The sequence below is a fragment of the Heteronotia binoei genome, chromosome 17, assembly GCF_032191835.1.
Source record: "Heteronotia binoei isolate CCM8104 ecotype False Entrance Well chromosome 17, APGP_CSIRO_Hbin_v1, whole genome shotgun sequence".
Taxonomy (NCBI): Eukaryota; Metazoa; Chordata; class Lepidosauria; order Squamata; family Gekkonidae; genus Heteronotia; species Heteronotia binoei.
The window spans coordinates 10048990-10120262 of NC_083239.1; the positions used below are offsets into that span (position 1 = coordinate 10048990).

At 47.2% G+C, this 71273-nt stretch overlaps 1 protein-coding gene and 1 non-coding gene across 3 annotated transcripts; one reads left to right on the top strand and one right to left on the bottom strand.

Annotated features, from left to right (window-relative positions):
• The first annotated feature begins 10218 nt into the window (after positions 1–10218).
• Positions 10219–44675, top strand: PAFAH2 (platelet activating factor acetylhydrolase 2). Of its 2 annotated transcripts, XM_060258410.1 has the most exons (11): positions 10219–10444; positions 21824–21974; positions 22335–22431; positions 25970–26038; positions 28192–28333; positions 30187–30300; positions 35212–35303; positions 35469–35639; positions 41792–41940; positions 44242–44352; positions 44415–44446. In XM_060258410.1, exons 1-10 carry the CDS (start codon positions 10355–10357, stop codon positions 44334–44336), a joined length of 1170 nt encoding a protein of 389 aa, XP_060114393.1. In that variant the 5' UTR covers positions 10219–10354; the 3' UTR covers positions 44337–44352; positions 44415–44446. The 2 variants fall into 2 exon arrangements, with proteins under 2 accessions (XP_060114393.1, XP_060114392.1); XM_060258409.1 differs by having other exon boundaries at positions 44242–44675.
• A 639-nt stretch (positions 44676–45314) lies between these two features.
• Positions 45315–45389, bottom strand: TRNAT-UGU (transfer RNA threonine (anticodon UGU)). The gene has a single exon. It is a non-coding gene; the product is annotated as a tRNA-Thr (tRNA).
• Positions 45390–71273: the final 25884 nt, after the last annotated feature.

The window sequence follows — 71273 nt, forward strand, 5'->3', positions numbered from 1 at the left end:
ATTTGCTTCAGCCACTCTTGTTAAAAGTAATTTGGTCCAGTCCAGTCCATACATGGTGCATTACTGTTCTAACCTCAGTCTCTAGAGGATGTGTTTGAGCATGGTTAGGGGGTGCCCTCTGGTGGTTGACATATCTTGGCAGTGCACTGCCTGACGCAACATGTGGTGGTTGTTATAAGCAAGCTCAGCATCTGAAAAAGATAACGTGTGGCCTAAAAAAACCTCGGCTGATTTCGCACTGACCTTTTACTGGCGCGATCACCCTCCTCATGCCGGCGGATCTGCAGGGATTTCGCACCAGAAGCGCCGGCGCAGCCAAAAGAGCCGGCAACTTCCGTCCCGAAACCAGCTCAAATGGAAACCGCCAAGAAGCAGGAAAACGTTTGAGCGGGTTTCGCGACGGAAGTTGCCGGCTCTTTTGGCTGCGCCGGCGCTTCTGGTGCGAAATCCCTGCAGATCCGCCGGCGTGAGGAGGGTGGTCGCGCCAGTAAAAGGTCAGTGCGAAAACGCCCCTCATGTAATAATATTTGCGATCACTGGAAATCTTTGTCACATTTGTAGAAAATCCAACATGCACATTTCCTCACTTCCTAGAAAATGTTCTTTTCTAAAATACATAAACCACAAATCTGTAAAAATTTCCACTGCGCAACACATATTGAACATGTGCCCGGCACTGACATTTGCAAAAGCATCAAACAAAGTGTTTCTTCAAAGTCATCGGAGCATGAAAACTGGTCACCTCCAGTCAAAGCAGCTCAGTGGGAGGTTATGTTTGGCACATATTGCATGGATATACACATGTTAGTGTATCAGCTATATCCAGGCATGACTTCTGTGCCTTTAGCAGTTGTGTGACAGGAAGTAATGTAGCAAGGGCAGCTGTTCTCATAGGCTTGCCAATCCCCAGTTGGGGGTAGGGGATCCCCAGGTTTGGAGGCTCTCCCCCTGCTTCAGAGTTATCAGAAAGCAGGGGCTGGGGTTTGAATGTCCACTGGGCTTTCCATTATACCCTATGAAGACTGGTTCCCATAGAGTATAATGGAGAATTGATCTGTGGGTATCTGGTGCTCAGAGGGCTATTTTTTGAGGTAGAGACACCAAATTTTCTGCATAGCATCTGGGGCCTCTCCTCAAAAAAAAAATCCCCTAAGTTTCAAAAAGATTGGACCAGAGTCCAATGTTATGAGCCCCAATAAAATTGAGCCTCAAAAGAAGGTGCCCCATCCTTCATTATTTCCAATGAGGGGAAGGCATTTAAAAGGAATGTGGTTGCTTTAAATGTGATGACCAGGATTCGCTTCAGAGTTCAACTGCGCTTGTCACAACCTTACTCCTGGCTCCACCCCCAAAATCTCCAGATATTTCCTGAGTCAGACCTGGCAACCCTATGTCCCCATCACTACACTTCCTTGCAATGGGGCGGCGGAGAATCTGCCAGTTGAATTTCTGCCTAGTCAGGTCCCTGTTAAGTTCATAGGAACCTGATTAGTCACTTCAAAGAGGCTAGAAAGGCTTTCCTTGTTTGTTGGGACTATAATGTTGGCTTTTCAAATGGTATTATCTACAGGCTAGATTGGTCTGGTCTGCTTTTAAATTTTGTTAGTGTTTCTCTGGTTATTTATTACCCTGGTTTTAGATGCTGAGGACAGTGTATTGTGGTCTTGCTACACAACTGCTACATTGGTTTTATTCTAACCATATAATGCTTAGAACAAAGTTTAAGTCCAATGCCACCTGTAAGACCAACAAAATTTTAGTCAGGGTATAAGCTTTTGTGTGGATGCACACTTCTTCAGATAGTTTGATAGTATGAATTGCAGTGTTGTTGTTTTGTAAGACACTTTGGACATCTATTATAAACAGGGCTAGTTTTGGGGTTTCTGGTGCCCGAGGTGAGCTGCCCACTAGTGCCCCCACCCAAAAATCTAAAAAACAGATAATTGTAGGAGAACTGAAGAAACTTGAAACTATTTACATTTTTAATTTACATTTTTTTTAAAAAAAAAAAGTGAGATTAAGCAATAAAAATTGTGAGAATACTACTTGATCCTTTGAGCCAGGGACAAGACCTTCACATGACCATTTCTACTTGATCCTTTTAGCTGGAGGTGCCAGGGACAAGACCTGTACATGACCATTTCTGCTTGATCCTTTTCATTGGAGGTGCCAGGGACAAGACCTTCACATGACCATTTCTGCTTGATCTTTTTAATTGGAGGTGCCAGGGACAAGACCTTCACATGACCATTTCTACTTGAATCTTTTAGCTGGAGGTGCCACGGACAAGACCTTCACATGACCATTTCTGCTTGATCCTTTTAATTGGAGGTGCCAGGGACAAGACCTTCACATGACCATTTCTACTTGAATCTTTTAGCTGGAGGTGCCACGGACAAGACCTTCACATGACCATTTCTGCTTGATCCTTTTAATTGGAGGTGCCAGGGACAAGACCTTCACATGACCATTTCTACTTGAATCTTTTAGCTGGAGGTGCCACGGACAAGACCTTCACATGACCATTTCTGCTTGATCCTTTTAATTGGAGGTGCCAGGGACAAGACCTTCACATGACCATTTCTACTTGATCCTTTTAGCTGGAGGTGCCAGGGACAAGACCTGTACATGACCATTTCTGCTTGATCCTTTTCATTGGAGGTGCCAGGGACAAGACCTTCACATGACCATTTCTGCTTGATCTTTTTAATTGGAGGTGCCAGGGACAAGACCTTCACATGACCATTTCTACTTGAATCTTTTAGCTGGAGGTGCCACGGACAAGACCTTCACATGACCATTTCTGCTTGATCCTTTTAATTGGAGGTGCCAGGGACAAGACCTTCACATGACCATTTCTACTTGAATCTTTTAGCTGGAGGTGCCACGGACAAGACCTTCACATGACCATTTCTGCTTGATCCTTTTAATTGGAGGTGCCAGGGACAAGACCTTCACATGACCATTTCTACTTGAATCTTTTAGCTGGAGGTGCCACGGACAAGACCTTCACATGACCATTTCTGCTTGATCCTTTTAATTGGAGGTGCCAGGGACAAGACCTTCACATGACCATTTCTACTTGAATCTTTTAGCTGGAGGTGCCACGGACAAGACCTTCACATGACCATTTCTGCTTGATCCTTTTAATTGGAGGTGCCAGGGACAAGACCTTCACATGACCATTTCTACTTGATCTTTTTAATTGGAGGTGCCACGGACAAGACCTTCACATGACCATTTCTGCTTGATCCTTTTAATTGGAGGTGCCAGGGACAAGACCTTCACATGACCATTTCTACTTGATCCTTTTAGCTGGAGGTGCCAGGGACAAGACCTTCATTTCTGCTTGATCCTTTTCATTGGAGGTGCCAGGGACAAGACCTTCACATGACCATTTCTGCTTGATCCTTTTAATTGGAGGTGCCAGGGACAAGACCTTCACATGACCATTTCTACTTGAATCTTTTAGCTGGAGGTGCCACGGACAAGACCTTCACATGACCATTTCTGCTTGATCCTTTTCATTGGAGGTGCCAGGGACAAGACCTTGTGCATGCGAGAAAGATGCTCTACCACTGAGCTATGCCTCCCATCCCGTGGCTCTATTAAAGTAGAGTAGGAAGGATAAGTGGCAGCAGACAACTTCAACAAGAACCAATTTTTAGAAACTGTAAATGGCTCTTCTTTGGCTTTTACAATTGGATAATTTATCCCTGCCGGGCTCCAAGGAGGGCACTGCACAGGTGCTGTCTGCATTGGAGTTTCCCAGGTCTGTAACAGACCCGGGAACGTGAAACTGGCCGGGCAGTGTCTGCGCTCCATGATGCCTGCTTTCCATTGGGGCAGGCAGGCTCCAAAGAGCACACACACTGCACCATCTACGAATGGTGAGGCAATTGGTCCCCTTTCTCGAATGTGACGACTTGGCAACTGTGATCCAGGCTATGGTCACCTCGAGGCTGGATTACTGTAATGCTCTCTACATGGGGCTGCCCTTGTCCCAAATCCGACGACTTCAGCTAGTGTAGAAAGCCGCCGCCAGGCTGCTAATGGGAGTTCCTTTACGGGAACACATTCAGCCTGTGCTGAAAGCGCTGCACTGGCTACCAATAATGTACCGAATTCGCTTCAAGCTGCTGGTTTTAACCTTCAAAGCCCTCTATGGCCAGGGACTGCCTTTCCCCGTATATGCCCCAGCGAGCACTTCGGTCCGGGTCTCAAAACCTGTTGACAGTCCCCAGCGTCAGGGAGTTAGGCTTCAGTCAACTAGAGCCAGGGCCTTTTCCGTGGCTGCACCTAGCTGGTGGAATGAGTTGCCGGAGGATGTTAGGGCCCTGCGTGAGCTCTTACAGTTCCACAGGGCCTGCAAAACGGCACTCTTCCATCTTGCTTTTCCATAACGACACTTCTACAGCAACGGACTAGGCCCATAAACCAGAAACTTAACATCACTGGACTTCCTACCACACTATGGCAATTTGGGGTCCCTTTGGAACATCTAATACTGACCATCCAGTTATAGTGCTACCATCGGAATTTAACTGCGTCCTGAACCATTGTATTAGCACCTATCGTTATGTTGTTCTATAACTGATGTTTTAAAATTGTTTTGACATTTTATGTTTTATTGATGTCTTATCCTGTTGGTCATTTTTCGACCCCAACCTGTAAGCCGCCCTGAGCCTGCCTCCGGTAGGGAGGGCGGGATATAAATTAAATAAATAAAATGGGGAGAGGGGGCACCCTAGGCGGCTGTCGACTTGGCCTACTCCCACGTACCGGCCATGATTATAAAAACGGTGTATTGATCCCCATGGCGCAGAGTGGAAAAGCTGCAGTACAGCAGTCCAAGTTCTCTGCTCATGACCCGAGTTCGATCCTGGCAGAAGCTGGGTTCAAGTAGCAGGCTCAAGATTGACTCAACCTTCCATCCTTCTGAGGTCGGTAAAATGAGTACCCAGCTTGCTGCGGTGGGAAGTGTAGATGACTGGGGGAGATGGCAAACCACCCCTTAAAAAGTCTGCCGTGAAAACATGATGCGACATCACCCCAGAGTCAGAAATGACTGGTGCTTGCACAGGGGACTACCTTTTTGTTTGGTGTAGTGGTTAAGTGTGCGGACTCTTATCTGGGAGAACCAGGTTTGATTCCCCACTCCTCCACTTGCACCTGCTAGCATGGCCTTGGGTCAGCCATAGCTCTGGCAGAGGTGGTCCTTGAAAGGGCAGCTGCTGTGAGAGCCCTCTCAGCCCCACCCACCTCACAGGGTGTCTGTTGTGGTGGAGGAAGGTAAAGGAGATTGTGAGCCGCTCTGAGACTCTTCGGAGTGGAGGGCGGGATATAAATCCAATATCTTCATCTACCTCACAGGGTGTCTGTTGTGGGGGAGGAAGATAAAGGAGATTGTGAGCCGCTCTGAGACTCTTCGGAGTGGAGGGCGGGTTATAAATCCAATATCTTCTTCTTCTTCTTTTTAATCCAGTAAACACACACACACATTTCAGTGGATAATATGAAATCAGAATGGAGAAAAATAAAGCTGATGGCCTAGTTGTGTGTGTCCTGGGACCAAAGTTCAAAAGTTTCCGCTCCAGACTAGAAATGTCATCCTTCAGATGGGGCCCACAGATCTCCTGGAATTACAACTGATTTCCAGGCAACAGAGATCAAGTCTCCTAAGAAAATGGTTGCTTTGGAGAATGGACTCTGTGGCACTACATCCCTGCAGTCCCAACACTCCACCCCCAAATCTCCAGGAATTTCGCAAGCTGGAATTGGCAGCTGTATCAGAGAGAACATTGAGAGGCAGGCTTTAGATTTTAAAGCCAGTGGAGAGATGAGGCAGGGGGAGCGGCCATCCAATCAACTGTTGGCAACAAACAAATCAAGCAACTTTGGGGAATAAATAAAATAAAAATCATTCCCACATCTTTCCAGAAGACCGTGAGGGAGGAAGCCTGGCAGATTTCTGATGGCCTTCCACAGTTTTATGTATTTATTTGCTTCCTTTATACTCTGCGTTTCTCACTGAGATTTGAGGTGGATTATGCAGTCAAGAATCAATCAATCAATCAATCAATCAATCAACCTTTAATGGCATATAAAAACAGGTTAAGGAGAACAATGGGTTGAGAAACAGAGAATAGGTTAAAATACTGAACCTCAGGATTAGAGCACAAATACATAAGATCACAGTTAAATGAAACAACACGACTGTTCCTTGTCTTGACGAGTCTTTTTGGCCCAGTACAGGAATAAGGCAGTATTCACGGTTATGTCAGGAGTAACATCCTTCAAAAGAAACTGCACCTTCTCTGGATCAGCCAGACCCATCTTATTTAGAAGAATAGGATCCAGAAATCGACAACAAATACTTACATAAAAGGGACAGTACAGAAGAATATGTGAAATAGTTTCAATAGATCCAGACTTACGCGGACACAGTCTGGCCGCATAGGATATGTTGTGATATCTACCATATAAAACTGCTGATGGCATAACATCGAATCTTGCCATCGCATCTTGCAGTCAAGAAGTATAGGAATAATGTACAGCAAATGACGTGGCAGAAAAATAGACACAAACAGTGCCCTCAGATATACAGCAAACAATGCAATAACAACTGGATTACAAAATCAGCAAATGCCCCATTGGGTGCCCCTGAAATATCACCTCTGTGCATCCAAAGGAGGCAGTGGCAGCCCTCCTTAGATAACATTCAGGATATACTTGAAGAGCTTCCTGATGATAAGCTAATACTACAAACAGAATGCAAGGTGGTTTTTGAGCTCTGTGGTTTTTAGGGGTTTTTTCATTGCCTGCCTTAAAGGAGGAGGAGGAAGAGGGTGATTCTTCCTGTTAGCAGAATGCCAGAAAAACAGACAAGGAAATGTACTATTCGGTCAGCCCTGGAGAAAGACCAAAAAGGATTTGGTGCCAGTAAAATACATGCAACGTGCTCCCTTTGCCAAGGATGGTCCCTATTTGCTGCTTCTCTTAAACCGCTGCCCCTAGCTTCGTCCCTGTTTGGCCTCTGGTGGATGTCTTGTTTAATAGTTGTGGTTCATTCGTCATGGTTTAGTTCCTTCCCCAGTTTCTCTAGACCAGGGATGTCGAACTCATTTGTTATGAGGGCCGGATCTGACACAAACGAGACCTTGTCTGGCCGGGCTAGGGTTGCCAAGTCCAATTCAAGAGATATCTGGGGACTTTGGGGGTGGAGCCAGGAGACATTAGGGGTGGAGCCAAGATCAAGGCTGTGACAAGCATCATTGAACTCCAAAGGGAGTTCTGGCCATCACATTTCAAGGGACAGCACACCTTTTCAACTCCTTCCTTCCATAGGAAATAATGAAGGATAGGGGCACCTTCTTTTGGGGCTCATAGAATTGGACCCCCTGGTCCAATCTATTTGAAACTTGGTGGGTATTTTGGGGAGAGGCACTAGATGCTATACTGAAAATTTGGTGCTTCTACCCCAAAAAACAGCTTCCCCAGAGCCCCAGATACCCGGAGATCAATTCTCCATGATTTTCTATGGGAATAAATCTCCATAGGGAATAACAGAGTTCCCAGAAGACATTTCCCTCCCCTCTGACGACGCTGAAGCGGGGGGAGGGCCTCCAAACCGGGGGATCCCCTGCCCCCACCTGGGGATTTGCAACCCTAGGCCGGGCCATTTGTGTCAAAATGAATTTGACACCTCTATTCTAGACTGAGGGTCTGATATCTGCAGGCTGGAGATTCTACCTGGAGACTGGCAACCTTGGGTTTTGGATTTCCTACATTCACAGGGGTGAGGGGTTGGGATTAAGTGACCAGCGCTAGGAAGAATACTTTGTGGTGTATGTGTAGCATATTGTACAACAACAGCAGCCTTTCCTCTTTAACCAAAAGAACAAATACTGAAATTCCCGGAGGGTAAACTAGCAGATGGAGAGCCTCGTGCCGCAGAGTGGTAAAGCTGCAGTACTGCAGTCAAATTCTCTGCTACAGTCAAACTCTCTGCTCACACGACTTGAGTTCGATCCCAGCGGAAGCTGGGTTCAGGTAGCCGGCTCCAGTTTGACTCAGCCTTCCATCCTTCCGAGGTCGGCAGAATGAGTACCTAGCCTGCTGGGGGGAACGTGTAGATGACTGGGGAAGGCAATGGCAAACCACCCCGTAAAAAGTCTGCCGCGAAAACGTTGTGATGCGACGTCACCCCAGAGTCGGAAACGACTGTTGTTTGCACACCTTTACCTTTTTAAACTAGCAGATGCATCATATTCAGTGCAAAGGTATACTGGGAGGAAAGGAGTGGAGAGGGAACTTGGAGGGTAATGCCAAACCAACAGATTGTCAACCCAAGCTTCAATTTGAAATGTAGTTAATTCGTTTTTGCTACTTCTTCCAAGCATACCAGGGGCACAGTCTGCCCGGGGCTTTTCACACCCTGTTTTTTCTCTAGCTTCCCTGGTTAACAACAGCGTCCCCCCCCCCCCCCGCGAAATCTCGGGATACAAAACAAACGAAGCTAGAGAAGCCCCTGAGCATTGTGGGGGCGGGGGGAGGGTGTGTGTGACATGATGGAGTTAAAGAGGTTGGACAGAAGCAACAACCCGGTGTGGAATCATTCCCTCCTGTGTCCCGTTAAATCAGCTAATCAACTTTGGCCCTTAATACCACCACCACCACCCCCCCGTAGCTTTTCTCCCCTCTCCCAACATCCAACTGGATGAAGAGTTCTGGAGAGCCTGGAATCCCGCACAATCGGGGGTTTTGTTTTGTGTTTATAAAAGTGTAGCTGCTAGGGCACGGCATAAAGAACATAAGAGAAGCCATGTTGGATCAGGCCAATGGCCCATCCAGTCCAACACTCTGTGTCACATAAGAACATAAGAGAAGCCCTGTTGGATCAGGCCAATGGCCCATCCAGTCCAACACTCTGTGTCACATAAGAACATAAGAGAAGCCCTGTTGGATCAGGCCAATGGCCCCTCCAGTCCAACACTCTGTGTCACGTAAGAACATAAGAGAAGCCCTGTTGGATCAGGCCAATGGCCGCTCCAGTCCAACACTCTGTGTCACATAAGAACATAAGAGAAACCCTGTTGGATCAGGTAAGTGGCCCATCCAGTCCAACACTCTGTGTCACATAAGAACATAAGAGAAGCCATGCTGGATCAGGCCAATGGCCCATCCAGTCCAACACTCTGTGTCACATAAGAATATAAGAGAAGCCATGTTGGATCAGGCAATGGCCCCACTAGTCCAACACTCTGTGTCACATAAGAACATAAGAGAAGCCCTGTTGGATCAGGCCAATGGCCCCTGCAGTCCAACACTCTGTGTCACACAATGGCCAAAACAATTATATACACACACACACTGTGGCTAATAGCCACTGATGGACCTCTGCTCCATATTTTTATCTAACCCCCTCTTGAAGATGGCTATGCTTGTAGCCGCCACCACCTCCTGTGGCAGTGAATTCCACATGTTAATCACCCTTTGGGTGAAGAAGGACTTCCTTTGATCCGTTCTAACCCGACTGCTCAGCAATTTCATCGAATGCCCACGAGTTCTTGTATTGTGAGAAAGGGAGAAAAGTACTTCTTTCTCTACCTTCTCTATCCCATGCATTTATCTTGTAAACCTCTATCATGTCACCCCGCAGTCGACGTTTCTCCAAGCTAAAGAGCCCCAAGCTTTTCAACCTTTCTTCAAAGGGAAAGTGTTCCAAACCTTTAATCATTCTAGTTGCCCTTTTCTGGACTTTTTCCAATGCTATAATATCCTTTTTGAGGTACGGCGACCAGAACTGCACCCAGTATTCCAAATGAGACCGCCCCATCGATTTATACAGGGGCATTATGATCCTGGCTGATTTGTTTTCAATTCCCTTCCTAATAATTCCCAGCATGGCGTTGGCCTTTTTTATTGCAATCGCACAGTGTCTTGACATTTCCAGTGAGTTATTTACCACCACCCCAAGATCTCTCTCTCGGTCAGCCTCTGCCAGTTCACACCCCATCAACTTGTATTTGCAGCACGGTTGTTCAGAAGCTGCCCCCTCCGCCACGGCCTCAGCCCCGCCCGCCGCAGACTGACGTCTCTTGTTTTCCTTCCCTCTCCAAAACTTTCTTGCGGCTCCCGCCGAACTCCTCCCTAGGCGGCATACGAAATCAGGCGGCAGCCAATGGCCGGGGAGTGCGCAGATCCCGGCTTCCTGAGACGACAGCTTGCTTTGCGCAAGAGGAGCCCATGGAGGAAGTGAAACTGACGACGTCTCTCTTCCCTGGTGCGTCTTAGCGCCGCTCTGTTGCAAGCTGCCCCTTGGGTTCCAGACTCTGCAGCAGAAGGAGAGGAGATGGGGGTGACCTACTCCTTAGGTCTGCCCCATGGGAAGGGGCCACACGCGGTCGGCTGCACGGATGTGATGGTGGGACAGAGCCAAAAGGTACCCGGGCTGTTACAGCCCTCCAGTAGGAAGGGGCCGGGGATCCAGGAGGATCAGTGAAGAGATGGGCCTTCTGTCTGGGAGTTCAGACAGAAGGTGGAGAAGCTCGTGCCCCGTAGGGGCTCAGCCTAGGAAGGTACAGGCTCAGCCAGAAAGTCCCTGGTTCGAATTTGGTTTCTGGCACTAGCTGGCAAACCACAGGCTCTTTGCTTCAAGCTCGCCTACACAACTGCTTGTGCTGTGGGCATAATGTTACTAGTGTAGATGGAGATATCTGCCGGTGTGGTGCAGTGGTTAGAGTCAGATCAGCAAGGCTCGACTTCACATCTTCCTTTGAGTAATCAGACTCACTTGTGTGATCTTGGGCTAATAGCACCCTCTCAGCCTTTCCTCAGCAAATCATGTATACCACTCTCTCTTTGGAGGAATGATGGAATAATATTGTGCTAGATAGAATGTGCTTTTTATGCGGCGTGCATGGCTCTTCCTTCCCATGTTATCTTCACAGTGGTCCTGTGAGGTAGGTCAATCATTCCAACTGCTGCTGGAATGAATTTTGTTGATCTTTTAAGGTTCCAGTATGTCAGGGGTGGCCAACGGTAGTGCTACAGATGTTTTTTTTGCCTACAACTCCCATCAGCCCCAGCCATTGGCCATGCTGGCTGGGGCTGATGGGAGTTGTGGGCAAAAAAAAAACCATCTAGAGAGCTACCATTGGTCACCCCTGCAGTATGTGAATGAAATGACAGGAAAAGATTTTGTATGGGACTAAAAGGCTTCTTAGCGGTGCTTTACAGAAAGAAGAAGAAGATGATATTGGATTTATATCCTGCCCTCCACTCTGAAGAGTCTCAGAGCGGCTCACAATCTCCTTTCCCTTCCTCCCCCATAACAGACACCCTGTGAGGTAGATGAAGATATTGGATTTATATCCCTCCCTCCACTCCGAAGAGTCTCAGAGCGGCTCACAATCTCCTTTCCCTTCCTCCCCCACAACAGACACCCTGTGAGGTAGATGAAGATATTGGATTTATATCCCGCCCTCCACTCCAAAGAGTCTCAGAGCGGCTCACAATCTCCTTTCCCTTCCTCCCCCACAACAGACACCCTGTGAGGTGGGTGGGGCTGGAGAGGGCTCTCCCAGCAGCTGCCCTTTCAAGGACAACCTCTGCCAGAGCTATGGCTGACCCAAGGCCATTCCAGCAGGTGCAAGCGGAGGAGTGGGGAATCAAACCCGGTTCTCCCAGATAAGAGTCCGCACACTTAACCACTACACTATACTGGCTCTCCTGAAATGGAAATAATAGAGGAAACAGTTGCCGGAAATCCAATTGTGAACAGTGCAGATCAATGCCAGTGCTCTAAATCAATCACATCGGTTGCTCCTGTATATATTTATGATTTATTGACCTTGTGCGAGGCATTTCCGAATAAAAGACTTGCAACAACAGCCAGTGTTTGGCTGCAGAACGTTTATGGGAAACTGCTGGGGTGGACTGGCTATTTAACTGACAAGGAAATTTCCCAGTTGGCCACTGGTGAACAGGTGTACAAAGCCAAGCCCCCAGCAAGTCTGCCAGCAACCTCTGATCATCAGTGTCAGCTCACTCACTGTGGCCTTTGCTGCTCTCAGTTCGACAGAGGAAGCAATGGATGAGCTCATGCCCGTTGCTAGAACTGACCCGCTGAGCGCTCCCTGCAGCCCTGGCTTGTAGTGCCACAAGGGCTGTTCAGGCTGGCTTGTTCCAGGGCCATTTTGACTCCCCAGTCTTCTCCTGGCTATTAATCAACATGTCAGTTAATACTAATGCTAAATGGTATATTCTCAATTATGGAAATTGATTGCTTAATCTGAATGTTGACGTACTTTGGACCTTGTAAGTGTCAAAGGCTGCAGACTCACTCCGTAAAGCTGCACATCATACACAGACAGAAGTACCAGTAGTTGAACAGTCCCTTTAAATGCAGAAAAATCCCTTCCCTTGATGGCATTAGGAAACAGGGGTCTTCCTTGGCTTTTATTTCTCTGCTCCAAACTACTTCCTGCCAGTGACTTCCCCTCACCATGGGATTGTAAGGAAATGTGTCTGAAAGCATCCCTCTGGTTAGATGCCTTCACTTGAGAGCAGTTCCTGCAGTGTCCAGTGGGGTCTCCTCCCCAGTAAAGGGCACGCCTGCATGGGCTTCCTCAGGAGTAAGTTTTGCTGAGTGAGCTGGAGCTTTTTCTTAAGCAAGTGATTTTTGTAAAAAAACAGTTTGTGATTTGTGCTGCCATCTGACCAGTCTGTTGTCTGGGAAAACCAAATCAGATGGATGGGTGGACCAGAACAGTTTGCGCAAGCAATGGTCAGGTGAGATGTGTTGCATATCCACATAACCACTGATGTGTATAAAGAGCAGAGGTGGGTTGTGTTTGTGTGGGTGTCTCTTTTGCTTCTGGACAGAGTTCACGAATCGGGTATCATAATGGTTAAGAGGATGAGATATTAACCAGGATGTCCCCAGTTCAACTCTGAGAGAGTCTTCTTCCTGCCAGCTTGTATAGCGAAAAGGAGGGGATGTGGCTGAGACAGAGAACATCTGCTTTGCCTGCATACCCAACATCACTAGCTCAAAAGAGCGGGTAGTAATTTGAAAGACTTCCACTTGAGATCCTGGAGAGAAAACCCAGGGTCCGACTTCATATGTTCATTAATTTGGGAGAGGGGATGTGGCTCAGTGGCAGAGCATCTGCTTGGTATCCAGAAGGCCTTGGCATCCAGTCCCCAACACTCCCACTTGAAAGGAGCAGGTACTAGGTGATGAGAAAGACCTCCACTGAGATTCTGGAGAGCGGCTGCCGGTCCAAGTAGACAGCACTGACTTTGGTAGAAGTCTGACTTGGAATAGGGCAGCTTCACGCTGCAAGATGGGGCTGTGACTCAGTGTTAGAGAATCTGTTTGGCAAGCAGAAGGTCCAAGGTTCAATCCCCGGCACTGCCAGTTAAAAGGATTAGGTTGAAGGTAACGTGTAAGACCTTAGCCTGAGAGTGAGACCCTGGACAGCCTGTTCATGGAATCAGACTCAGACAAACTGAGCTCTTTGCCATTGTCAGAGTGGGCTTCTGTGTCAAGCATGGTAAAATTTGAATGTTCAATTGATTGTTTTAGGGTCCTGCCTAAACCAGATCTGGGAAGTGTCATGGAGGACCCAGTTTGTTAGTTTGTTATTCGTTCCCTTTCCCTCTTCCTTGATGGCTTGTAATTAGAAGTAGTGAGAACTAAAACTAAATAATCAGCACCTTCCCAGACACTCTGTTGAGGGAGTACCAGACATCTGGAGAAAGCAAGGACGAGGTCCTGATAACGCTATGGGAATGTAGACATTTATGATGCTTTATGTGTGAATGCTACCCCACAACCCCCTCCCTTGGAATTCCTTTGAAGTAGACCTTAAAAGTATTGTACCAATGTATCAGCTTCATTCCTCTCAAGCTATGGCTATGCCAAAAGTATCGGTCTATCAATAAATGTAGTCTTTGTATCAACTTTGACTCGTCATTGAACCCGCATGCTTGACATTCTGTTTGCCCCAACCCTGCAGACATGGTAGTAGGTCAGCTATTAAAGAGGAAGGGAGATTCTCCCTATCTCCTACTTCTCTCTCCTCTCCAGGTGCCCATAGACATTGGCACTGTAATCACTACACTGCTTCTGTGTGCATTTGTAAGCCTAGAACCAGAATGTAGCAATTCTTGTCAGCTGTTTGGTCCAGGGGTGAAAAGGGTGCAGCTTCATGAATGTGTCCCTGGCATTTTCTGCTGTATTGGCTCACTGTCAGTCAGGCAGACAGCTGAGATTATGGCTGGAGAGGGCAAGAACTGCTATGAATAGTCTGTCTGTCATCCAGAGGGAAAGTGATTTGTATTTTAGTTAGGGGGATGATACTGCTGTTGAAATCCTGCTGACTTCAGTGAGATGGAAGTTTCTTGTGCAGTCTCTGGGTCCACATCCTGTAACGCTAGAGCTAAATACGGCTCAGCCCAGTTGTGTGTGTTTGTGCAGATGCACCCTGCTGGAGGAAGGAGCAGAGTGTGGGTCATTGATGCTCCTCTGAGTCAGTCGTCTGTTTCTTGGTGGGAGAGGCACATGCAGGAAGAGTCGTGTCCCCAATTCTTAAAGTGCTTCTCCCAGCATATAGATTAACCCTTGATATTTATGGATCAAACTCTTATTCCTGATAGGAGCAAAGAGTGTCCCACTATGAAAAAGAGATAATGGGGCTAGCAATAGGATTGGACTTTAGTAGAAGGTCAGTTCAAGTTCCACCTACAGCCAGACTGATCCTTAGGAGAACCTAAGTGATTTCTTAGAGTGACAGATTTGGATGCTGCGTTCCTGCCGCTCCTCAGAATTTGCCCATCCCAGGCTCTCCCCCCAAATCTCCAGAAATTTCCCAACCTGGAGTTGACACCCTTAGCTATGCACTGATTGGTGTTGGGCCAGCACAAAGGACAGAAGAGGCACCATCATTTCTGTTGTGACTGCTCACTGTACTTATCTCGGTTATGTTTGTTTATGGGAGGAGGCACCAAAATCATAACTCACCTAAGGGTGCCAGCCAGTTGCAGGGAGGCTTCTGGTTTTTTAATGAGGCACAGACCTGACTTGGATAGCTCAGGCTAGCCCATCTCATCAGATCGCAGAAGCTAAGAAGGGGCAGCCCTGGTTAGTATGTAGATGGTGGACTGCCAAGGTTGCTACAGGAAACCATCTGTGTTCATCTCTTGCCTTGAAAACCCTATGAAGTCACCATAACTTGGCTGCAACTTGGTGTGAAAAAAAATGAGATACAAGCTTTAATGTGGGAAAAAATAGCAGGATGGAGGGTAGGATTCCAAGTAGACCATCACAAACTAGTCTTGCCAGTTTATTCTAAATATTCTGCAGAATAAGCCAGCTTGTATTCACAGTGCGGGTTAATTTGTTTAAATATGGATAGCTGATAAGTAATAGAAACTCTTTGTTCCAAATCTGCTTTTAATTTGCAATGGCCTGTTTACAACCAGGGAGGGTTTCACAAATGTTCTCTGTAAGATTGTCAAGGGACTGCACAGGGATTTTCCAACCAGCCTCAGATTTACGTTCCTTGTTTAAAATTCCCATAAATTGCACAAATTTAGAAATTGCCCACAAGCCTCCAAATGGCTGCTTAATTATTTATGGTTAAAAAATTAATTGTCATTTTGATGCTTTCCAGGCATTTAGAGGGACCTCTGTTTCTGGCATAAATCCTCCCTCTCTCTCTCTCTCTCTCTCTCTCTCTCAGTAGGAAGCTGATAGCCCAAATGTAGGTTAGCTCATTCAAATGCAGGTAGGCACAGAAGGTTAAATCCAGGAGCAAATGAGCACAGTAGATTTGTAAGAAAATGTTTATTCTTAGGAAACTGGATAACTTTGTATCCAAAATGAGAAGGTACCACTAAAAATAACTCTTTATTCTTCTTGTTATAATTTAGTGGACAAGGTGGAGCTTTTTAAACAGACCATTTGGTGTGTCGGAGTCAACATAGAGTAGTTTTGGTGTGACCCATCTTCTACAGAATGCATTTGTTAGTATAAATGAGCTGCCTTTAGTCCTATAAAGGACGGATTGCAGTTGTGAGGCACAGCCTCTAACATGACCTCAAGTGTAATCTCCTTGGGGCTAGGAATACAGACACGGGCACCAATTCATGTAAGGAATAAAGTTGGGTTGCTAACCTCCAGCTGGTGGATAGCAACAGATCAATTACCCTGGGGAAAATTTCCATTTTGGAAGGTGGACTCTATGGCATTATACACCATTAATGTCCTTCTCCTCCCCAAACCCTGCCGTCCTCAGGCTCTATCCCCAAAATCTCCAGGTATTTTCCAACCCAGAGCAGACAATCCTAGGGCAGAGACCTTTTATCCAAGAAGCTGAACCAGAGTCATCTGCCTCTCCATACCAGCCCACCTTGGAGAGGGAAGAGGCAGAAGAGACACCTTTGAGCCCAGAAAGATGAGATCATAAGCTAGTAGATGTCTAATGAGAGAGAAGCAAGGACCACAAGCGGGAGCATTATTTTTTCTGTGGAGAGCTCCATGCAAGCATTCAGTGCACATGCTGGCTCCCAGTGGAGCAAATACCATTACCCACCCCACTTTGGCCCTAAAGCTGTTCCATCTGCCAAAAAGTGCCCAGGGGAGAAGGCAGAAATTCCTCCTTCTCTTTCACAGTGGTGCTGATCTGAATTGGGACCAGCTACTCATAGGGGATCCCCCGGTTTGGAGGCCCTCCCCCCGCTTCAGGGTCATCAGAAAGCAGGGGGAGGGGAGGGAAATGTCTGCTGGGAACTCTGTTATTCCCTATGGAGATTTATTCCCATAAAAAATCATGGAGAATTGATCTGCTGGTATCTGGGGCTCTGTGGGGAGGGCTGTTTTTTGAGGTAGAGGCACCAGATTTTCAGTATAGCATCCAGTGCCTCTCCCCAAAATACCCCCCAAGTTTTAGAAAGATTGGACCAGGGGGTCCAATTCTATGAGCCCCAAAAGAAGGTGACCCTATCCTTCAGTATTTCCTATGGGAGGAAGGCATTTGAAAGGTGTGCGGTCCCTTTAAATGTGATGGCCAGAACTCCCTTTGGAGTTCAGTTATGCTTGTCACACCCTTGCTCCTGGCTCCACCCCAATGTCTCCCAGCTCCACCCCCAAAGTCCCCAGATATTTCTTGAATTGGACTTGGCAACCCTACTCCTGGCTCCACCCCCAAAATCTCCTGGCTCCACCTCCAAAGTCCCCAGATATTTCTTGAATTGGACTTGGCAACCCTAGCTACTCATGAGTCACCAGCAGGAACCAGCAGCTGCAGGATAGCTGCAAGTCCCAGTGGTGGACTTGTATAGTTTGTGATTCTTAGACCTTGGGAGAGAAAGAGAAACTTACAGGCAATTAAGAAATTGTCTGAGCAAACTAGCCAAATAAGCCACTGGAGAAAAATGTCTCTTCCCTTGACCCTTCAGGCTTCATCTGCTTCCCTTGACCCTTCAGGCTTTAACATGCCCCTTCCATCTGACATTGACAGCAGTACTTAAACGTTTAAATAAATGGAGTAGTTAAGTGAATTATAAGACTCTGGATCCATTTTGCTCTGCCCAGGCAGGCAGCCACTCAGCTTCTGTTACCCCCCAGTTATACGAGGGAAGAAAGAGGAATTTATTTACTCCAAGGCACCACCTAGAATCTTGGTGAGAGATGGGGGATTCCATTGCCTCCTCTTGTCAAACCTTTTTGCCTTGGTAAACAGAGTATATCCCCTGGACCCGTGGCCAATTAGACCTGGGCAACTTATGAATTATATAATATAGTAGAAGTAAGTAACCACACCTCTGTTTGGTAACAAAGGTTACTGATGTTGACATTAAGAGTTCCAGGAAGGAAATCAGACTAGATGGAATATATGTAAAACTTTCTAGGAAGAACTGGAACAAGGCTATGGCTCAGTGGAAGACCATTTGCTTTCTGTGTAGATCAGGGGTCCTCAAACTTTTTAAATAGGGGGCCAGTTCGCTGTCCCTCAGACTGTTGGAGGGCTGGACTGCCGTTACTGTACAAGGCCGCGGGCTGTTAGTTCTCCGTCTTCTGCATCTCTCTCCCTTTCCCACACCACACACCCCGGCCTGGGAACTCACCTCACCTCGGTATCACCTCACACTCTGTCTCCGCCGCCTCAGCCCAGTGCCAGAAGTGTGCGTTGCTAACGTGGGTTTAGGTCGAACGTCACTTCCGGTCTGATTTTGCCATAACCCGGCGGGCCGCATAAACGTCCTCAGTGGGCCGCATCTGGCCCGCGGGCCGTAGTTTGAGGACCCCTGGTGTAGATGATCCCAGGTTCAGTGCCAGCAATAAGTCATGTAGTAAGCAATGTTCCCTCTAAGCTGAGTTAGTGTGAGCTAGCTCACAGTTTTTTAGCTTCCAGCTCACATGTTTTTGTCTTAGCTCAGAAAAATGGCCCCAGAGCAAGCTAATTGATGCAGTAGCTCGCAACTTTAACGCCAGTAGTTCACGAAGTAGAATTTTTGCTCACAAGACTCCACAGTTAGAGGGAGTACTTAGTAGGTAATATGAATGACCTCTGCCTGAGACTCTGGAGAGTTGCTGCCAATCTGAGTAGATAGCACTGACTTGGATGGATCAAGGCTCTGATTGAGTATAAGGCAGTCAATTTGTTTGGTGCCTCGAACGTCACAGGTTCAATTACTCCTATCTCCAATTAAAGGGTCTTGAGTGTTGGATGAAAGACTTTTGTCTTTCTGAGAGCTGCTGCTGGTCAGTATAGATGATACTGAGATAGATTAGACAGGACTTGTGTCCACACTTTGCTGGGTATAGCACTATTGTTGCACAACAGGGAATCATTTACAACTGGGTTTTTCTGTGTGAACAAAAAAATCTAGTACACAATTCGTAGGCTTCCCCTTTCAGACAAAATTAGGGTTGCCAAGTCCAATTCAAGAAATATCTGGGGACTTTGGGGGTGGAGCCAGGGGACTTTGGGGGTGGAGCCAGGGGACTTTGGGGGTGGAGCCAGGAGACATTAGGGGTGGAGCCAAGATCAAGGCTGTGACAAGCATAAATGAACTACAAAGGGAGTTCTGGCCATCACATTTAAAGGGATGGCACACCTATGCCTTCCTTCCATAGGAAATAATGAAGGATAGGGGCACCTTCTTTTGGGGCTCATAGAATTGGACCCCCTTGTCCAATATTTTTGAAACTTGGGGGCTATTTTGGGGAGAGGCATTAGATGCTATACTGAAAATTTGGTGCCCCTACCCCAAAAAACAGCCCCCCCAGAGCCCCAGATACCCGCCGCTCAATTCTCCATTATTTTCTATGGGAATAAATCTCCATAGGGAATAATAGAGTTCCCAGCAGACATTTCCCTCCCCTCCTCCCGCTTTCTGATGACCCTGAAGCGGGGGGAGGGTCTCCAAACCGGGGGATCCCCTGCCTCCACCTGGGGATTGGCAACCCTAGACAAAACAGCAACCACTTGTGTCAAGTGGCCCCCATGAAGAAAGTTTTCCTTATACGTGTTGGTGAAAAACAGCTATTGAAATGAGCTGTTGCACTGGCCTCCTGATATGAGTGGTCGCCATTTAGTCTGCACTTGCATCCTTGGTACAGGCATACCAGATTTTCAGTCAGAATAATGATTGCATATACTGGAGGGAATCACATGTGGCAGATTCTTCCCATACCTGTAGTGATGCACAAGCAATGGAAGAGAAATTATAGTAGAGCAACGAGTGGATGCAGCCGAGGGATCTGACTCAGTATCAGGCATCTTCATATGATCAAAATGGAATTTGAGAATTCTGGAGTATTAGCCCTATGGTGGTCACGGCATATATAGAACAAGTTCCCAGACCCTCTGATAAGCATGCTAGGAGTTAGGCATTTTTCTATAACTGTGTATTTCTTAGTCTGTTAGTAAAATTCAAGTTGTTTTTGAATAAAGATCCAGTAGTCTGGAATACATATTGCAGTGAAAAGTTTTTGGGCTTGCAAAAGACTTTCTCATAGCTGTGGGATGCCTGACCCTTTTAACCTGAGCTGCCTAAAGCAATTTTGCTTTTACTGGAGCATTTATGCAGTGAACCTGCTTTGTGCTTTTGGCATATTAAAAGTAAATGGATGCCAGTCAAGTTAGACTTAATGTACTAATGCTTAACTATTGTGTGAGCTTTTTTTTTTTTTTTTTAAAAATAAAAATATAGAATTTATATTATAGCATTGGAAAAATTCCAGAAAAGGGCAACTAGAATGATTAACGGGTTGGAACACTTTTCCTTTGAAGAAAGGTTAAAACGCTTGGGGCTCTTTAGCTTGGAGAAATGTCGACTGCAGGGTGACATGAGAGAGGTTTACAAGATAATGCATGGGATGGAGAAAGTAGAGAAAGAAGTCCTTTTCTCCCTTCCTCACAATACAAGAACTCGTGGGCATTCAATGAAATTGCTGAGCAGTCGGGTTAGAACGGATAAAAGGAAGTCCTTCTTCACCCAAAGGGTGATTAACATGTGGAATTCACTGCCACAGGAGGTGGTGGCAGCTACAAGCATAGCCAGCTTCAAGAGGGGGTTAGATAAAAAATATGGAGCAGATGTTGGACTGGATGGGCCATTGGCCTGATCCAACATGGCTTCTCTTATGTTCTTAAATAAGTAAATGCAATATTATTATATTTTTACAACACTTAGAAAATATAGGCTTGGAACCCACCTAGAATTTCTGTGGTGGGAGGGAGGTGCCAGTCTTGCCTAGGGCAGCCCAAACTGCTTCTTGAAAGGCTACCCTTTGGGGATGGGGGGGACCCCAGGAATAGCTGTGAGGGGCATCAGAGACCTCCTGTGCAGATGGAGAATGAGAAGAAATTACCCATCCTCCTCCCTGTGCCTGTGGCATTTTAGGCAGGATCAAGCCATTGTCTTAAAGTAAATACATAGATATGTTGTGTGCATGGAATAATGTAATACCAATAACAACTCAAAGGTAGCTTTTGCGAGAAGACAGTGTCCATAAGCAAATCAAGAGTGAGATGTAGTTTCTGACATCAGAATTCATAAGAAGAAGAAGACGATATTGGATTTATATCCCGCCCTCCACTCCAAAGAGTCTCAGAGCGGATCACAATCTCCTTTACCTTCCTCCCCCACAACAGACGCCCTGTGAGGTAGATGAAGATATTGGATTTATATCCCGCCCTCCACTCCGAAGAGTCTCAGAGCGGCTCACAATCTCCTTTCCCTTCCTCCCCCACAACAGACACCCTGTGAGGTGGGTGGGGCTGGAGAGGGCTCTCACAGCAGCTGCCCTTTCAAGGACAACTTCTGCCAGAGCTATGGCTGACCCAAGGCCATGCCAGCAGGTGCAAGTGGAGGAGTGGGGAATCCAACCCGGTTCTCCCAGATAAGAGTCCGCTCACTTAACCACTACACCAAACTGGCTCTCCAATAAAGGGTTTCCAATAAACAAAGAAATATGGGAAAGGGCTGTGGCTCAGTGGAAGAGCCTCTGCTTTGCATGCGGAAAGTCTCTAGCATTTCCACTTAAAAAGGACCAGGCAGCAGGTTATGTGAAAGACCTCTGCCTGAGGCCCTGAAGAGCTGCTGCCAGCCTGAGTCGGCGATATGGAACTTGATGGTCTGATTGAGTATAAGGTAGCTTCATGTGTGTGTGTTCAAGAAAGGTTTCATTAAGCTTCTCTCTCACACACCCCCCCCCCCATGTGTGAGAGATGTGCAGGGAACAGGGTAGTGCATGCCACGAGTGTTGTGTCTGTGCTGCAGCCTATCTTTTTCTCCTCCTCAGGGTCTCTTCTTCCGCTTGTTCTATCCCTCCGTCTCACAAGAGGGGGCGGAACAGCCCTTCTGGATTCCCCGCTATGAGTATTACTGTGGACTGGCTGACTACATGAATATGAACCGGAAATGGTGTGCCCCATTGCTCAGCATGACCTTTGGTAAGAGAGTTTCCGGCTGCCGGGACTTCTTGGTGCAGGTATGCTGTATGCTGGGCTCAGTGGAAGAGCCTCTGCTTTGCATGTCCCAACAGATGTTTTTGCTTAGAAGCCTAGGGACTGGAGCCTTGATGAAACGTCAGACACCAGAATTCCACTCCGCTCTCTTGCAGGGTGCACTGCCCGAAGTGGTGTCGCCCGTAAATTTGGACTCATTCTGAAGAAACCACCGAGAACAAATAAGAGAAATGAGAGTGCTTTTCTTTAAAAAAATGTTTCAGTCCCATAATAACCAGGAGGCAAAATGTTAGCCCTGAATAGCTGGCCTTATCCTACTGTGGTGTGTAATCTTGTTTTCCGCAGGATCCTGTCGAATCCCTGTGAGCTGGGACACCCCTCTGAAATCGAGTGGCAACAAGTACCCTTTGATCATATTCTCCCATGGGCTAGGAGCCTTCCGGTAAGTGCCCTGCCCTGACTGCAGAAAATCTATATAATAACAATCTTCTGCGTATAGGGAAACTTTCTTCTGTGTGGGTGGGATGGAAAGAGAAGAACCACCTTGAGAAACAACTAGGCAGGCATGCAGAGCCTAAGTGGTTCGTGAGGACTAGAAACTTCTAAAGTTGAGATGCTCAACGCTGGAGGACAGTTACCAGCGGCCGCGTTCTGCACTCAGTAGTCCTGTTGTGTACCCTTCTCGTGAAAGGATAAGAAGCTGCCTGATACTAAGGCAGGCCAGTGGTTGATTTAGCCCTAGACAGGCAGTGTGACTGGCACCATCTGTATGGAGGGAGAAGTCTGAGGTTAAGTGAAAATCCCCACACTGCTGAGAAACGTCCAAGGTGACCTTGAGCCAATCTCACAGTCTCAGTGTACCTCACGGGGTTTTGTGAGGCTAAAATGGTAAATGGAGAGCCATGTACATCATCCCAAGCTTTTGGAGGATCTTCGTACGGGTGTAGGAGTGTCACATGAATGTCCTTATTTTCATCTGTGAAATGGTGGAGGCATGTTACTCCTGGATGCATAAATGATGGGGAAACATGCAGATTTGCTTAATATGTGACTCACATTGCAGAGCTTGGCTCTTCCTGGATCCAGGGCTTGAATGGGAGAAGGGACAGCATGCTGCAGAACGTGCCTAGCCACGCAGTCAAATCCTGCAAATGCGTTCCATTGGTGGCAGTACTTTCCTCCTATTGAAGGAAGAGTGGAAGGCTCCTTCTGCTGGAGGAGGATCCCTCTGCTAATGGGATGGATTTGCCATTGTTTCTCTGCTCTAAAGCTCTTGAAACAGACACTCTTGATGGGATGGCCATTTGTGGGCAGTCCCTTGAATTAAGAATGGCCATCTGTTTCAAGACCAATTTAATGGCTGCCTTGGAGGGGAGAGATCCCAAATCCTGTTAGAAATCCTCTCAGACACCCCCCCCCCCGCACCAACAATCCTTATGAGCTCATTAAACAGCACCGAAGGATAAGTATCCCCCAGAGTGGCTTAGGTAATGTAATGCCAATAATACCTGTGGGTTCCCTGCTAGCAAGAAGAATGCAGTTGCAAAAAGGCAACAAGAGGAGCAAAAGAGAGAGAAGAAAGGGACTCATGGATAAGGAGGGATTAATGGGAATGGGCCCAAGTTACTTTTGCTTAAAATTTAGAAATGAAAGTTATGCATGGTCTTATTTTCATCTGTGAAATGGTGGAGGCATGTTACTCCTTGATGCATAAATGATGGGGAAACATGCAGATTTGCTTAATATGCATTGAGTGGAAGGTGCGGTGAAGCAAGGGAGGGGTGGTGGGGAAGGGAAGGAGGTTGCTGCCCCCCTAAATCCACTGCCTGAGTCAACCACCTCATTGAGGCATGTCAAGGGATAAGCCAAAGGCTGTACAGAAAAGATGGGTTCTGAGGAGGGATTTGGAAGCGCTAAAGGCAAGAGTGATGATAAAGCACTGCAAACAGCTGTCCTTGAATGACTGCGCTGTATTTTGTGACATTTTTGTTGGCCCAAATAGAAAGGTATTACATTTTATTTACGTTATATTTCTATCCCGCCCATTCCATACGGACTCAAGGCGGCTAACAGGGGGCCAGGGATCCCTCAAGGCCATCTGAAGCCGCATTGGGTCCATCAGATTTCGAGGGCAAGCCAAAACACGCTCGTCGCCTAAACAGGGGTGTAGTGACACGTCCATATGGGCCTTCCGGGCATAGTGGTCCGACCATGGCACTGGCTCAGCAGTAATCCGATCCACTACCACTCCCACCACAAAGATCAAATCCAGCGTGGGTGGATAATGTCGCATATTGAGAAAGTCCTAGTGTCACCATGGATGACACCAGATCCATCACCCGAGCAGAGGCTGCATCATCAGCATGGACATTGAAGTCACCCAAGACAATAAGCCTCCATCAGAGACAGCAGGGCACTGGCTGGTGCGTTAGGCGTTCGGTACACCAGCCAGATAGCCAAATGCTCCCCAACATCCCACGCCAGACCTGCACACTCAATGCCAGTGATCTCCGGGGCCGGGAGCGCCTGGAAGGAGTAAGCCTCCCGTATGAAGAGTGCCACCCCACACACCCCGCTCACTAGTCCGTGCTTGGTGGTAGACCGAGAACCCGGGGGAAGCTACTTGGGAGAGAGCTACTGTCTCCTTGTCTCGCACCCAGGTCTCAGTCACGCAGGCCAGGTCCATTTTCTGCTCAAGCAGATAGTCTCGTAGGACTGCGGTCTTATTATTTATGGACCTGACGTTGCACAGCACCAAGGACGGAGGCGAGTACTTCCACTTGGCCCCCATACCTACCATCGTTGGGATGGGACACAGGCTGGAAGGGGAGCGAGCCCTCCTGTGTCTCAGTCTCCTTCCTTTCCCATTATGCCTGTTCCCACCGCTATACTTGCCCCTCCCCAGGAGCACTGGTATCCCTTGGGCTAATTCCTCCATAGAACTGATCTTCGCATAGCTTCAGTTCGACATCAGATGGAATTCCCTCACAGGTATCGTACTCCCAACAAGTTAAAAACCACCTACTACTTAAACTCACCCCACCATTAAATCACAAATTATCTGTATCCAATCAAATAGTCCCTCCCCTCTCCTTTAGCCGATTGCTCCTACAATAATTAGCTAATTAATACATCCAATCTAATTTAATTCAATGGCTAATAAACATTCAACAATTTAATATATAGTTAGAATAAGATAAAAAAAAACCATGCAGCAATTAGCAGTTTAAATTAATCATCTCTAAACTCAGTCCATTTCACACACCAAAATCATACTTTGATCCCGCCCCAGAAATTATGTTTTGATCCCAGTTCAAGATTTATTTAATTAACTTTAATCCCAATAATTTAAATTTAATTCTAATCCAATTTGCTCCCAATAATTTGATTTAACCCTAACCCAATTTAATAATACTTAAAAAGAAGTTTAGCAGCTGGAGGTATAGTAGCAATAAAGTGCAGTTGCGGCTAGAAAGTGCGACATCTAGTGGGAGACAGAAAAAAGTGCAAGTGCTGTAAGCAGTCTGCCTTCCAGCGTCCATAGTTATGGTTATGAGAGAGCCAGCTTGGTGTAGTAGTTAAATATGTAAACTCTTATTTGGGAGAACCAGGTTTGATTCCCCACTCCTCCACTTGCACCTGCTGGAATGGCCTTGGGTCAGCCATAGCTCTTGCATAGGTTGTCCTTGAAAGGGCAGCTGCTGTGAGAGCCCTCTCAGCCCCACCCACCTCACAAGGTGTCTGTTGTGGGGGGAGAAGATATAGGAGATTGTAAGCCGCTTTGAGTCTCTGATTCAGGGAAAAAGGCGGGGTATAAATCTGCAATTCTTCTTCTTCTTTTTCTTCTTCTTCTTCTTCATTGCCTATTGATCAGTTTTTGGAAACCTGCCAGCATGACCCAAACTAAGGCCCTCAACAGCTTGAGGAATTGCAGTAATGATTTGGTGTTCTCACATGCCTTTTCCACCTTCGATTTTCAGAACCGTTTACTCTTCTATCTGTGCTGAAATGGCTTCCCGGGGGTTTCTGGTGATGGCGCTTGAACACAGGTGAGATGTTGAATCTTCTGAGAACATGGGAGACTTCAGTCAGTTTGTGCACTGCAAAAGGCCTTCATGGGATATGCTGCAGTTTTCCTTATGTGTGATATGAAGTACTTCCTTTCGTCTGTCCTGAATCCACTGGCTTCATTGGCAGTGGCACCTTAGGCAGAGTTATACCCATTTCGAGTCCATGGACTTAGAAGGCAAATATAATTGCAGGGATGTATTTGTTTACAGATCTGGCAGTGCAGTCTTAAGTGGTAACATCCTTGTAAGTCCATTGAATAACTCTGTTTAGGGTTCCACTGAGAACTCCAGTGTCATCAGACATGGAGGGCAATGTGTCTATTGAGATTGCTTTTCTCCCTAAAATTGCGCACAGCAGTACATGGGGAGATTTCTTCTCCCGCCTCCCCTTGTAGATTTCCCCAACCCAACACATTTCTTTGTGGCTGATGTTTTATTTAGTTTAGGCAGTTCTTTTATGTGGTGGTACATAACTGGGCTTTCCTCGCACTTGGTATTTTTCCTACTACTTATTTTTACAGCAGCTATTAATTATTTCATCCTATCATATCTGGTTGGACCTTAGCTTTTTGTGTGGTTTAATTTCATATTGCTGTTTTGGTCTGTCCCAATTTGATTTCTGCCTTTGGGGATCACTGGCTTAACATTGAAGTTTTATGATAGGATTCACCCCTAACCTCTTTACCTCTTTTTTCCTCCTTTTTTCCTCCTACCTAGAATCTACATTTGAAAGATTCATGGCGTTAACCCCACCCCAATTTTCCCTTTAATTAAGATTCCTGGTATGATTTCCTCTCATACATCTGAAGACGTGAGCTGTGACTCATGACAGCTCAGATATAAATAAATATTGTTAAGTCTTTAAGGTGCCAATGGACTTTTCTTTTATTTTGCTAAACTAGACTAACACCCCTTTGCAATTAACTTTCAGGACTAGAGGGAGATGTAAGAACATATCACTGTACTGTTACAATAAGGTGACCTCAAACTACCTTAAATAAAGATATAGCCTTTGTGCAACCCTTCTTTTGATTACAGTTTATTAAATACAAGCTATGGTTGCCAAATCGGGCTTGGAAATTTCTGGATATTCAGGGGTAGTACCTAGAGAGGAAGCTCAGTGAGAATGTGATGCCATCTAGAGCTTGCCCTTTGCACCTGCAGTTCTCTCCAGGAGAACTGGTCTCTGTGGTCTGGAGACCAGCTATAATTCTGGGAGAACATAGAAGAGCAATTATGCTCACTCAGTTAAATTCTTTTCCCTTGGCTACATTGGAAGGCTGATGTGCAAGCGTAGCCTATCCAGACAGTTTGTAAATGTGGCTGTGGACAGCTTGTGTCCTTTATTAGAGTGTGAAATTTGATCTGATCAGAAAGAAAAGTATTTGTCCTCCCTCTTAATAAGTTATGTGACTTTTTCATCTCAAAAACTGCCCAGTTTATCCTTGTAGTTAAGGATCAGAAAACCACCTCAACAGTTGCCAAATATTTAGCTGCAGCAATTGGATTATGCAAAGTGTTGGATTTTGGTCTGTTCAACTTTGAGTCGACAGAACAGTAACATAAGATAAGATGGCAGATTTCTTCCAGGTAGTTCATTGGGCCAGATGGAAGAGGAATAGGATGATGGTGGATTTTGGTTTGCCTCTACATAGTATGTGAAATGACCCCGAAGAAGAATCTCTTGTCCAGTTATGTACTATATTTTAAAAAAATAGAAAAGATAAACTTGCTAATTGTGGGCTGCTGAGAGATTCCTGCCTGTTATGTTGTGGAGGGGGGAAATAGTGTGGGGTTACTTTGTAAGCAGATCATGTCAAGTACTGTAGGCTTAGAAAGGTGTCCTGTCTCCAGAAGCTTGAGAGCTATTGGCTTAAGCTAAGAGCTTCAGACAGAGTTGGGTGGGGAATAAGGAGTGTGGTACGGGCATTGCATAGGAATGGAGATCTGTGCCTAGAAAGCAGCAGGGAAAACTGAACAGAACAGTGATCCCCGAGGACTTACGAATTTCCAGCTACTTTTGGCTTCAAGTGGGATGTGGAAATGGTTGAGGACTTGAACCAGGTCTCTTTCTGTCTTTGTGTTCTTGCCTGTCTCAGAAGGGAATGCTTAACTGATACTTGTTCTTCCAGAGATCATTCTGCGTCTGCCACTTACTTCTGCAAGCTGCAATCTGAAACATCGAACGTCCCTGAGGCTCCGGTGCAAGAAGAATGGCTCTCCTATCGAGGGGTGCCAAAAGATCAGAAGGAGTTTCGCTTCCGAAACCCACAGGTACAGGCATCTTAACAAAGTTATTTTTAACGAAGCATGGCAGAATAAAATTCAGATTCAGAATAAAATTCAGCACTTTTTTTTCCCTTCAACCAGTCTTCCGCCAGGAACTTAGAAAGTTACCCATAGTTCCTCTTTAGTCCATTTTATCTTCCCTGTGAGGTAGGTGAGGCTAAGGGAAGGTGACAGACTCAGGATCATCTAGCAAGTTTCATAGCCACCTGGGGATTTGAGCCAGGATCTCCTACATCCTCATCCAGCACTCTCCAGTTGAGTTTCCTGTGCTGTTTTGTTTTCTGGGCCAAATTAGAAGAGATGATGGGAAACTTCCCAAGCCTGTTAAAATTAGAAAATGGCATCCATGGGGGAGGGTGGAGTCTGCTGGATTGGACTGGGGCCACATCATGGAGCTCCTGTCTTAGTTTTGCTCCCCTTCCCCCACAGAGCCTTTGGGGACTACAGCTATGTGGTAGAAAAAGCAGCTTGCACTGTAACAGTCCTGAGTTCAATCTCTGGTATTCCTTGTTCAAGAAAGCAAGACCCAGCACGGTCTGATGCTTCAAGTATCAGACTAGGATCTGGGAGACCTGGGTTCAAATCCTGACTCTGTCGTGAAAGCTCAATGGGTGGCCTTGGGCCAGTCACACACACTCAGCCTAAATGCCTCACAGGCTGGTGGTTGTTAGGATAAAATCGAAAAGGGGAGAATGGTATTGTAAGCCGATTTGGGTCCCCACTGAGGAACAAAAGCAGGGTATAAGTATCTGTATAAACAAAGGACCTCCTCAAAGGGAAGGTGATGCAAAAGAAGAAGAAGAAGATATTGGATTTATATCCCGCCCTCCACTCCGAAGAGTCTCAGAGCGGCTCACAATCTCCTTTCCCTTCCTCCCCCACAACAGACACCCTGTGAGGTAGATGAAGATATTGGATTTATATCCCGCCCTCCACTCCGAAGAGTCTCAGAGCGGCTCACAATCTCCTTTCCCTTCCTCCCCCACAACAGACACCCTGAGAGGTAGATGAAGATATTGGATTTATATCCTGCCCTCCACTCCGAAGAGTCTCAGAGCGGCTCACAATCTCCTCTCCCTTCCTCCCCCACAACAGACACCCTGTGAGGTGGGTGGGGCTGGAGACGGCTCTCACAGCAGCTGCCCTTTCAAGGACAACCTCTGCCAGAGCTATGGCTGACCCAAGGCCATGCTAGCAGGTGCAAGTGGAGGAGTGGGGAATCAAACCCGGTTCTCCCAGATAAGAGTCCGCACACTTAACCACTACACCAAACTGGCTCTCCAAAAGGCCTTTGCTGACCTGCTGCCAGTAAAAATAAATCATATAATGTAGGACAGCAGTCTGATTTGGTAAAAGGCAGTGCCATACGGTGACCTGCATGATTTCCTTAGTGGAGTAGGGTTGCCAACCTCCTGGTGGGGCCTGGAGTTTTCCAGGAATAATAACCGATCTTCAGACAACAGAGATCAGTTCCCCTGTAGAAAATGACTGCTTTGGAAAGTGGACTGTATGCCATTATACCTCACTGAGGTCCCCTTTCCCCAAACCCCGCCCTCTCTCGGTTCAACTCCCAAATGTCCAGGAATTTTCCAACCTGGAGTTGGCACCCCTATTATAGGCCAGCGGAGGCATTTAAGATCAGGAGGTATGGCCCAGGGAAAATGATTCCCCCTGTCCCCAGAGTACGACCCTGATCTCAGTTAGGGGACTCCTGTGGATACTTGTTAACCTTTCATTCCTTGTCTGTGTCTCCACATAGATGGTATAAAATAAGATTCAGCCTTGCAAGTCAGTGGAAGAATGGTGGATTGACTGTAGCTTTTCTTTTCTGCTTCCAGCTCCATCACCGAGCGAACGAGTGCATACGGGGGTTGAAGCTGATCCGCAGCATCAGTGGCGGCAAGGCAGCTGCCAACCTCCTGCACACAGACTTTGATCTGTCTTCGCTGAAGGTAAAAACGTGGAACTCATTGAGCCTTTATGCAACGCAAAGGTGTTCTGGGAGATCCCGGGGATGCAGTTTGAAAACCGCTGCACTAGACTGTGCTGATCTTGATCTTCCCCACAGGAATCAGGCCTGGTTCTGCAAATGAGCTGTAGATCTGTTGGACTGGTCTGTGGAAGTTAGTGCGGTTAGACTAACATCTGGGACACCTGGGTTCAAATCCCCCCTCTGCCACAGAACTCACGAAAATTGGACTTAGGCCAGTTTTTCTCTCTAACCCTAATCTACTTCACATGGTCATTGTAAGTCTGAAGTGGGAAAGGGAGACGCAGGTTACCTGCCCCTTGGAAGAAGGCAAGTTAAAAATGCCCTTGATCATTTGTGAGGGTGGGCTGTTTCTCTTCTGCTTTTTGGTTGAATGGAATCCTCAATATTTGTTTACTTATCTAAAATATTAATATGCTGCTTTTCTGACAAATAGCGGTTTTCAGAGAAGTGTAAAAATTAAGCCCACCATCACCAATGGATTCGATCAATCAGCCCGGCAGCAGGTCAGTTTCCAAAGGGCCTTTTAAACTAGCCTTGTGTGTTTTCCCTGTGAATCACCAGAGAGAACATGTGACTAGATCAGGGGTCCTCAAACTACGGCCCGTGGGCCAGATGCGGCCCGCTGAGGACGTTTATGCGGCCCGCTGGGTTATGGCAAAATCAGACCGGAAGTGACGTTCGACCTAAACTCGCATTAGCAACGCACACTTCCGGCACTGGGCTGAGGTGGCGGAGACAGAGTGTGAGGTGATACCGAGGTGAGGTGAGTTCCCAGGCCGGGGTGTGTGGTGTGGGGAAGGGAGAGAGATGCAAAAGACGGAGAACTGACGGCCCGCGGCCTTGTACAGTAACGGCAATCCGGCCCTCCAACAGTCTGAGGGACAGTGAACTGGCCCCCTATTTAAAAAGTTTGAGGACCCCTGCTCTAGATAGTCCCTTCCCAAGGACCAGAACTACAGCCGAAAAAGACCAACTATGACCTGAAACTATCCTGACCTTGCTTGGAATAGGGATTGTATGCAGCCCCTGTTGTGTTGAAAGGGCAAAACTCCCAAGCTTTGTTTGAAAGTTTTAAAACAAATAAAAACCAATGAAACTGAAAAGGATATCAGCAAGTCTGAGCCATTGCTAAATCAGTTAAACATGCATTTCAACACAAAAGAAGCAAACCAGAATCAGCAAATCTATCCAGGTGGGAGCTCTGAATTCCCTTTTTAAAAGCATCGCCTATAGCTCAAACTCCCACAAGGAAGGGACCAGGTGGACTTCTCTTGAGAAGGAGCTCCAGAGCCTCAGTGCCGTAGCCAGAATAGTACAACCGACAGAACTTCAAGTGGCGGAGGCTGGCAAGGAAGCCCATATTCGAATAAACAACATGCCTCTCTTTCAGGTGCCCCAGGACTCCAGTTTGCTTTTGCTGCCACAATTTACTTTACTTACTTTATTCGATTTACAATTGAACACAGCCATTCATTCCCCTGGAATGGTATGCTGTAGGGGGCTTCCAGTCACCCATGTGCTAAAATAGGGTTGCCAAGTCCAATTCAAGAAATATCTGGGGACTTTGGGGGTGGAGCTGGGAGACTTTGGGGGTGGAACCAGGAGACATTAGGGGTGGAGCCAACATCAAGGCTGTGACAAGCATCATGGAACTCTGAAGGGAGTTCTGGCAATCACATTTAAAGGGACGGCACACCTTTTCAATTCCTTCCTTCCATAAGAAATAATGAAGGATAGGGGCACCTTCTTTTGGGGCTCATAGCATGGGACCCCCTGGTCCAATCTTTCTAAAACTTGGGGGTTATTTTGGGAAGAGGCACTAGATGCTATACTGAAAATTTGGTGCCTCTACCCCAAAACACAGCCCCCCCAAAGCCCCAGATACCCACGAATCAATTCATTATTTTCTATGGGAATAAATCTCCCTAGGGAATAAGAGTTCGCAGCAGACATTTCCCTCCCCCTCCCCCCGCTTTCTGACGACCCTGAAGTGGGGGGAGGGCCTCCAAACCGGGGGGATCCCCTGCCCCCACCTGGGGATTGGCAACCCTAGCTGTTAGGCCGCCAAAGAACCAGGTTTCTGATTGAGAGGCAGGACTTAAAGTGCTTTTTAATGACAGCAAACAGAGATTAGGGCACCAGGAGTTGGTATTCGAAGGCAAGGGGGTTGTGCTGTAAGGAAATCAGGGTCCTGGTTTCCATCTGGGAGATACTGGAGGGCAGGGCTTTTTTGGTGGGAAAAAGTGCAGGGGGAACTCATTTGCATATTAGGCCATACCTCCTGGTGTCACCATTGTTTCAAGCTGGGCTTTTTTGTGGGAAAAAGCCCAGGAGGAACTCATTTGCATAGTAGGCCACCACCACCACCCCGGCACTGCATTCCTGTGCATTCCTGCTGAAAAAAAAGCCCTGCTGAAGGGTCTGTGCTGATTGCAACTCTTGAGCAGCCTCAGTCCATCTCCCAGATGCGCTCGCGCACGCCCCGTTCACCTCTCCTGTTTTGTTTCTCCTTGCAGTCTCCAGCGCTCTCCTAGCAACTGTCTGTCTTCCTGTCAGGACCTCCCTGTGATTTTACTCATGGTCACTAGGGGGAGCCTAATCCAGCTCCACTTCCTCAAAACGTACAAGCAAGAGAGATCCAGGGCTGCAGCTTCAAGAACAAAGCAGGCATTATTTGTTTTGCCTTTTTCTTCCCTCTGCTTTTTTTCAACCCCCATTTCCCTTTTACAATTCTGGGTTTGTTTGTTTTTTTTAAAAAAAACCTTCTGTCTTTTCTCATGGTCAGCTTTTCTTTCTCCCTCCCTATATTTAGCACGTGACTTTTGCATTATCCTTCTGACAAAGGCATTGCATCATGTATTAAATCCCTTCAGGGATGCAGAGCTTGACTCCCTAAGAGACTGTCAGTGCCCCCCCCAACAAAAAAAACCCTCCCTACAAACTCTACACATACCTTGCCTCTTGTTGCAGGTTCCAACCCTAAATTGCTAGGTAATGGGATGGGTGGGTGTGTCGGGAATTTTCACGAAGAGCACTGAAAAGATAGAGCACTGGGGTTTGTCCTTGACTTTATGTGTAAAAACAGGGATGCGTGAATGGATATGGCCACAAGTGTGGCACCACCAAGTTTATGGCATTATTTATTTATTTATTTATTTAATGATTTATATCCCGCCCTTCCCAGCAAGTGGCTCAGGGCGGCTCACAACATAGAATCTCACATAAATAAGATTTAAGCATATAAACAGTTAAAATAATTAAAACATTTAAAACATTTAAAACATTAAGGACGGCAGAAAACTAGTAAAACCACACTTAGTTTCTTGTGCCAGCTAGTTATAGGCCAGCCGGAAGAGGGTTGTCTTACAGGCCCTGCGGAACTGAGCAAGGTCCTGCAGGGCCCTCACCTCTTCCGGCAGCTGGTTCCACCAGGAAGGGGCCATAACAGAAAAGGCCCGGTCCCTGGTAGATTTTAAACGGGCTTCTTTTGGCCCGGGGATAACAAGGAGGTTTTGAGTTCCCGATCTCAGTACTCTCTGGAGAACATGTGGGGAGAGACGGTCCTTCAGGTAGGCAGGTCCTAGGCCATATAGGGCTTTAAAGGTAATAACCAGCACCTTGTACCAGACTCGGTAAGTTATTGGCAGCCAGTGCAGATCCCGGAGCCCCGGGCGGATGTGCTCCCTTCTTGGGAGTCCTAGCAGCAGCCGGGCCGCAGCATTCTGCACTAGCTACAGCTTTCGAGTTCGGCACAAAGGCAGCCCCATGCCTGAATTTTGCACACGCACTCTCTCACGCTGGTTGTGCAATGTGATAACAATCCTGCATTTACCTTGCAGGGTTGTTGTATAGATTGAGCCAGTGCTGAGGAAAGCCTTTTTTTGTAAAGGCAATAGAGTTCTGTTATAATGGAATGTTTTGGGAAGGCAGGCTTGGATAAAGGGAATGAGATTGTGGACTGTTCCATTGCATTTAGTGTGTATTATCTGTTTCCTGTATGTATTGTATTTCTTTGCTTCCTATTTATGTAGTACCGTTTTCTGCACTGTTTGACAAATTATCTCTAGAACTTTACACTTTGTTTCAGATTTCTGTAATCCTAGCCCTGTTGCAATGCTTATTAGGTATCTCATCCGACTGTTGCATTGATTTACACTGTGTAATCTGCCTTGAGTCCCAAGTGCAGGCAAACTGCTTTAAGCAAACAGAAAGCACAGTATATCAAATGCAAATATTATTTGTCCCACCTTTTGGTCTTTGTGTCTCATTAACCTTTCCTGCAGGAGCCTGTTCCGATGTTGAACAGATGTTCCCCCCCCCTTACCATGGTATTCCTCAAGGAGAAATCAGAGTAGGCCTTGGAATGGTCTCCTCTTTCCTCTCAGCTCAGGGAGAAGCAAGCAACTGAACCAGGAGATTGTGTTGGGGGAGGTCTTTGAACACAAGATCTCCTGTGATCCTAAGGACTCTTTTAAGTAGAGGGTCTTCAGCAAGTAGTTCACGAGTATCAGAAGCTCACCAGATGCTGCACCAAAGCTTGTGCATCCCCTAGAAGACCCAGGAAAAGAATGAGGAAAGATCCGCTTTAGCTTCTTCTTAATGCTTTTGATTTTATACAATTTTCCAGTGTCCTCTGTGCGCTTAGCTGATAGCTTCATTTCTTCCTAGTCCATATTCTATTTCTAGAAGAGAACAAAACTAGGTAATTTGCCAGATAGGGGTTGGGAGGAGTAGCTGGAAAATGTTTTCATTACTCAGAAGTACCTTTCATCAAAGGAAAAAAATGAGCAAACCCCGAACACGATGGTGTGCGGAAGAAGTAACTCTAGGCATTTGGCTTCTTCAAACCTTCACTCCTTTTGTCTTACAGGACAGTGTGGATTTGTCCAGAGTGGCTGTTATGGGGCACTCATTTGGAGGTGCGACAGCAATCCTCGCCCTGGTGAAAGAGGCACAATTCAAGTGAGTATACTCCAGATGTGGCTCTGAAGTTGCTAAAGAGCAGAGGTTGCCCTGAAGGCCCCAGAATGGCATCTGGGACTTCTTTCTAGTAACACAGGGCCAGGTGGGAATCCACAGCCTTGGAATATACCCTTAGGGCTCACTGTGCATTTTATGCCTCCGTAGGTGCGCTGTTGCCCTTGATGCCTGGATGTTCCCTTTGGAGAACTCTCTCTACCTGAAAGTGACCAAGCCGGTTCTTTTTGTCAACACTGAGACTTTTCAGACTGTGGATAGCGTGGCCAAAATGAAAAAGATCTGCTCCATGAATAACGAGACCAAAATCATCACTATCTTGTAAGCCTGGACTTGCTTAAAGCATGTGCTATAATAATAATAATAATAATAATACCGTTTATTTATATCCCACCCTCCCCGCCGAAGCAGGCTCAGAGCGGCTAACAACAAAATTCAATATACATAGTACAAAACAATGTTTTAAACCACAATTAATTAAAAGCTATTAAAATTCTAAAACAATGAAATTAACATTTTGTGCTATTACCTGGATGCTTGAGCTCTGTCAAATCATCTTTGGTGGCATGCGCCCAACCGTACATTCCAAAGACTTGATGACATTTCTTTGGAAGAGGGGGCAGCAATTTCTGACCACTCCCCTCCAACCCCTATTTTGCCCTTTCTTCATGTTCCTCTGATCCCTGGGAACAAAGCTGATGAGGCTGAGTAGGCTGCAGTGGGAAGGGGGAAGTGAGAGGTCCTTCTCTGCAAATTCCATGGCCAGTTAGATGCATCCCAGTATGTATCAAGAGGTAGGCACTACATGGAGAATTAATAGCCAGTTGATGTGGCTCATGAGGAAGGGAAAGGAGAGTGAAACTGGTAAGGGGACTGAAAATAAGATGTGAAATGCTGAACCTAAGAGTGGAAATGTGTGAAGGAAATTATGAAGGTAGAAACACATACTGTTTCTCAGTCACCCCAGAATTCTCAATTTGGCCACATCTATGGTTACTTAAATCCAGAGGCTGGATGTATGAACAGATCTGAAAAATGCTTCCAGTCTGCAGAAAAATCTGAAATCTAAATAAAATACATTGAAATCTAAATGAAATACAGTGGTAGTTAAACCCCTCCCCCCCCCAAATAACAGAAGTAGTGCTTGTAGTTTTAAGAAAAGGCTGCCCTCAGTGGCCATTGCTAGGCAACCACACAGAATTACTTGTCTTCAAGCCCTGGTTTCTATCAGTAAAAGGCAGGGGAAGTGACAGAGCCAATTCCAAGGCTGTTTTGGCCTTTGAAGGAGGTCTCTTAAGTGCCAAGCCTAGCAGCACACATCAGGCAACTTGTTACTACCTGACTTGGTATAGTGGTTAGTTTCAGTTTAGGATTTGGAAACCCAGATTTGAATCACAGTTATGCTGTGGAAGCTCACTGGGTGACTTTGAGTCAGTCAAACGCTCTCAGCAGGGCCGGATCTAGGGTGGAGGGGCAGAGGGGGTGTTTTGCCCCCAGCGCTGCCAGAGGGGGGGGCACCAAATTGGGCACCTCCCCCCCCCAAAAGGGGGGAGAAGGATCGGCTTCTTTTGGACCGCCTCCCGGCCTGCTGGAATCCCTTTCCTTGGCTCACCTGCAGCAATACAGGAATGCAATAATCTCTCCCTCCTGGCTGCTTTTCTTCTCTTCCCCCCCCCCCCCCTCGCCACCCCAACCCCTTCCCATTGGCACCTGGTCGTGCACACCTCCCCGACAGCGGTTGTGTGTGTTGGGGTGGGAGGGACAGAGGGAAGAATCTTGCAGGCTATCTCCTCCCCTCCTTCAGAAGTGCTTTCATCTCCCCCCCCCCCCCAGAAAAAAACCCCAGCTTCTGCTCTGCATGAAAAAGCCCTTTGCCAGCAGTTTGACAATTGCAGTTCATTCTTGCAGCTCATCAAAGTAAAGCAGTTGAGAAAAAAAATCCAGGCTGACCATTTACTGTTACCGAAACAGAATAAAAAGAAGAGTCGCTTTCTCTATTCCACCTTTGGGATTCTTCTGTAAACAAGACCCGCCCGCTCTCTCCAAGACCCCCACCCCCTGTCCCTCCACCCTTTCCAGACTTAGAGCCAACAAGCCCGAAGGGAAGATCATGGGCATGTTGGTAGGAGAGTCTCAAAGAAGTCAGTGATTGACTTGCATTGGAGTAAGTTTTTAGGGGAAAAGGTAAAAGTCAGATCTACACGGATCCTCATGAATTCATATGATGTTTACATTGAAATGAAATCAAACCACTATTATTCTGTAGATCCTGTCTTAGACTATAGGCGGGACCACATAAATCATGCCTCCACGGATTTGTGGCACCTCACCAGTGCAAAAACAGGGTTCCAAAGCATGAATCCTCATGAATTCATATGATTTTTACAGTGAAATAAAATCAAACCATCATGCTGTAGATCCTGTCTTAGACTATAAGCAGCACTGGAAAAATCATGCCTCCATGCATCTGTGGCACCACAACAGTGGAAAAACATGTTTCCAAACCATGGATCCTCATGATTTCTCTTCGAATCCCCCCAAGCTCACCATCAATTCTTATATCATGTCCATGGGCAGAGTTTGCACCCCAGAAATTGTAGATCCACAGCTTCGTGGCAGCACCATGGACCAAAAACTTGGTTTTTGAACCACGGATCCTCATGATTTTTGCTTTAGGCCACCCCGAGCTCACCATCCAATCACATATCATGTCCATGGGCAAAGTTTGCACCACAGAAATCAAGGATCCACGGCTTCGTGGCAGCACCATGGACAAAACACTTCATTTTGAATCACAGATCCTCATGATCTTTGCTTTGATCCCCCCAAGCTCACTATCCAATCACATATCCTGTCCAAGGGCAGAGTGTGCACCACAGAAATCGTGGATCCACGGCTTCGTGGCAGCACCATGGATCAAAAACCTGCACCACAGATCCTCATGGATCCTCATTTTTTTTTGTGACCAAACTTTTTATTTTGCAATATATTGGAATAAATTCATCTATTCATCTATTCAAATTCAAATATACTTCTCCAATACATTACATATTTTCCTCCCCCCCCCCCCCACTCTTATTCATGACCTCCGCCGGTACTTAAAACAAATTAAAAGCATATTAAAGGTAAATTCACAATTATAAAATCTTTAGAAAGAAAAAAAAATTATCATTCACTAACCTTTTCTCTAATAATCACTTAGCACTTAATAAACACAACGCTCATAATTATTAATTCAGTTCCAGAGTTCCCCCTATCTTAGTCTTATCTTAACTCTCATATATATATATTTACCAAATAGCTATGTTCTACTAATACTTTTATCACAATATCATAATACCTCTTTATCATTAAAAGTTCAATCAATGTTGAACTACTAAATATCTTTTCACCGTTATAAAATTTTTACACAAAGAGTTATCTTTCAATAGCCCTTTTTCTATAATCCTCATTTTTGCTTTGACCCACCCCAAGTTAACCATCCAATCACATATTGTGTCCACGGGCAGAGCTGAGCTATGTGGAACTTACTTCTGAGTAAAGGTTCAGGACTCTCAGCTGCAATTTTAGGTCCCCTCTGGTCTCATTGTGGTGCATCCTCATGGGCAGAGGATGCACCACAGAAATGATATATCCACAGTTTCGTGGCAGCACCATGGACCAAAAACTTGGTTTTGAACCACGGATCCTGATGGATCCTCACGATTTTTGCTTTGGATTCCCCCCCACAAACTCACTATCCAATCACATATCATCTCCATGGGCAGAGTTTGCACCCCAGAAATAAGTTCTACATAGCTCAGCATTTAGTATCAAGTATGTATGCTTGGGACTGTGGCCTTCTTTGTGCAGACACCAAACAGTTTCTGCACTTAAAGAAATGCAAATAGCCGTCAGATCCCCAGAAAGAAATGCATGCCATGTTGAGAAGGGAAAACCAACCTGGGTTTTTCTCTTATTGTTCAGGTGAAGATCCTGTGAATTTAGGGGGAGATATTTGTGAGTTTCCTGCATTGTGCAGGGAGTTGGACTAGATGACCCTGAAGGTCCCTTCCAACTCTAGGATTCTATGATTCTAGGTTCCTATCCTTTCCCCAATGCTGCACAACTCTAGAGAAGGGAATTTAAACTTTAAACCCCTTCTGTGGTGTGGCGCTGCAGAGGGGCACACAAAGTTAGTTTTGGCTAGGGCTCAAAATGCCCTAGGGCCAGCCCTGCTGAGGCTTCCCCTCCCCATAGGAGAGCCAGTGTGGTGTAGTGGTTAAGTGTGCGGACTCTTATCTGGGAGAACCAGGTTTGATTCCTCACTCCTCCACTTGCACCTGCTGGAATGGCCTTGGGTCAGCCATAGCTCTGGCAGAGGTTGTCCTTGAAAGGGCAGCTGCTGTGAGAGCCCTCTCCAGCCCCACCCACCTCACAGGGTGTTTGTTGTGGGGGAGGAAGGTAAAGGAGATTGTGAGCTGCTCTGAGACTCTTCGAAGTGGAGGGCGGGATATAAATCCAATATCTTCATCTACCTCACAGGGTGTCTGTTGTGGGGGAGGAAGGGAAAGGAGATTGTGAGCCGCTCTGAGACTCTTCGGAGTGGAGGGCGGGATATAAATCCAATATCTTCATCTACCTCACAGGGTGTCTGTTGTGGGGGAGGAAGATAAAGGAGATTGTGAGCCGCTCTGAGACTCTTCGGAGTGGAGGGCGGGATATAAATCCAATATCTTCTCCTTCTCCTTCTTCTCCTTCTTCTCCTTCTTCTCCTTCTTCTCCTTCTTCTCCTTCTTCTCCTTCTTCTCCTTCTTCTTCTTCTTCTTCTTCTTCTTCTTCTTCTTCTTCTTCTTCTTCTTCTTCTTCTTCTTCCCCCCATACAAACACCCGATGAGATGTTTAAATGGAGTGTGTGTGTCAGATTGTCCACGGGTCCCTTCATTTTTTGAGTGGGGGCGCCATTTTTTGCTTTTGCCCCCCCCTCAAAAAATATGTAGATCCGGCCCTGCCTCTCCGGGTTGTTGTGAAGGTAAAATGGAGAAGAGGAGACTGATTTAAGCCACTTTGAGTCCCCATGTTGGAGAAAGGTGGGGTATAAATGAGGTGAATAATAAATACAGCTGAAGATAAGGAGGTAGATAAATGGTGTGTTGCTTGGTGAGTGGAAAGAGAGGACAGGGAAAGAGGAAATAGTGGAGGAGGAAACAGTGAGACGCCTCCCTGTAAGTCCTTGCGGGTCCCCCACTAGTATTGCTTAATGTGCATTCAGCCTTGGGTGGTTCAAAGTGGAGATAAGGGGGGTCTGTAAAGAAAGAGGAAATAATATGTCAACAGGGATATAGAAGAAAATGAGATATCCTCCACAAGTCCTATGTGCTCCCCACCACGCCGCTGGCCCTGGCTCATGGAATGGGTGCCCAGGGATGGGACGGAGGGAAAGCTGAAAAAAGAGGGAAAGATGGGTTGGCTGGTGTGTGGGAAGGGAAGGGAGCAGTAAATGAAGAAAGGCTGTTGGGGGTTCAGGCAAGGAAAAGAGGAAATAGTGGAAGAGGAAACAGTGAGACGCCTCCCTGTAAGTCCTTGTGGGTCCCCCACTAGTATTACTTAATGTGCATTCAGTCTCAGGTGGTTCAAAGTCTTTTGAAAATCAAATACAGAGTTAAAAATAACTAATGCAAGGTTATAGCTAGACATCTTGGCTTGGAGGAGTTTCTCAGTTTTCAGGAGGGCTTCAAACAATAAGAAAAGTCAGTTTCCAGCAAGCTTCTACTCCTCTCTCATAAAGCCCAAGGGCCTCAGAACATTTTAGTGTATATAAATTATTAGACTGGTAACACATGGACTGAAAAGGTGTTTTTGTTTCTTTTTTAAAGTTCAGAAGCTTTTACCCACTTAAAACAAACACTTCTCTTTTATACTGGCTTGTAAGAAAGTCCCACTGAATTTAATGAGACTAGAGGAGAGGGCACCTAAAATTGCAGCTGAGAGTCCTGAACCTTTTCTCAGAAATAAGTTTTCCACATAGCTAAAGGGCAGTTTTTCTGGACCATGATAAGGCTGATTGTGACCTTGGAACAAAAACTTTAGAAGGAACCTTGGGTGGGCATTCCTGAGTAAGTCAGGTGGGCAATTTCTAGAAGGTTTAATACTTGGGAGGATTATTTATTTATTTATTTATTTTAAAGGAAGGCTTCTATTTAAAAGAAGAAGAAGCTCAATTGCGTTTTACTAGAAATATCACAGCTTAAAAATCTTGGAGTTTGAAAAATGCTTCGGTCAGGCGAATCAGTGCTCATGGGTTGCAGCCACCATCTCCACACTGTAGTGATAAACATGTGATGTTTTTCTATTGCATGAGGATTTTCAAGGGGAAGTTGGACTGATGCTTGTGGTTTAATGCATACCATTACCATTGTTAGGGTTAGGAGGTTATCCAGTCCTGCTCACTGCTTTTTGTCCTTCTAATCTAAGGCCTTGTGTTTTCCTCCCAGGGGCACCGTCCACCAGAGCCAAACCGACTTCACCTTCCTTGCGGGGAATCTCATGAACAGAGTCTTCCAGACAAGAGGCACCCTCAATCCTTATGAAGGACTCGACATCACTAACCAGTCTGCCCTGGCCTTCCTACAGAAACATCTCCGTAAGTTAAAGGCTTGGGGTGCCCACATGTACACTGGAGACAGCTGCTGAGAGACAGTGTGGCATGGTGGTCAGAGTGCAAGATTAGGATCAAGAAGACCAGATTCTAATCCTTGCTCTGCCATTTAAATGTACTGGGTGACCTGGGGCCAGTCAGCCTAAGCTACCTCACAGGGTTGCTGTAAGGATGAAATAGAGGAGAAAAGAGAATAATGTCTCCATTTGGGAGGAAAGTTGGGGCATAAATTTCTAGGTGAATAAAGAGGAGAAGGGGAGGAGAAGTAAGCTGTCCTTTGTTCCAACTAACATCTGGAAGATCCAGGTTTTAATCTGCTCTCTGCCACTGAAACTCGCTGGGTGGCCATGGTCCAGACACACTCATCCAAGCCTGCCTCAACAGGGCAGTTGTTGTGAGGATAAAATGGAGGAAGGGAGAAGGATGTTAAAAGCTCCTTTGGACCCCACTGGGGGGAAAGCGGGGTATAAAATACCTAAATAAATAAAAATGCTGGTTGTTTCAGGGATCTTAGGCAGTTTGATGTTTGGATTGGGGCTCATGATGGTTGGATGCTTGGGTTCCTTCTGCTTTTGCCTCTGAAGCTCGGAAGAATGATTTCGGTCGGCTATTTGTTGTTGTTGGGGGTTTTTTGCACTGGTCCCTTGCCCCCGTTTCTGGGGCATCTGAGTGGCCACTGTGGGAAACAGGACTCTAGGTTAGAAGGACCCCTAACCTGATCCCACAGGGCCTTTTTTAAAATTAATTAATAAATTAATTTTATTACTTTAGATTTCTATTGTGCCCTCTCCGCAAGCAGACTCAGGGCGGCTGTTTGATTTTTGCAGCCACCAGTAGCATAGGAAGACTTTAGCTTTGTAGTCCTAAAGGCAGGAAGTGCTCTTTTAAGGGTGCAGACAGTGTCTTGTAGAAGCATTGCTTCCTGTGATGCCAGGCACACTTTCTTGTTCCTCTTCGTCATCTTTAATCCAAATGAAGAAGAAGAAGATATTGGATTTATATCCCGCCCTCCACTCCGAAGAGTCTCAGAGCGGCTCACAATCTCCTTTCCCTTCCTCCCCCACAACAGACACCCTGTGAGGTAGATGAAGATATTGGATTTATATCCCGCCCTCCACTCCGAAGAGCCTCAGAGCGGCTCACAATCTCCTTTCCCTTCCTCCCCCACAACAGACACCCTGTGAGGTAGATGAAGATATTGGATTTATATCCCGCCCTCCACTCCGAAGAGTCTCAGAGCGGCTCACAATCTCCTTTCCCTTCCTCCCCCACAACAGACACCCTGTGAGGTAGATGAAGATATTGGATTTATATCCCGCCCTCCACTCCGAAGAGTCTCAGAGCGGCTCACAATCTCCTTTCCCTTCCTCCCCCACAACAGACACCCTGTGAGGTAGATGAAGATATTGGATTTATATCCCACCCTCCACTCCGAAGAGTCTCAGAGCGGCTCACAATCTCCTTGATCTTCCTCCCCCACAATAGACATCCTGTGAGGTGGGTGGGGCTGGAGAGGGCTCTCACAGCAGCTGCCCTTTCAAGGACAACCTTTGCCAGAGCTATGGCTGACCAAGGTCATCCCAGCAGGTGCAAGTGGAGGAGTGGGGAATCAAACCTGGTTCTTCCAGATAAGAGACCGCACACTTAACCACTACACCAAACTGGCTCTCCAAATTATGTCATAAATGTACATACCGACTTTTATTACAGGATTTTAATGCTTGAGGGAGAGATTGCATTCCAAGGAGTGCATTCCCCAAGACTGTGGAAGGAGATGCAGGAGTTGTTCACATACCAAGTGCTGAAAATATACACCTACTTTCCTTAGGGTATCTCCATGCTGAACGTAGAATACTGTATTACAAACACACCAACAGGCAGGGAGTGCTGAATGTGTGAATTAAACCAGAGGCCTTGCTTTGTTGAGCCAAACACCTACATGCTGTGTTGCATTTTTAGAAGGATGCAGGCTTGAATAGATAGGTGTATTTATTCATTGTAAGCATTTCTATCCCACAGTCTCTCACCCAGGAGCTGGTTGATGTATGAGGGAGCTTGCAGATAGATGAAGATTCACAGTTTAAAAATAGCAATTAAAAATATTGTCCAATATGAAAATTTGGTTGGGGGGGTTTCAATTTAAAACAGCAGCAAATATATATTAATGAATATATATACTAATGAATCCTGCAGGTGTCCTTTATTTTAATGATTGTAACTGAATCTTGCCAACAGTGGTGTCTTGTTCAATAATCTTCCTGTGGTATCTTCTTTCTCCTCTCTTAGAGCTGAAAGAAGATTTTGACCAGTGGGATGGTCTTCTGGAAGGTGTTGGGAATGCCGTCATTCCAGATGGACCGCTGCAGAAGTCCAGCATGTAGACATAAAAGACAAAATGTTTCTGAGCATCCAGTGTACCCTGGATTGGGGGGAAGAAAGCATTCTCTTATATACAAAAGCAGTCTGGATTTAACACCTTAACCAACTTCATGGTGGATCCGCTGCTGTGGTGCTTTGGCCATCCTGTAGCTCACATAAACATGCCATTCAGTCCTCTGGCACTACAGACAGGAAGATGCTGTAGACAATAGGGCAGATCTGTCTGCATCTCTGTGGCTTTTGAGGAGGAGCAATAATAAGGATTGTTGTTCAAAACACAATCTGTTGGGGACTCTCTCCTGTTTTAGCTCTCATTGGAATGACAAGGCAGGTGAGTGAAACCATTTCTGCAGTCTGTGTTCTGGGGAAATAACACCAGTGCTTTTAGTGGTGAAATTCCTGCAGCTTCCTGTCAAAGGCAATCACAGTCATATGAACATATGAAGCTGCCTTATACCGAATCAGACCCTTGGTCCATCAAAGTCAGTATTGTCTTCTCAGACTGGCAGTGGCTCTCCAGGGTCTCAAGCTGAGGTTTTTCACACCTCTTTGCCTGGACCCTTTTAGTTGGAGATGCCAGGGATTGAACCTGGGACCTTCTGCTTACCAAGCAGATGCTCTACCACTGAGCCACCATCCCTCCTACATATGAAGCTGCCTTCTACTGAATCAGACCCTGGGTCCATCAAAGTCAGTATTGTCTACCCAGACTGGCAGCGGCTCTCCAGGGTCTCAAGCGGAGGTTTTTCACACCTATTTGCCTGGACCCTTTTTTGGAGATGCCAGGGATTGAACCTGGGACCTTTTGCTTCCCAAGCAGATGCTCTACCACTGAGCCACCATCCCTCCTACATATGAAGCTGCCTTCTACTGAATCAGACCCTGGGTCCATCAAAGTCAGTATTGTCTACCCAGACTGGCAGCGGCTCTCCAGGGTCTCAAGCTGAGGTTTTTCACACCTATTTGTCTGGACCCTTTTTTGGAGATGCCAGGGATTGAACCTGGGACCTTCTGCTTACAAAGCAGATGCTCTACCACTGAGCCACCATCCCTCCTACATATGAAGCTGCCTTCTACTGAATCAGACCCTGGGTCCATCAAAGTCAGTATTGTCTTCTCAGACTGGCAGCGGCTCTCCAGGGTCTCAAGCTGAGGTTTTTCACACCTATTTGTCTGGACCCTTTTTTGGAGATGCCAGGGATTGAACCTGGGACCTTCTGCTTCCCAAGCAGATGCTCTACCACTGAGCCACCGTCCTTCCCCGTCAACTGATTGTCTCACCTGTGATGGTACCTGGAGGATGAGGGATCTGGCCAATCGATGGCTCACTATGGAAATGAGAGTGAAGATTGCAAAACCTAATTGCAAGACCAAAAAAAACTCAGTGCTGAGTAGAAGCATCTCTGTCTTTGCATATGCCAGTCTTCAGATCCCTTCTCAGTACACAATTAGTTACTTCACAGATGGTTTTGTAGGCATTGACTTCTTTCCAGATGTTTTCATTGCCTGTATTGGTTTGTTAGGTTTTGTACCTGAACAGTAATTCAGACTCCCAGAGGTAGCCTTTCAAATGGTGAGAATGAACCAACTGTGTGGTTGGCAAATGGTAATTGCTGAATGGATTTACAAATTTAATTTCTAAAATCAAAGGATTTGGGTTTCAATTAGGTCTTAAAGCTTTCGCTTTCTGACCTAGACTCAAACTATTCCTGGCCCCAAGGATCTGTGTCTGGACTGAGGCCACAATGCTTATAAAGGGCTATTTCCTCACAAAGGAACGCCTACTCTCCAGTAGCTGCTTTAAGCTTAGGAAAAGTGAGAGAAAGAACATCTCACAGGTGCCTGTCTCTTTCCCCTTCTGGGGTGTAAAGCAGTGTAATCATGGAAATGGTGTGAGAAGTTCCCACCACAGCCATCTCATACACACATATGATCACATGTGAGAGGCCCAGTCCAGATATAAGTCCTCATTAGTGCATGGGGTTGGCCCGGATCTTGGGGCTGGTTCGCACATTACAAAGTCCTCACTGCATGGCTGGGGTGCCCGGTGTAGCGTCACAAATGCCAAGTTGCACAGTCCTGATGTGTATTCAGTTGCCTTCTCCGAATAAGCCAGTCACCTCTCCCCACCCCGTTATTAACTCAGGAAATCCTCTGCAAATGCTGCTGGGGTGACTTGCATCATTCACAAGTTTGTATGACTTGCATAAAATGAAGTCTATCCTTGTTTTTGTTTTTAATTAACTCTGCAGAAATTGGAGATTTGTTAGTTTTAACATGTTCGTGTGCTGCTAATCTTGTTGAGCGTCCTTTTCTTTATTCTGGTTGGGAGGGAGGTGGGAGGGCAGTTGGGTCGCTGGGCTGAATTTGAAAAGGAAGGACTGTTGCACATAACGGGGCAAAAGGTACGGCTATGGGCTGGAACACTTGCTTTTTTGTGATGGATCTTATGTCTTGACATAAGTGTCAGCAGAGGGTTCATTGAAGTTTCAAAATGATCAGACTTGTCTTTGATAAAAAAAAAAACCAAACTAAGTTGCCTTTATTGATAACCACAATGTTACTCTCTACATGGATTCATTGGAACTAATAACACATTGCTTGAACCATTGGCATTTATGGATACACTTCAAAGGATTGGTGCTTTAAACTATTTCCCATAATAAAACTACAGTATGTCCCCGCAAGTAACACTTTCACATGCCCGCTTATCTTTCCCAGCGATGGTTACATCCCCCTCCCGGTGATGGCCTTGCTCCGCCCAGGAGGCGCCTGGGAAGCTGGCTGAGCATTCTGCCCTTCAAAGGCTCGCCTGGTTTCTTAGAACTTTGGTAACAACTATTCTCACCCCCCCCCCTTGTGCTATGCGGGCACTTTGGTTAGTAGCATAAAGATTTATTAAGCATTCAGGTTAATAAGCAGTAATTAATAAATTCAGAAAGCAAATGCAACTTCAATGAAACATAGCCTGACAATAAGAGGACACCTTTATGTTGTATACAAAACCTCGAGAGCAAGAATTTGGCATGCTTGTGAGAGAGATTATTTGCCAGCCCATCCTACTAGTCTGAAATGGTCACCAGGATTGCTGGGCTTCATTTTCCTGGAGCTGCAATGTACTCTCAGCTCCTCTGGCTCAATCTAGAATAGTTCCTGTTCATGTTCCAGCCACAACTTCAGCCACCCTTTGGCCTTCTGCAGTGGTCTGAAGAGCTTATATGGCTCCCTTGCTGTCAGAGCTCCTGGTACCTCCTACAGGCTGTGTATCTCTACCCCTGCAGCAGCTGGTCTCCCTTTCTAGTGTGCTGGCTTTTCTTTATGCTCTGTCCCTAATGCAGTGCATGGGATTGGGCACTTCCCACCATACACCGGTTTGGTGTAGTGGTTAAGTGTGCGGACTCTTATCTGGGAGAACCGGGTTTGATTCCCCACTCCTCCACTTGCACCTGCTGGAATGGCCTTGGATCAGCCATAGCTCTGGCAGAGGTTGTCCTTGAAAGGGCAGCTGATGTGAGAGCCCTCTCCAGCCCCACCCACCTCACAGGTTGTCTGTTGTAGGGAGAAAGGTAAAGGAGATTGTGAGCCGCTCTGAGACTCTTCGGAGTGGAGGGCGGGATATAAATCCAATATCTCCATCTACCTCACAGGGTGTCTGTTGTGGGGGAGGAAGGTAAAGGAGATTGTGAGCCGCTCTGAGACTCTTCGGAGTGGAGGGCGGGATATAAATCCAATATCTTCATCTACCTCACAGGGTGTCTGTTGTGGGGGAGGACGGTAAAGGAGCTTGTGAGCCGCTCTGAGACTCTTTGGAGTGGAGGGCGGGATATAAATCCAATATCTTCATCTACCTCACAGGGTGTCTGTTGTGGGGGAGGAAGGGAAAGGAGATTGTGAGCCGCTCTGAGACTCTTCGGAGTGGAGGTCGGGATATACCGGTAAATCCAATATCTTCTTCTACATTCCTGCTCAGGGCTTTTTTCCCTGGGGGAACATGGTGGAATGGAGTTCTGGAACTTCTTTGTGGAAACAAAATTCTCCAAAAATGTTTACAAGCATATGAGGAGTACCCATGTGTTTCTCCTTCACTTTTCTCTTGAGAGTTCCAGCACCTCTTTTTCCAGGGGGGGAAAAAAAGTCCATCTCCTGTTGGACTTTTTGTGTGTGCTTGTGCCCCTGGTGTGGCTGACCCTGAGCATTTCTAGTCAAACATCCCTCCACCGTTCTACGCACCCTTAGTTTGCTGTAATGTTTTTTTCCAACCAGAAGTGAGTTTCCAGACTGTCCGATTCTCAATATGATCCCACATGTAATGGAGTTGTCCTCCTCCCCTTCATTCCCTCTCTCTTTGCCAGAGAGATGAAGGGAATCTGTGTGAGGTCTGAAGCCCATTTGTCCCCTCCCTTCCTGCTGTACAGGGTAGCATGCTACCATTTGAGCTCTGCCCTTTGATCTGAGGCACAGATAGGGTGTGTGTGTGTACTGCCTTACACACCTGCCCGGCCAGCTGTCTGTACCCAGTCAGGAGTTTCCGATCTATTCATGGGATGAACAATCAGGTGCTCCCAGTAAGACCCCTTGACCACAGTCTATGATGAGAGCCCCTTGACCACAGTCTACAGGAGAGCCAGTTTGGTGTAGTGGTTAAGTGTGCGGACTCTTATCTGGGAGAACCAGGTTTGATTCCCCACTCCTCCACTTGCACCTGCTGGAATGGCCTTGGGTCAGCCGTAGCTCTGGCAGAGGTTGTCCTTGAAAGGGCAGCTGCTGGGAGAGCCCTCTCAGCCCCACCCACTTCACAGGGTGTCTGTTGTGGGGGGGAGGAAGGTAAAGGAGATTGTGAGCTGCTCTGAGACTCTTCGGAGTGGAAGGCGGGATATAAATCCAATATCATCATCTTCTTTAAAAGGAAAAGGTCTTTATTTACTAAAATACAATCTCAAGCCACTGAAGCAGAAGGACATTTGGGAAAATATATCAAAACACTACAAGGTGTTACAGAACAAAGAAAAGAAAACATGAAACCAACAGAGCTGTACCTTAGCATTCCATCCCCTGGAATGAACAGGAGCCCACATAAACTTTGAAAACAGAGGCTAGTTAAGCCAGATTTCCCTCCATGGGTCCCCTTTGTTCCTCAGACCCTGGTGTGTGCACTTCTGGCAGGTGAGTATTTACTCCTTCCCCTTTTAGCTGGACAGATTTCACTCTAACCTGTTATGAGATTTGGAGTGGGTCCCCCTTGTACTGCTTTGCAACCCTTCTGCAGTCAAATTAAGGTGCATGAGAGCCAGTTTGGTGTAGTGGTTAAGTGTGCGGACTCTTATCTGGGAGAACCGGGTTTGATTCCCCACTCCTCCACTTGCACCTGCTGGAATGGCCTTGGGTTAGCCATAGCTCTGGCGGAGGTTGTCCTTGAAAGGGCAGCTGCTGTGAGAGCCCTCTCAACCCCACCTGCACTCATGATTAAATGGCTCAGAGGCAGAGAGTCTGTTTTGCATACAGAAGGTCCCAGGTTCGACTCCTAGCATCTCCACTTAAAGGGATCAGATGCTGATGGAAAAGACTTTGACCCAACACCCTGAGCAACCACTGCCATGCAGAATAGGCAAAACTGACTAAAGGCAGTCAGTTGATGGCAGCCTCGTGTTCTTGGTAAGGAAAGGGGTGGGGCTCAGTGGAAGCTCCCAGGTTCTATCCTAGCACCCTTGGTAGGGAAACCAGTCCCACACTTCGCATTATGTTTGCCCCGTGAGGACTTGTGGCAGGATGCCAACTGCAAGCTTTCTATGTGACTTCAGAATCACATTGTTCTCTCCTGTTTGTCCTGCAAAGAACCTACTCAGAGGTAGATAAGGCTGAGAGAGAGAGAGAGAGTGTGTGATGGGCCCAAGGCCAGCATGGTGTACTAGTGCATGGCTGTCAAACTCGTCTGGATCTGACATAAATGAGATATTGTCGGGTCAGGCCACGTGTCACAAAATGCAATGCCAGGAAGTGGAGAGAGGAGCTTTATAAAAGACACAAACACAAAGGTTTTTTTTAAAAAAAAACTTAAAAGATGAGCACTCTTGCAATATTGTGTTAGTTAAACAGTCTCTGATAACTGGCCTCTCTTGTTCTGAGTTATTGCATCAACATCAGGAGACAATGCTCTCGCAATCTTGAGTATGCTGTTCAGGTGTTGTTCAGGCGTATATTTTTATTTATTTATTTATTTATTTGTAATTTATATCCCGCCCTTCCCACCAAGTGGTTCAGGGCAGCTTACAACATATAAAAACTAACATAAAACATAAAAGTTTAAACATTTCATATAATTTACATAATTAAAATTAGACCACTCAAACAATTTACATATAAGAACATTAAAACATTCTACAGTCTTATAAAACTACGCTCGATTTCAGATTTCAGCGCCGGTTAGTTGTAAGCCTGCCGGAAGAGGGTTGTCTTACAGGCCCTGCGGAATTGAGCAAGGTCCCGCAGGGCCCTTACTTCTTCCGGAAGCTGGTTCCACCAGAAAGGGGCCATTACAGAGAAGGCCCTATCCCTCGTAGATTTCAAACGGGCTTCCTATCTGTAAGCTGCAAACCTACTTTGATTTATTGACATTCTACATGGTCAACACTTTGAGCCTAAGAATCAGAGGAAAATATGAAATGGCTGGACATTGTGAGCTTTTACACATAAATTGCTTCATGTGCTGGTCAGCCAATGGAGAAAACAGAGGCTTTGGTCTGTAGCTCTCGTGCAATTGAGCAAGCCTGGCAAAACAGGCTGTGACGCAAAAGGAAGCAATAGAAGAAGGAAACAGACAAGTTGCTTGCAAACCTGATAGGAGCACTCCGGGGGCCTGATCCACTCCAGAGGCAGCATGTTTGCTGCCCCTGGTTTAATGATTAGAGTGTCAGGCACTAGAAGACCCGGGTTCAAATTTCTGCTGTCACTAGGACACGCTCAGCCAAACCCATTTTACAAGGTTGTGAGAATGAAATGGTGGAGGGGGGGGGGAAACAATAATGGAAGCTGCTTTGAGCGCTCATTGGAGAGAAAAGCAGGGTATAAAAATCTAATGTAAAGGTCACACAGTGAGTGTCCTACCAAAGCACAGATTTGAACCCAGGCCTCCTGGGCCTTCATTTGGCATACTAATCTCAACACAGCAGATTTCAGTATGGTCTCTTTCCTTTGCGCTCAAATTTTAAAGCATGGATTTGTACTCGCAGATCAGATCGCTCATAACATCCCACACACGAGCATGTGGCAAAATAGATGCATATGTTTGTCATGGGGGGGTTTGAACACAACAGGCTGTGTGTGGATTGATTGCACAAGAAGAAGAAGATGATGATGATATTGGATTTATATCCCGCCCTCCACTCCGAAGAGTCTCAGAGCGGCTCACAATCTCCTTTCCCTTCCTCCCCCACAACAGACACCCTGTGAGGTGGGTGGGGCTGAGAGGGCTCTCACAGCAGCTGCCCTTTCAAGGACAACCTCTGCCAGAGCTATGGCTGACCCAAGGCCATGCTAGCAGGTGCAAGTGGAGGAGTGGGGAATCAAACCCGGTTCTCCCAGATAAGAGTCCGCAAACCCGGTTCTCCCAGATAAGAGTCCACACACTTAACCGCTACACCAAACTGGCTCTACTAGCAAGTAGGAAACAGCCCTTGACAGGTGATTGTAGCCTGAGGTCCAAGTGACCCACACAGTTCCTTTCACTGTAGCCAGAGGAGCATACAACAGACTGTATTATATATATATAATTCTCCTATAAGGAGAATTAGCTGGTCTTGTTTTTGTATAGCAACAGAGCTCTGGCTCAGGCTTAGCCACGAGGAGGGCCAGCCACTGTTAGCAAGCCTTTGGACTGAAAAGCCAGAGTCAAAGGATGCCGGGAGTGTAGCGTTGCCTCCTGCAGCTCTTTCTCCTGCTGCTTTGATCAAATAACTTCGCTAACCCAAGTAGCTCCTCAGTGAAGCGGCACAATTCCTGCGGTCTCTTCTCCCAGCAAGGTGGCTGCAGCATCCGCCTCGGAACCTGTGGTATGTCTTCTCGTATGGATTTTCCTCCTGTTGGTTAAATCTGCACAAACGACTGGTGCTGCTTAGAGAATCAATGAATGCTCAAGCAAAGACACTCCCCTGGCTGCAATTCCCACAGAGGCAAGGAGCCCGGATTCCCAGGGATTACAACAACATAATCAGAGTCCTGTGTCACTTGCAAGGCTATGACAGATAGCATGGAATGAGAATTTATAAGCCACAGTTTACATTTAGGGCCCCAGGACCAACAAAGGGGGCTGGGATCCCAGCAGCACCACACGCAGGCCTCAGATTCAGCAGGAGCACAGCTCCTAAACCTTCCTGATGATTCCCCCTCTTCCTCCCCACCTACCTTGTCCATTGAATAGTAAGTGCAGCTGGATAACAATCCCTGGATTGGAGAGTGGGCAGCCAGCCAGCCACCAGGAGCTTTGCCACACCCCCAGCAGCTATCATTAACCCCTGGAGAAGCTCATGCCACCCTTTCTCCACTTCTTATGTGATTTCGGGCAGTGGGTGGCTTGCTGGCCTTTTGACTGGGGGGGCAGCCTAGGGTTGCCAAGTCCAATTCAAGAAGTATCTGGGGACTTTGGGGGTGGAGCCAGGAGACTTTGGGAGTGGAGCCAGGATACTTTGGGGGTGGAGCCAGGAACAAGGGTGTAACAAGCATAATTGAACTCCAAGGGAGTTCTGGCCATCACATTTAAAGGGGCACCACACCTTTTCAAATGCCTTTCTACCATAGGAAATAATGAAGGATAGGGGCACCATATTTTGGGGCTCATATTTTGGGGCGTTTTGAAACTTGGGGGGGTATTTTGGGGAGAGGCAGTAGATGCTATACTAAAAATTTGGTGCCTCTACCTCAAAAAATAGCCCCCCCAGAGCCCCCAATACCTGCGGACCAATTCCCCATTATTCCCTATGGGAATCGTTCTCCATAGGGAATAATAGAGTGCCCAGTAGACATTTCCCTCCCCCCTCATGCTTTCTAAAGGGGGGGGAGGGCCTCCCAACCAGGGAATCCCCTGCCCCCTCCCTCTCTCACACACAAATACTTACTGGGTCTTGTTCCTGCGGAACTTTACTCGCTCTGAAAACGAAAGCAAAAGAAAGGGAGAGACATTGGTGATCAGCAATGTTCCCTCTAAGCTATGGAGTCTTGTGAGCAGAAATTCTACTTTATGAGCTACTAGCATTAAAGTTATGAGCTATTGCATAAATAGTTTGCTCTGGGGGCCATATTTTGTGAGCTAAGACAAAAATGTATGAGCCAGATAGGGTTGCCAAGTCCAATTCAAGAAATATCTGGGGACTTTGGGGGTGGAGCCAGGAGACATTGGGGCGGAGCCAGGAACAAGGGTGTGACAAGCATAATTGAACTCCAAAAGAGTTCTGGCCATCACATTTAAAGGGATAGCACACCTTTTTAAATGTCTTCCTTCTATAGGAAATGACAAAGGATAGGGGCACTTTCTTTTGGGGCTCATAGAATTGGACCCCCCGGTCCAATCGTTTTGAAACTTGGGGGGTACTTTGGGGAGAGGCACTAGATACTATACTGAAAATGTGGTGACTCTACCTCAAAATAATTGCCAAGGTAGGATATAACATGTAGCGTTTATGTGACTGTTTCAGAATGCTTCACAGGCAGTGTCTTGTAACTCGTACAGCTGCTTTGTGAGGTAGGCTGATGTTATTGATGCCTATATGGTGTGAGGAGGAGAGAGAGAGAGTGGCTCACCAAAGTCTCCCTGACAAGTGTGGCGGAGGAAAGAGGGAAAGCGAGAGACATTTCTGGAACACAGTTCATTCATATGATGGAAGAGGGAATAGGAAGGCAGTAAGAAAAGCAACAAACTCAGAAACCCACTAGATTGTTTATATAGCGGTTTCAGAATGCCCAGGTAGACTGGAAACAGCAGGAGGCAGAACTGCCAGGGAGAAGGCAAACAATTGTGGGTTCCCCATGCAGTCCAACAGAGAGGACCTTGCAGTCTTGCCTCTCTTCCTGATGCATTCAGGTAGGATTACATTGCGACCTACTTTTCATGCACAAGCTGACTCTCACTGGGGGCTTATTTGTACCTGTGTTTTCCAACAGCAGTCGGTCACTACTTCAGCTCTGTGCATTTAGCAGCGGCCACCTCTGGAGGGGTCCCCCCAGAGCTGGTAAGGACAGGAATGACATTCTTTGTAAGGGTGGATTAGGTGTGCATCCTAGGAGAGCCAGTTTGGTGTAGTGGTTAAGTGTGTGGACTCTTATCTGGGAGAACCGGGTTTGATTCCCCACTCCTCCACTTGCACCTGCTAGCATGGCCTTGGGTCAGCCATAGCTCTGGCAGAGGTTGTCCTTGAAAGGGCAGCTGCTGTGAGAGCCCTCTCCAGCCCCACCCACCTCACAGGGTGACTGTTGTTGGGGAGGAAGGGAAAGGAGATTGTGAGCCGCTCTGAGACTCTTCGGAGTGGAGGGCAGGATATAAATCCAATATCTTCATCTACCTCACAGGGTGTCTGTTGTGGGGGAGGAAGGTAAAGGAGATTGTGAGCCGCTCTGAGACTCTTCGGAGTGGAGGGCGGGATATAAATCCAATATCTTCTTCTTCTTCTTCTTCATCCACCCCCTGGTTGGATTTTGCATGGCTGTTGTGTTACAGCCCTCCTATGCAACTAACTTGCTTAAAGGAAAATGCTGCTATAACACAACAATAGCCAACTACAGCGAAGGGCAGCTTCAGTTTGGAGATGTCTCTCCATTTTGGCATCCAATTTGTTTTCATTCACATGCCATTGTGCTCCAGTTGCCCTTTCCCCATCCTCCGGACCCTCATTCCCAAGCCTGCTTGGCTACACTCTTTGAGGGAAGGTCACAGTCCAAGTACATTATCATGCCATCTGGATAGGAAGGGGTGCCTTATCAAAGCCCCTGCCCACATCAACCCCATTTTCCTTCCATCGGTGTTTCATGGGCACCATGTTTTCTGCCACCCCACTGGAGGGCTTTTAAAGCAACATCAGTAATTGCTACAACGCTGCAATACCATAGCGATTGCTATTTTAAAAAAAAAAAAGCCCTTAAAATCCCTCCAGGGGCACAGTGAGGAGAAAATGCAGAGAAAACGCCACTGGATGGAGAAAAGTATGCAGAAAATTCCCACGCAGAAGCTTCGTTGCTGACACCTTCCTCAGCATTTGCAGCAGTCATGAGTGTGGACTAAAGAATTCTCACCGTTCAGCTGCAGCCCACTTCGTGGCTGGTTGAGAGCAGAAGGGCATTGGGGATCATCTCATTTTGCATCAGTGTCCCTTCTTTTCTCTTGTTTCATAGCCCTTGCTTTGTCCTCTGTTGCCTCTCCTGGTTTTTAGGCTATGATGAGATGCTAGGAGGCAGCTGTCATGAGCTCCTCTCTCTAATGTCCTCCTCCTGGTGTTTTCACTGAGACACATGAAGAGGCAGCAACCCAGGCCAAGCACGACTGTAGGAACCGCTGTAGGCTATAAATGTAGTCTCCTCTCCGCCTGCTCTCCCTCCCCTCTTTTATCCTGAATAATGCCATTGGCATTACGATTATCAACAAGCATCCTTTTCTAAACTAAGAATTTCTGAGGCTCCTTTCTCACTCAGATGCCTGGACTCAGAGTGGTGGGAGCTGGCTTCAGGTACTACTCTTCACTAGCCTGTGTGTGTCTTTGCCTATACGTGCGAGTTGCTGGAACCCCATGTTTAAGTTTTTGATTCTGTTTCTGTCACATAAGAACATAAGAAGAGCCCTGCTGGATCAGACCAGTGGTCCATCTAGTCCAGCACCTAGGGTTGGGGAGGGGGTTGGGGGAACCTGTCAATCGATATTTCCCAATAATCAAGCTTTTGTTCTTTTAATCAAAAGTTGCTTTATTATAAAACTCCATAGCTTAGTCAACGATGGAATCCTTTGAAGTAATGACGTACACAGCATTGAATAGTTACTTATAGGAAAACTTCAAAAGGATAACATACAGATGCAATTTGAGTCACGGGTTCAAAGACTACTAGCTAGTATCTTTTTTATGGCTAAAGAATGTAAGCTAATAAAAACATCTCCCTTTCTCACACTTTCTCTGAGAGCCGATAAGACCTGGCTGTGTGAATCTGGGGGAGAGGGACTCTACACAGTTACTGCAAGGTTAACCTAAACATTCTGGGTGCAGATGGATTTATTATGCACCCTTTTGTTGTCTAGAAGAAAAGGGGGGGAATAGGCCATGGTGGTGTTCTGCTTTATATCTGGCCTGTCTATTAGGTACATAGAAATAGCATGCTTGACAGGACCTCAGCATGGTACAGTCAGCCTAGCCAATTTGAGAACCAGTTTGGTGTAATGGTTAAGTGCACTGACTCTTATCTGGGAGATAAGATCTTATCTGATTCCCACTCCTCCACTTGCACCTGCTGGAATGGCCTTGGGTTAGCCATAGCTCTGGCAGAGGTTGTCCTTCAAAGGGCAGCTGCTGTGAGAGCCCTCTCAGCCCCACCCACCTCACAGGGTGTCTGTTGTGGGGGGAGAAGATATAGGAGATTGTAAGCTGCTCTGAGTCTCTCATTCAGAGAGAAGGGCGGGGTATAAATCTGCAATTCTTCTTGTTCTTCTTTCAAAGCAGCCATTTTCTCCAGGGGAGCTGATCTTTGTCGGCTGGAATAAGTTGTAATAGCTGGAGATCTCCAGGCGCCACCTGGAGGCTGGCAACCCTACCAGCATTCTGTCTTACACAGTGGCCAACCAGTTTCTCTGGACAGCCAATAACAGGACATAGCAGTAGAGGCCTTCCTCTGTTGTTTCCTCCTTGCTCTGGGATTCAGAGTGCCTCTAAATGCAGGGGTTAGTAGCCATTGATGGACTTATCCTCCATGGATATGTGTAATCCCCTTTTAAAGCTGTTTATTCCAGCGGTCATCGCTACATCCTCTGACAGTGTTTAATCACCTTTTACTTTTGCTTCTTGCCTACCTTTAGCCATTTTTAGAGTTTCATCAGTTATCCGTTGAGGCTTTTCATTTCTTTTGGCTACAAGAATACCAGCCTGCAAATCAAGTAAAACAATCCCAGGTATTGCAGGGTATGGTCGACCAGGGCCTGATGGTGGCTTGGAAAATCCATGACAGACCTCTCAATGGAGTTCTGGGCTCTGTGAAAGAGGGTTACTGTGGGAATCCCTGTTACCTGTTTGGATCTTTGTGGGATTTGGGTCCTTGCATCCTTGATAAACCTAGGGTTGCCAAATCCAAATCAAGAAATATCTGGGGACTTTGGGGATGCAGCCAGGAGACATTGGGGCGGAGCCAGGAACAAGGGTGTGACAAGCAGAATTGAACTCCAAGGGAGTTCTGGCCATCACATTTAAAGGGACAGCACACCTTTTAAAATGCCTTTGTTCCATAGAAAATAATGAAGGATAGGGGCACCTTCTTTTGGGGCTCGTAGAATTGGACCCCCTGGTCCAATCCTTTTGAAACTTGGGGGGTATTTTGGGGAGAGGCACTACATGCTATACTGAAAATTTGGCACCTCTACCTCAAAAAACAGCCCCCCAAGAGCCCCCGATACCCGCAGATCAATTCCCCATCATTCCCTATGGGAATCGTTCATGGAGGTGCATAATGGCTGTGGAGGTGGGGCTTCCCCCGCCGGCCAGCTGGCTGGGGGAAGGGGGAAGCCTGTAAAACCGGGGGATCCCCCGCTGGGACCTGGGGATTGGGAAGCCTAGATAAACCCCAGACTTAGATCCTAAAGGGCCTGGACCCCATCTTCATCCTCTGATGGCTGCTGCAATCTTGGTTGAGTGCTACAGAGAGTGGCTGGCTTGAGTTCATCCACTGAGCTGCTTCAGCAGTGTAGGGATTCAAACCAGGGTTTTCCAGATCCTCGTTGTAATGTACTGAGTTACTAGACTTGTAGAAGGCAACATGCTTTATTGGCGAGTACATCACAAAGAGAACATAGCGAGGCCGGGTCCCTGATTATATACATCTCCCGGAACAACCCTCTTACCTGGCCAGGTCCAATCCTGGCCAGTTAAACTTCCCGCCTCAGATCTTCATAGGCGGAGGGTATTTATGTCCTTACATCCGGTGACCTGCGGTCTCCCACTGATCACCTCTGTGTGCACGCACACGCGCTGTGTTGTGAATTCAGGGATCGAATTGCAAGACACAACACTCCTCCCCCCCTAGTTCAAGAAACTTAGTCTTTCAAGTAAGCCGGTACCCTTCGTTCCCTACTCAACCTCCTAGGTTTTATCTGGGGAACTGGAGTGGCTGTGGGAGCCGCTGGTTCCTCGTTGTGGGGTGAAGCCAAAAGAGTGCTGTCCAGAGCCTCTCCTTGCACCCCCATGGGGGAGGGGTTGCTCCAGCCGCTGCTAGGCTCCACTGCCCGCAGAGCCAGCGTGGCCGGCACTTGCTGGGTGGCTTCTGGTGGTGCTGCTGCTATTACCCCGCTACCTGCTCCCCCGGTCTCTGCCTGTTCTTCCGGCACAGTGTGGCGGCGCAGCTGATCAATGTGCCTCCTAAGGATCTGGGCCCCCTCTGACGAGACCTCGTAAGAGCGGGACCTGGTGACCTGCAACACCCGGGCTGGTAACCACTCCCGCCTGCTTGCAAAGTTCTTTGCGTAGACCGGATCCCCTGGAAAGAACCCCCTAGCAGCTTCTCTTGTCTCGGGGGAGCTGCGGAGGTCCAGGGCCTGGTCTGGATGCAACCTATCTAGCCTAGTGGTCAACTTCCTCCCCATAAGCAGCTCTGCAGGGCTTATACCGGTGACCGGGTTGGGAGTGGTTTGGTTCCCAAATAGGAAGGCTGCCAGGCGGTGGTCCCAATCCCCCTGTACCATGCGACCCAGGGCCTCCTTGGTGGTGCGCACCATGCACTCTGCTTGGCCATTGGTGGCTGGATGGAAGGGAGCGGACCATATGTGCTGGATGAGGTATCTATTCAGGAACTCCTGGAAGTCCCGGGATATAAAAGCGGTCCCGTTGTCCGTGACTAAGGTCTCGGGGATCCCGTGGGTGCAAAAGACCCTTCGTAGGGCTCTGACTGCGGCCGCGGTGGAGGTTGAAGCTATGGGAATCACCTCCAACCACTTCATGTAAGCGTCCACCAGGATAAGGAATATTTGGCCCTGGTATGGCCCCGCAAAGTCTAGGTGTAGCCAGGACCACAGCACACAATTGGATTCCCAGTGGTGGACGGGGGCGCTGGGTGGATCTGGCCGGGACTCTTGGCAGGGTAGGCACCTTCTAACCCACCCCTCTATCTCTTCGTCTATCCCCAGCCACCATACATGCCAGGGCCTTCATACGCACTATTCTCGGGTGCATCTTGTGCAAGGCTTCGAGCACTTGCTTCCAAAGTGGGGGGGGGGGAACCACTACCCTGCTACCCCAGAGAATGCACCCTTTGTGTATGGACAGTTCTTCCTGGTGGGATGCAAATGCCCTGAAATCAGCGTCCAGTTTGCCTGTCGGCCACCCTCTTCCCACCCAGTTGAAAACGCGTGTGAGGATGCGGTCTCTGGCCATGGCCCAAGCTTCCTGAGTGGCATGGAGAGGCCTCTCCAATAGAGTCTCCAGTAGCATCACGTGGTGGGCAGGGGCCGGGTCGGGGCCCATCGAGGGCAGTGGAAGGCGGCTGAGGGCGTCTGCATGTCCCATTGCTTTACTGGGGTGGTGGACTAGCTTATACGTGTACGAGTTGAGGAACTGGTTCCACCTCAGGATGCGCTGTGACAGGATTTGCGGTGTCTGGTGGTCCGGAGAAAGGTGGCCCAGCAGCGGCTTGTGGTTTGTGGCAATCGTGAAACACCTGTCATAGAGGTAGTCATTGAATTTGTACACTCCCACCATGATTGCCAATGCCTCCTTGTCTATTTGGGCATAGTTTCGCTCCGCAGGGGTCAGGGTCCGAGAGTAATAGGCCATGGGGACTTCCCTCCTGTCCGGAAGTTGGCGCCCCAGGACGGCACCCACCCCGTATGAAGAAGCATCGCAGGCTAGAATCACTGGAAGGGACTCATCAAAATGATGGAGCACCGCATTGGAAACCAGGATGTCCCTGACCGCCTGAAAAGCGGCGGCCTGCTTTTTTCCCCAGACCCACGGGGCATGTTTATCGAGGAGCCTATGTAGGGATTCTGTGAGGGCAGCTTTGTGGGGCAAGAAGGAATGATAAAAGTTCAAGAGTCCCATGAAACTTTGCAGCTCCGCCTTTGGGTTTGGCAGGGTCGAACTCTGCGATGAGGCCTGTCATTCCGCTCGGGGTTGCCATGGCAGCAGCGGGCGTTCCTGCCTCTCCAGGCTGCATGCCTTCTTCGTCTCTGGCCAGGTCGGTGATTTCCCAATGGGGAAACTACTTGACTAGGATCCCATCCTCGTTGCCAGTGTAATGTACTGAGTTACTAGACTTGTAGAAGGCAACATGCTTTATTGGCGAGTACATCACAAAGAGAACATGGCGAGGCCGGGTCCCCGATTATATACATCTCCCAGAACAACCCTCTTACCTGGCCAGGTCCAATCCTGGCCAGTTAAACTTCCCGCCACAGATCTTCATAGGCGGATGGTATTTATGTCCTTACATCCAGTGACCTGCGGTCTCCCACTGGTCACCTCTGCGCGCATGCACACGCGCTATGTTGTGAATTCAGGGACCGAATTGCAAGACACAACACTAGTCTTTCACTTTACTCTGGACTAGTAAAAAAAAGGACGTTTTGCTGGCAAATCTTGATGATTGTCAACAGAAGTGTGGGAAATGGGAATTTTTGATGGTTCACAAAGCTTCAAAACTTGGTTTGCATGATGGGCATCGTTCAGGCTGAAGCGTGCTTGCTCACAACAACAAGGTTGCAGAAGAGCCACTGCAGAGGACCAGAGCAGTGACTTCAGCTCCCTAGAGAGGATAAGAGAGGATGGAAAAGAGGCCTTCCAGCTATGACACATTCTGCCAAGAGAACTAACGAATGATGAGCCCACAGCGCAGAAGAGCCTCTTCCTTGACAACACAAGAAGGCGACTGGTGTGGGCATCAAGTTCCATTTCCAGCCTGAATTAGCAGAGCCAAGGACTCAATCTGACAGTTCTACTAACCACAGAGAATTAGCTCATCTCAGCCAATCAGCCCTCTGCACCGCTGTCACGCAAGCAAAAGGCATGCCTTGGATTGTGCAACAAGGTTATGTAACAGCAATGTAGGAAGAGGGGGACATCAGTGGCAGCAAAGCGCAATTGCTTTCTGGAGGTGACTTTGCAGTGCAACTGTGTGCTGTCTCCCAAAAATGCATGTATTACTACCACATGCACACACATGCTGTCCCCTTGAAATGGATTTTTAATTTTCCAAGTGGGCTCTGCACAACTGAAGGAGCATGAGAGGGTATGAATGGTGACTTTTTTTGAATGGGCAGGGAGCAGCTGGCCAACACACGTGAACCCCAGAAGGCATTGTTTTTGATAAGATCCAGAGTGACAAAGTGAGAGACAGCCCTCCCTGCGGAGCCAGGGACAGCTGGTAGGGGAGGCCAGGAGATACACCCCTTCCAGCAGATAACGCCCCTTCCAAATTTACGGTGGAATCTTAAACAGACTAAGCCTGTCGACTTAAATGGATTGAGAAGGGTGCGACTTTGTTTACGTTTAACTGTCAGATTATCTGTGCATTGTGGTTGGCGCAGAGCCCAGGAATTTTATCAGAGATGGATGTGTACAACTCTGTTCTGAATGCAAAGGGAAGAACCTTTCTCTGCAGTGATAGTTTTCTATTTGCAGGAGTTTTTTTTTAACATGAAGAAACATTCAAAGGTGAAATCCTCTGTTAGCTGTCTGCAATGGAGTAGTCTCTGCTCTGCCTCCGGACTAGATGACCCTGGATTATGTGATTCCTCATATTCTCACATATGCGAACCAGGCCTGAGCATGCTCAGTCTGCGCAGCCACTGTTTGTTGCATTTGGTTGCTTTTGTAACATATACATATTGAACCAGGCGAGACCACCATGCTTCGTTCTGCCATGCTCGGTCCTAGGTGGGGACAGCCTGCTCATTTTGAAGCAAAACAGAACCAGTATGTTCAGTCCCAGTTGGGAGAAATGCATTCTGTCGTGAGCAGGACCTGGGTGCTTAGTCTTGGGCAGGATCAGTGCACTCAATCTCATTCGCATTTCTGTGCACATTGCACTGCACACTACCCAATACAGGGGTGTTGTAAAAAAATCACAACACTGCCCAGTGCAGTTCACAGGGAAACTTTGATACGTGCGATCATCTGAGTAAAGTTTTTTTTTTTTAAATTGTGGAAAGGCTCTTACTTTAGGGTTGCCAAGTCCAATTTAAGAAATATCTGGGGACTTTGGGGGTGGAGCCAGGAGACTTTGGGGGGGAAGCCAAGAGCAAGGGTGTGACGAGCATAATTGAACTTCAATGGAGTTCTGGCAATCACATTTAAGGGGACTGCACAAATTTTTAAATGCCTTCCTTCCATAGGAAATAATGAAGGATAGGGGTACCTTCTTTTGGGGCTCATAGAATTGGACCCCCTGGTCCAATCTTTTTGAAACTTGGGAGGTATTTTGGGGAGAGGCACTAGATGCTATACGGAAAATTTGGTGCCTCTATCTCAAAAAACAGCCCCCCCAGAACCCCCGATACCCGCAGATCAATTCCCCATCATTCCCTATGGGAATTGTTCATGGAGGTGCATGATGGCTCTGGGGGCGAGGCTTCCCCCACCGGCCAGCTGGCTGGAGGAGGGGGGAAGCCTGTAAAACCGGGGGATCCCCCTCTGGGACAAGAGAAGGATAAGCTCTTGCTGCTCTAGTCTATAACCTATTCCCTCCACTGGTCCTACCACCCGTCATGTTAAAAAAAGGGACCTGTGGCTCTCTCTTCCTCCAGTCACCATCACCTTTTTTTTAAACCCTTTGTTCTACCAGGGCTGGATCTAGGGAGGGGCAGAGGGGGGTGCTTGCCCCAGGTGCCACCGGAGGGGGGGGCGCCAAATTGGGTATGGAGTCCATTCTAGTCTATGGGCCCATAGCGTAGAATGGGCCCATAAGAGGGCACCATTTTTTAAATTTTGCCTCCGCTCAAAAAACATGTTGATCTGGTTCTACGGTAGGGTTGCCAAGTCCAATTCAAGAAATATCTGGGGACTTTGGGGGTGGGGCCAGGAGACTTTGGGGGTGGGGCCAGGAGACATTGGGGCGGAGCCGAGAGCACGGGTGTGACAAGCAGAATTGAACTCTAAGGGAGTTCTGGCCATCACATTTAAAGGGACAGCACACCTTTTAAAATGCCTTCTTTCCATAGAAAATAATGAAGGATAGGGGCACCTTCTGTTGGGGCTCGTAGAATTGGGCCCCCTGGTTCAATACTTTTGAAACTTGGGGGGTATTTTGGGAAGAGGCACTACATGCTATACTGAAAATTTGGCACCTCTACCTCAAAAAACAGTCCCCCCAGAGCCCCCGATACCCGCGGATCAATTCCCCATCATTCTTTATGGGAATTGTTCATGGAGGTGCATAATGGCTGTGGGGGTGGGGCTTCCCCCGCCGGCCAGCTGGCTGGGGGAGGGGGGAAGCCTGTAAAACTGGGGGATCCCCCACTGGGACCTGGGGATTGGGAAGCCTATTCTACAGTGTCATGAAAAATAATAGTAAACCTGCATGCCAAACAGTCTTTCACACACAATCCAACCCCGGAAATTCTAAAAAAGAAGCCAGTATCAAATGATGACATGTCAAGAGCTATTTTCAGTCTTTGCCAGTTTTGCGCACATCAGTTCTCTTCGGGGCCTATGAGATGTCTTAGCTGCAGGAGAGGCAGATAACAAGAGAGCCCAGATGAAGCGAGCAAGCATATTAGTCATGCAAATGTACTCTGTCTGGAACGATTTCACATTCTGTGGCATCAGAGTGGAGAATCTCCTCATCCTTGCAGAGCCAATCCGTGGCTTGCTTGCATGCTGATGGTTGTATGGTATAGTTTTATTTCATGAGCCACCTTGGCCTGTTGGCCAGGCCTTCGCAGGGGCGGCATAGAAATGTTCCAGGGAAATAAACATCAGAAAAATCACATGAAACTGCCTCACATTGAGTCAGATCATACACTGAGTCAGCCTACTTGGACTGGCAGTGGCTTTCTGAGCTATCAGGCAGAGGACAGCAGTGGGAGGAAAATGTTAAAAACTGCCATCAGGCCAACAATGAAATGATACTTCCAGGGAAACCTGCGAGTGACACTAGTACTCTCTAGGAATTGCTGAAAACTCTATGTTTTTTTTTTTTTTAATGAAACACAGGGCGTTTTCGCACTGGCCTTAATCAGCAGCGACATCCCTCTTCACCGCGCAGGATCTGCGCGGATTTCGCACCAATTGCTGCGGAGCACCCGGAAGAGCCGCAAAGTCCCGCGGCTTTTGCGTCGCAAATGTAAAGTAGGTTTTTGGTGAAAACCATTTGCGACGCAAAAGCCGCGGGACCTTGCGGCTCTTCCAGGTGCTCCGCAGCAATTGGTGCAAAATCCGCGCAGATCCTGCGCGGTGAAGAGGGACATCGCTGCCGATTAAGGTCAGTGCGAAAACGCCCACAGTCTGACAACTCGTAGAGAGGCATGACATCCCTTTGGTTTTTCCTGGAAATAATGTCATGTCATTGCCAACAGCGCCCCCCCACCCCCGATCTCATACACACCCTGATCTCCCAGTGGCTGCCTACTATAATAATCTGAGGATTCAAGCGAGTCATAGTCAGTGGTTTGTAAGCCATCTGTGGCTCTCCTGAGCACCGTTCCCCAATGTGGCACCTGTGACTGCCCCATGTTTCCAGAAAGTGGGCAAGGCCCTTGCCTGGTGGGCCTGTGGTTTATAAGCAGTACCCACGTTGAAAGAGCTGCCACCACCAGAGGAACAGGTAATCTGCAGTCTCTCCCCCCTCGAGGTACAAACCTCATGCCAGGGATGGAAGTAAATGCAGTTGTTTGGGTTGGTGGTAATTGTGAATGTGGCTCTCCATGAGCCACAAGCTGGGCTTTTTTTGGTTCAGTCGCACAGTCGATTCTGAGTCTTTGCAACCCCATGGACCAAGTCACACCAGGCCCTCCTGTCTTCCACCATCCTCCGAAGTCTGCTCAAATTCGTGTTAATTACATAAGTAATGCTGTCCAGCCATCTCATCTTTTGCCGTCCCCTTCTTCTTTTGCCTTCTGTCTTTCCCAGCATCAGGATCTTCTCCAGTGTGTGCTCCCTTTTCATTGGGTGGCCAAAATATTTGAGCTTCAGCTTCAGCATCTGACCTTCCAGGGAACAGTCAGGGTTGATTTCCCTTAGGACTGACTGATTTGATCTTGCAGTCCAAGAGACTCTCAGGAGTCTTCTCCAGCACCACAGCTTGAAAGCATCTATTCTTCTGCGCTCAGCCTTTCTTATGGTCCAGCTCTCACAGCCATACATTACTACTGGGAATACCATCACTTTGACTATATGGACTTTTGTTAGCTGGGTGATGTTTCTACTTTTTATTATACTGCCTAGGTTCACCATAGCTGTCCTCCCAAAGAGCAAACATCTTTTAATTTCATGGCTATAGTCACCATCTGCGGTGATCTTGGATCCCAGAAATGTGAAGTCTGTCACTACTTCCATGTCTTCCCCTTCTATTTGCCATAGTGTGATGGGGCCGGATGCCATGATCTTAGTTTTTTTGTTGAGTTTCAAGCCTACTTTTGTGCTCTCTTCTTTCACCCTCAACAAGAGGTTCTTTAGGTTCTCTTCACTTTCTGCTATTAGAGAGGTGTCATCTGCATATCTGAGGTTGTTGACGTTTTTCCTGGCAACCTTAATTCCAGCTTGTGTTTCATCCAGGCCAGCATTCCGCATGATGTACTCTGCATATAAATTAAATAAGCAGGGTGACAATATACATCCTTGTTGAACTCCTTCTAAACCAGTTGTTCCATATCCCGTTCTGACAGTTGCTTCTTGACCCTTATACAGGTTTCTCAGGAGACATGTGAGGTGGTCTGGTACTCCCATCTCTTTAAGGACTTGCCACAATTTGTTGTGATCCACACAATCAAAGGCTTTAGCATAGTCAATGAAACAGAAATAGACGTTTTTCTGATACTCCCGTGCTTTCTCCATAATCCAGTGAATGTTGGCAATTTGAGTTCCTCTACCTCTCCGAAACCCAGCTTGAACTTCTGGTACTTCCCGATTGACATAGAGCCGAAGCCTAGCTTGTAGGATCTTTAATATGACCTTGCTGGCATGTGAAATGAATGAAATGGTGCGATAGTTTGAACATTCTTTGGCATTACCCTTCTTTGGGATTGGAATATAAACTGACCTTTTCCAATCCTGTGGCCACTGTTGCATTTTCCAAATTTGTTGACATAATGTGTGCATCACTTTAACAGCAAGGTCTTTTAGGACTTTGAATAGCTCAACTGGGATACCGTCATCTTCGCTCGCTTTGTTATTAGTAATGCTTTCTAAGGCCCATTTGACTTTACACTCCAGGATTTCTGGCTCAAGATCAGCGATTAACTCCTGATTGGTCACCTCCCAGAGTCCAGGTAGCTATTGTTCTGGAGCCTCAAGCTCAGCAAAGTTTCTGGTAGCACACCCAGGAATGTTCCAGTACCAATATATAACAAAAAAGTTTGAGAAGTAGGGTTGCCAAGTCCAATTCAAGAAATATCTGGGGACTTTGAGGGTGGAGCCAGGAGACTTTGGGGGTGGAGACAGGAGACATTAGGGGTGGAGCCAAGATCAAGGCTGTGACAAGCACAATTGAACTCCAAAGGGAGTTCTGGCCATCACATTTAAAGGGATGGCACACATTTCAATGCCTTCCTTCCATAGGAAATAATGAAGGATAGGGGCACCTTCTTTGGGGGCTCATAGACCAGGGGGTCCAATTGTTTTGAAACTTGGGGGATATTTTGGGGAGAGGCACTAGATGCTGTACTGAAAATTTGGTGCCTGTACCTCAAAAAACAGCCCCCCCAGAGCCCCAAATATCCATGGATCAATTCTCCATGATTTTCTATGGGAATAAATCTCCATAGGGAATAACAGAGTTCCCAGCAGACATTTCCCACCCCCACCCCTTTCTGACGACCTTGAAGCGGGGGGAGGGCCTCCAAACCGGGGGATCCCCTGCCCCCACCTGGGGATTGGCAACCCTTTTGAGAAGCATTATGTGCTATGAGGCTTATCTGGTGAAGCAGGACTCGTTCTTCCCACTGGAGGAGGGAGGGTGATTTTGTAAATTGTTCTGACATCAGAGAGGAGCCTTTTTACTCATGGCTCCAGCTAATGCCCCCCCCAAACCCTCTGGCAAATAAAAAACAAAAGAGTAGGCCTTCAAAGTCTGAAGCCTGCTCAACCCTGCATTGTTGCATTCCTGTCCTATTTTGCCATCTGCAAGCTGCAACTGAGGAGTCTGCTTGAGAAAACCTTAACAGCACAATAACCTTCCTCTGGGTATGATTAGCTGCCTTCACAAGTACAAGCTTGTCCCAATTGGTATTTCTGGAAGCTTCAGAAAGACAGTGAAGCAGATGCAATGGAGGGTAGGTAGAGCCTCTGGACTTTTTACGGTTATGTAAAAGAGGAAATTTCAATAGGCTCAGCTTTACATGATAAACTGTGTCAAGCTCCCCCCGTGTAGCTAGTAAAAGCCCAGTTTCTCCTTAGCACCTGGCCATCCTGCCTCAGAAATGGAAACGTATATGAAGCTCTAAGCTGGACCTCAGCAGGTTGTGTTGCTGATTAAGCACTGAGATATGTCATTTGTCAGTGAACTCTTAAGTCACCAACTACAGTTTGGTGATAAATCAGGATCAACTTACACATGATGTTGGAGATTTGTAACTGGAACAGAAAGGCCAAGTGCCACTGAGCTGCAAAAAAGTAGCAATGGGGAGGGAGGAGATGGTGGGGGAAGGAGAGGTTTACCTCCGCCCTCTGTCTTGCCCAGCTTCCCTGGTCAAAGATGGCACTTCCAGGCTGCTTGTAACCCTGATAGACAATGCATATAATGTGGATTCCCATCTCTTCCTGCCTACTGGGGCTACAAACTAGGGGGTGGGGGGAAGGTAGGAAAAGTGAGCCCTGGTTGAGACCTGCCCCCCCCAGCCTGGCTGGTTTGGGGCTCATAAATCGTATTTATCGCACCATAAGACGCTTCCCCCCCAAAAAAAAAGTGGGGGGGGGAAGTGTGTGCATCTTATGGAGTGAAGGTACGTACCTTCCTCTGGGGGGGGGGGATCCGCTGCCTCTGCCTCTGATCCCGGCACTTCCCCCGTGCCTGCCTGGCTCCAGCTCTGACGCTTACAGCAAGCGCCAGGATCGGTCCCTCCGCCCTCCGATCCCAGCGCTTGCTTTAAGCATCAGAGCTGAAGCCAGGCAGAAAGGCACGGAGAAAGCACGCCGCCCCCTCCACAGCCGGCGCTCGCGAAGCGCTGGGTTTGCGGAGGGTGCGGGTGCTTCCTCCGTGCCTGTCTGCTTGGCTTCAGCTGATGCTTAAAGCAAGCGCTGGGATCGGAGGGCGGAGATTTTTTAAAAAACAAAATAAAAATTAAAGCATGCTTAAAAGATAAGCAGTCTTGCAATATTTTGTTTAACGGTTTCTGATAACTGACACCTCTTGCTCTGAATTATTGTATCAAAATCTTGAGACAATGTCTGTGCTGCAGCAATCTTGAGAATGCTGTTCAGGTGTATCTATGTAAGTTGCAAACCTACTTTTGATTTATTGACATTCATTACAGAAATCTCATGGTCAGTGCTTTGAGCCTAAGATACAGAGGCCAATATGAAATGGCTGGGCATTATGAGTTTTTGTACATGTTACTTCCTGTTCTGGTAAACAAATGAAGAAAACAGAAACTTTGCTCTGTAGCTCCTGTGTGATTGAGGAAGCCTGGCAAAGCAAGCAGTGATGCAAAAGAAAACAAGAGAGAGAGAAGGAAGCAGATGACAGTGAGTTGCTCATGGGTCTGACTGGAGCCCTTTGGGGGCCTGATCCTGCCCTTGGGCCACATGTTTAACACCCTTGGTTTATAAATTACTGAACAGTAGGTTATATATTAATACTTGTTATTGCTGGTTATTTTAATGGACATTTTGTGTAGGTTTTTGGTTTTGTTGTTGTTACCTGCCTTGGGTCCCCGATTTCCCAAGCCACTTGTGAGAGAACAGCAACCTACTTTTGGTTTCTGCCCAGTAGTCTGAGAGGGCTGGTGGATTATATACCATGTACTTTCCTAAGCAACTTGTGGTGCAGTGGGTAGAGTATAAGGCTAGGCTCTGGGAGGCCCAAGCCCAAATCCTCATCCAGCCATAAAGCATGCTGTGTCTAATCTTAGGCTTCCCAACCCCCCCCCCCCAACTGCTAAGGCGGGGGACCCTCGAAATTGCATCCTCCTCCCCCGCTCTCAAAAAATCGGGGGGGGGGGGGAGAGAACATACCTTTAGGCATCATGTTGTAGAGCTTCTGATCCGTTTTAAAATGTGTCCCTTTAAGGCTGCACAGGAAACAGGAAGGGCTTCATGGGAAAGTAACAGTTTCCATGGAGAACGGCCCCTCCCTTTCTTTTCCTGTGCAGCCTTACTTTCGTTTTCACAGCAAGCACATTCTGCTGGAAGAAGACCAAGTATGGTAAGTGTTTGTGTGTGTGTGAGAGAGAGGGAGGGGGCAGGGAGGGGGGATTCCCTGGTATGGAGGCCCTCCCCCCCCCTTTTGAAAGTGTGGGGGGGGGAGGGAAATGTCTACTAGGCACTCTATTATTCCCTATGGAGAACGATTCCCATAGGGAATAATAGGGAATTGATCCGTGGGTATTGGGGGCTCGGGGGGGTATTTTTTGAGGAAGAGGCACCGGATTTTTAGTATAGCATCTAGTGCCTCTCCCCAAAATACCCCCCAAGTTTCAAAACAATTGGACCAGAGGGTCCAATTCTATGAGCCCCAAAAATGGTGCCCCTATCCTTAATTATTTCCTATGGAAGAAAGGCATTTAAAAAGAAGAAGAAGAAGAAGAAGAAGAAGAAGAAGAAGAAGAAGAAGAAGAAGAAGAAGAAGAAGAAGAAGAAGAAGAAGAAGAAGAAGAAGAAGAAGAAGAAGAAGAAGAAGAAGAAGATGATGATATTGCATTTATATCCCGCCCTCCACTCCGAAGAGTCTCAGAGCGGCTCACAATCTCCTTTCCCTTCCTCCCCCACAACAGACACCCTGTGAGGTAGATGAAGAGATTGGATTTATATCCCGCCCTCCACTCCGAAGAGTCTCAGAGCGGCTCACAATCTCCTTTACCTTCCTCCCCCACAATAGACACCCTGTGAGGTAGATGAAGATATTGGATTTATATCCCGCCCTCCACTCCGAAGAGTCTCAGAGCGGCTCACAATCTCCTTTACCTTCCTCCCCCACAACAGACACCCTGTGAGGTGGGTGGGGCTGGAGAGGGCTCTCACAGCAGCTGCCCTTTCAAGGACAACCTCTGCCAGAGCTATGGCTGACCCAAGGCCATGCCAGCAGGTGCAAGTGGAGGAGTGGGGAATCAAACCCGGTTCTACCAGATAAGAGTCCGCACACTTAACCCCTACACCAAACTGGCTCTCAAGGCATGCTGTCCCTTTATATGTGATGGCCAGAACTCCCTTGGAGTTCAATTATGCTTGTCACACCCTTGTTCCTGGCTCCGCCCCTAACCTCTCCTGGCTCCACCCCCAAAGTCTCCTGGCTCCACCCCCAAAGTCCCCAGATTTTTCTTTAATTGGACTTGGCAACCCTATCTAATCTACTTCCCTAGGTTGTTGTGAAAATACGAGGGAGGGAGAACAAGTACCTCACCCTGAGCT

What these genes read in the sequence shown, in the direction of transcription:
- PAFAH2 (XM_060258409.1), top strand. Translation starts at nt 10,355, where the DNA reads ATGGGGGTGACCTACTCCTTAGGTCTGCCCCATGGGAAGGGGCCACAC. An exon ending in CATGGGCTAGGAGCCTTCCG is followed by an intron (nt 22,432 to 25,969) that starts GTAAGTGCCCTG and finishes TTCGATTTTCAG; the next exon opens with AACCGTTTACTCTTCTATCT. An exon ending in TTCGCTTCCGAAACCCACAG is followed by an intron (nt 28,334 to 30,186) that starts GTACAGGCATCT and finishes TTCTGCTTCCAG; the next exon opens with CTCCATCACCGAGCGAACGA.